General features: G+C 38.5%; 1 long non-coding RNA gene across 1 annotated transcript; it reads left to right on the top strand.

Annotated features, from left to right (window-relative positions):
* Window positions 1-33,928: 33,928 nt before the first annotated feature.
* Window positions 33,929-56,091, top strand: LOC105603494 (uncharacterized). Its single transcript, XR_001022677.4, has 3 exons — window positions 33,929-34,218; window positions 55,635-55,744; window positions 55,857-56,091. It is a non-coding gene; the product is annotated as an uncharacterized LOC105603494 (long non-coding RNA).
* The last annotated feature ends 15,998 nt before the right edge of the window (window positions 56,092-72,089 follow it).

Here is a 72,089-nt window from a genome sequence, read left to right as displayed (position 1 = left end):
ATTGGCTCAGTGGGAGCCACCTATCAATCCACCTATCAATGCAGGAGACACGAGTCTGATCCCTAGTCCAGGAAGATCCCACAAGCCACAGAGCAACTAAGCCCATAAGCCACAACTATTGAGCCTGTGTTCTAGACCCTGAGAGCCACAACTACTGAGCCCACATGCTGCAAATACTGAAGCTCGCACACCCTAGAGCTGGTGCTCCCGAACAAGAGAAGCCATCACAATGATAAGCCTGCACCGCACTGCAGCTAGAGAGTTATCCCCTCTTGCCTCAACTCAAGAAAGGCTCGAGTAGAAACAAAGACTCAACACAGCCAAAAATAAATAAATAAATAAATAAATAAAACTTCAGAGGTAGTTGCAAGCAAGAGTCATAGGTTGCTCTATTGGTGGTCCTGTGCTTGCCAGCTGCTCCTGCCATTATTCTTGCTATTTTTAAAATCTTCAATTTCCTCTTCAATAGATGAGGAATAGCTTTATTGTATGAATTAAGTAATTGTTGTCTAATGAAGTCAGAATGTGGTTCCTTTGCTTCGCTAAGAGTTGAAGCAATCTGTTACTATATTTTTTTAAATCTCTACATGGCTACCTAAGAACAAAGAAAGAATCATTTCTCAGCCTTCATATAATACTAACAATCACTCAGGTGATTGCCTTAGTGCATCATTGAAGATTTTACTTTCATCATCATTTGACTCATCTAACTAATGGGTAAAACCCTTGTGCTTTGACAGTTTCTAAGCTATGTTTTCTCTTCCCTTCATATGTGGCCAATGGCTGTTGACTATTATACAACATACAACATTCATTTTTCTTTTTTGTCTTCTATTCTTTAATAAAGTATGATTTCAGCATCTTTTTTTAGGCAACAGATAGAGCAGTCTGGAATCAAGTTGCCTGGGTCTGAAATCTGGTTCTTAATTACAAGCTCTTGGGCAGGTAACAATCTCTCTGTGCATTAATTTCCTTAATTAATAAAATAAGGAATAAGTGCAACCTATCTTATCAGATATCATGAGTAAATATATATAAAGTAGTTAGAATGATACCTCACACACCAAAAATTATTAGCTATTCATTCATTCAACAAATAACTCATTGACATCCTAATATGGGTAAGGTATTGTCCTGGGGGACTTCCCAGGTGGCTCAGTGGTAAAGAATCCGCCTGCCAAGGTAGGAGATGCAGGTGTGATCCCTGGGTCAGGAAGATCCCTTGGAGAAGGCAATGGAAACCTACTGCAGTATTCTTGCTAGGGAAATCACACAGGTGGAAGAGGCTGGCTGGCTACACTTTCCATGGGGTGGCAAAAGAGTCAGGCATGACTCAGTAACTCAACAACAATTGTCCTGGGACTTGTGAAAATGCAAAGGTGAAAATGCAGGATCTTTCATGCCTTCAAGTAGTTAACTGTCTAGTATTGGAGATAAGACACAAATGAAAAAAGCAACAATGCAGATAGTATTTAAAAAACACTTAATTATATTACCTAAGGACAGGAGAGAAGACAATGCTAGTATTGTTTTTCCCTTGTATTCATGTAATTTATGTAGTGTTCTGATTTAGCATTTTTCCATTGCTATGTAGATTCTTTGGTCAAAGCTTGCTTGTTTCTTATTGCCTGTTTTCCTGTTTATCTACATTGCAAAAGTGGCACAGGGTATTATAGTAGCAAGCAAGGATGCTAAAGAAAATATTAAAACATGTAAAACATATTGTGGCCTTCTCCCTGATCACTAATTGAGTAAAACTCCTCTCCTTTGTGACTTATTGTACCTTAGAAATACTAAATCTGAAAGATCATATTCTGTTGAGTTTTGAATCCTCAGGATCTAATAAAACGTCCCTGATTTAAGAGACCCAGTCAATTAGAACATTACTTTCTCCTGGTCACAGTGATTGGTTTAGAAAAGGGGAAAATTACCCAAATAAGATTCAGAAATTTTCTGCCAGAACAATTGTTGAAAGTTTCATTCTGTCTACTCATTTTGCCAAGCTGTTGGACTATGAGATCGACTTGCCAACGACCATCTTGCTGCCACCTGGAGAAAGTCTGAGAAGGAAGCAGAGCAGAGGCAAGAGAGCTGGAGACATAGAGACTGAGAACACTGAAATGCACAATTTGGCTCGATTTGGCCCACTTGGCCTTCTCAAGTAAAAAGCAAATACACTCTCTCTTTGTTTAACACCAGTTTGGATAAAGATGCTGTTTGTGCCTGTGTAAGACCCAGAGTATGTGTTGTTATTATTATTCACATGATTTTTTTTGTAAGTAAATATTTCTAAAACATAGTCTTAGTCTTTGAATAGTCGTGGAAATGAAACAATCATCAACATTTCCATCACCCCATCCAAACCACCATTCTCAGCATTGTTATTTGCATAAGGCTTTACAGTTTAAGAAGAATTTCTTCTGTCACATTGGATCCTAATTGCAATCCAATCATCAAGTAGGGAAGCATTAATACTTTATGTGCAAGAAAACTAAGGCTTAAATCAAGTTAAGTTATTTTCTTAGCTTAGTTCATTTTAGTAGATGAATACCTCTTTTCAAAAGCTCAATTTTCCATCATAAAAATATATATTGACTTAGTCTTGTATACAAGACGAAGCAACAGACCTAGATTTACCCTCTTGTGTTAAACAACTAAAAAACCAGGGTGTTGGGAGGACTATACACAGTTGATGCTTGAATAGCCTAAGAGTTACTGGTCTCAACTCCATGCCCAGTCAGAAATCTACATATAAATTTACAGCCTTCCATATCCATAGAGTCGGACACAACTTAGCGACTAAACCACCAACACCACTCCGTATACATGATTGTATCTGCAGATTCAACTGTTCGTGGTTGTGTAGTACAGTAGTATTTATTGAAAAAAAATTCATGTGTAAGGGGCTTCCCAGTTGGCACAGTGGTAAAGAATCTGCCTGACAGTGCAGGAGAAGCAAGCGATGAGGGTTTGATCCCTGGGTCGGGAAGATCCCCTGGAGTAGGAATGGAAACCCACTCCAGTGTTCTTGCCTGGAAAATCCGATGGACAGAGGGTCCTGGTGGGCTACAGTCCACGGAGTCACAGAGTTGGACATAACTGAGCCACGGAGCACACACACATAAGTAGACCCTTGCAGTTCAAACCCATGTTGTTCAAGAGTCAACTATACACGTATAAAGTTTCAACAATTTTCAGACAGCACAACCACAGGACCATAATCTCTGGGAGCAGAGAAATAAGGTGAAGCATACAGTCATACCAGCCAAATGTCCAGGGGCAGTTTTCAGGCTGCAAATCAGGGGGAAATTTTCAAAAACGACTTACAGTCTCTCTAAGTTCAGAAAGCAATTCAGGGAGACCACTGAAACTAAAGTGAAAGTGTTAGTTACTCAGTCGTGTCTGACTCTTTGTGACCCCATGGACTGTAGCCCGCCAGGCTCCTCTGTCCATGGAATTCTCCAGGCAAGAACACTGGAGTGGATAGCCATTCCCTTCTCCGGGGGATCTTTCCAACCTAGGGACTGAACCCGCAGATCCTGCATCTCCTGCATTGCAGGCAGATTCTTTATGATCTGAGCCACTGGGAAAGCCACAATTTAAAAGTAGAGTGTCAGAAAGGTGGGCATTTCAGGGAAAGACTCCTCCCTGCACAGAGAAAAAGTCCAAAGATCTGCAGAGGAAACCTTCCATTTTTGGCTGAGTACCAATTGGTGCCAGCTGAAAGAAAATGGTCCAAGTTCAGAGAAACAGCTACCAGGAAGGAGTAGGTAGAACAATTCCTGATGCTCATATCAGTCTGAGAGTAGTTTTGAGTTCCTATCAGCCAGAGTGGAAAAAAATCAGATTACAGTAATAGGTTAGAATCCTTGGTAGGGTCATGCACTGGTGGTGGACTGAATCAGCCCTGTACCAAAGGATCCTCTAGTTCCCTGACCAGAGATGGAACCCAGGCCCCCTGCCTAGGGTCTTGGCCACTAGACCACCAGCGAAGTCCTGGCTTCCATTCTAGAAAAGTTTAAAAGCAAGTCTCAACATGAGCTAATAAATTTTAAGTAACCTAACTGTATACCAAAACAAAATTTAACTCCATTTAAAGGAATACAGTATGGCCCAACTACCCACAAGGGAGAATTTACAACATCCAGCATACATTAAAAAAAAAAATTACCAGACATGCAAGTAAGCAGGAAAATACAATTTCTCACCAGAAGAAAATCAATCAGCAAAAATACAGTCCTAGAAATGAAAGAGGTAAGGGAATTACCAGAAAAGCAACTGAAATAGTGCTTTCACTATTCAACATAGAAAAAAACATCAGTGACCTATGAGACAATATCAAGCAGTCTAGTACATGTATAATTAGATTTCAGCAGATATGAGAGAAAGGAATAGAAAAAAAGTATTTGAAGAAATGTTATTTTAAAAAATTTGATCCAAGTAATCTGCCTACCAATATAAGAAGTATAAAGAATCTCAAGGAAAACAAACATGTGTGATATATACATATACAATGAAATATTACTCAGCCATAAAAAGAGTGAAACCTTATGATTTACTACCACGTGGATGGACCTAAGGGGTATTATTCTGAGTGAAATAAGCCAAAGAAAGACATATTCTATATGATTTCACTTAAATGGGGACCTGAAAACCAAAACCAATGAACCAACATAACAAAAGAGAAAACAGAATAATAGATACAGAGAACAAGAGTAGTTATCAGAGGGGAGGGGGTTTGGAGGAGGGAGATTAAGAGGTACCAACTTGCAGTTGCAAAATAAATGAGTCATGGGTATGAAACGTACAGTGTGTGAAATATAGTCAATAATTAGGTAATATCTTCGTATGGTGACGTATTGTAACTAGACTTATTGTGGTGGTCATTTTGAAATGTATAGAGATTATCTGATCACTATATTGTATCATAGAAACTAACACAGTGTTGTAGGTCAATTATACTTCAAAAACAAACTCACAAAGAAATCAGATTTATGGTTAGTAGAGGTAGAGGTTGGGTGGGGTGAATTGGGTGGAGGCAGTCACAGGGTACGAACTTCCAGTAATAAGATAAATAAGAATGTAATGCACAACATGACAAATACAATTAAGACTTGTTTGTTAATGCTTGAAAGTTGTTCAGAGAATAAACCGTTAAGAGTTCTCATTACAAGAAAAAAATTTTTTCCCATTTTTAATTTTTCTATCTATATGAGACGATGGATGTTCACTAAACTTATTGTGATAATCACTTCATGATGTATGTAAATCAAACCATTATGCTGTATACCTTAAATTTATACAGTGCTATATGTCAAATATATCTCAATAAAACTGGGAGGAAAATGAGCATTAATTTATGTAAAAAGTTTGTTGATTTTAAGGCAGAAGCCCAAAGATTGGGAATATATTTCTTCCTGATAAAGTGTATCGTCATTGTTGGAAATGTTTGTACTCTCTTACTCTGCTAGAAGGTTCTATTAGGTTCTAATAAATGGCAACCAAGGTGTATGTTAAAGAGTGGTGAGGTAGGAATAGTCAAGGCTAGTCATCTATCTGCATCTTCTCTAATACCATTAAAAGGTTTTAGTCAATTATATGGTTTCCCTATATATGGTTTGTCATAGTTACTGCCTTTAATATTTATGGATATAAGATAAATATTACTCTCTTCTGTCTGGAACAACTCTCATTAAAATAGCCTTTACCTCTGATCACAATAATAATACATTTCTAATATTTAAAAAGTTCATAGAGATACACACACAGGACTACATAATTTCTTCCAGAGAAATGAATGAAATTAGGTGAGGCTATAGGGTAATTTCATTTAATTGTTATATCTATCTTTTGTATAGAATATATTCAAATATATGAATAAAAAGGAAATTTAAGATGTGAAAATATGGTAAAGTAGAAAAAATAAATTCTGCATATCACTGTTAATATTTTATGTATTTTCTTCCAGCAACTCTTCTATTTTTCTAAATGTGTAACTATATATATATATATAAAACTTTGGTTATAGTATTTCAATTCACTTTCTTATGGTTATATCAAATTCATTCCCTGATCATAATTTATTTAACCATACTTCTATTCCTAAAATTTTATGGCAGCATAAGCAAATTTACAAAGAACAAAAATGAGCATAAATCTTTTTTGATATATCAAATTGTTTTCTCAGAGTACATTCCTACAAGTGAACTTATAGGCTCAAATGTGTGAATATTTTTAAGGTTTTTGTTATGCGTATCCACATGCTCAGTTACTCAGCTGTGTGCAATTGTTTGCGACCCCATGGACTGTAGCCCACCAGACTCCTCTTATCCATGGAATTTTTCAGGCAAGAATACTAGAGTAGGTTGCTATTTCCTTCTCCAAGGGATCTTCCTGATCTGGGTTTCAAGCCCAGGTCTCTTGCATTGCAACAGGATTCTTTTACCACAAGCACCACCTGGGAAGACCTTATATTGCTCTCTAAAAATCTGTTATCTGACATTAGTAAAATTAATTTGTAACTATCCTCACTTTCCACCACCTTTCCTTCTTCCCTTGTGGCTCAGCTGGTAAAGAATCTGCCTGCAATGTGGAAGACATGGGCTTGATCCCTGGGTTGGGAAGATCCCCTGGAGAAGGGAAAGGCTACCTACTCCAGTATTCTAGACTGGAGAATTGCATGGACTGACTGTATAGTCCGTGTCACAGAGCCAGACACAACTGAGCGACTTTCACTTCACTTGCCAATACTGAATAGGAGCATTTTTTTCACCTTTGCCAGTGTTACATGTGAAAAATTATTTATTATCTTAATGTTCATTTCTTTGATTTTTGTGATATTGTTGTGATATTGTGATATTGTAACAATTTTCTCATATTGTTCATAACTTGTGTGGTGAATAACCAGTTATTTTCTTCGATCAATTCTTTAAATAAATTTCTTCATAAATAAGAACAGTTCTTTATTTTTAATTATTTTTAAATTTTTCCTACTTTACTATTTATTTATGATGTTTTATGAAAACATTTTAAAATTTTTTTGTATTTGAATACATTAACATTTATATTTTTATTACTTACTTTGCATATCTACCAAGAATCAGATTTTTTTTTAATTTTTATTTATTATTACTTATTTTTGCCTGCTCTGGGTCTTAGTCACTGCCTGTGGGCTTTCTCTAGTTACAGCAAGCAGGGACTACTCTCTAGTTGCAGAGTTTGGTCTTCTCATTGCAGTGGCTTCTCTTGTTTCAGAGCACAGCCTCGAGAGCCTGCACGCTCAGAAGCTGCAGCACACAGACTTAGTTGCCCAGAGGCATGACAAATCTTCCCAGGCTAGGTACCAAACCCATGTCCCCTGAATTGGCAGGCGAATTCTTAACCACTAGACCACCAGGGAAGTCCCAAAATCATATTTATTTTCATCTATACATTATTATTTTATAACTTAAAACTCTTTATATACTCTTTAACATTTTAACCCATCTACAGTTTTAAAAAATATTATGAGGTAAATTTTTCCAATTAATCAACAAATTATGCCATCCTTTTTCCCATTGAGCCATTGTTTCTCACTAATTAAAATCAATTCTTTATGACAGTAGGCACATGGGATTTTGTTAGGTTTTGTTATCCAGGGCTATTTATTTATTCCTCTTACTTGACTTGTACATCCAAAGTAATGCATTTGTGTTCAAATACGGCATGAATTTCAAATTTTCATCACATGATATTCTCTAAGTACCAACAACTTGGTTGACTAAACTGATGAATGTGTCTTGAGTCACTTTCTCAGTTTTCTATTCCCTTCCATTAATTTATCTGTCCTTAGACTATACCACACTAGCTATTATTATAGCTTTGATAACATGATATCTAATTGTGAAAGCTCTCCGCATTAGTTATTCTTTCATTGCTTTTTTGTTTGCTTATTTTCACTTCTTTATTCTTCCATAGGTACTTTAGAATCTATTTTATTGGAACTGCTTTAAATTAGTACATTTATTTGGGGAAACTTACATTTTTATAATACTTGCATTCAAGAACGTGACATATGTCTCAATATGATCAAACCTAATACACTCAGATACTCTCAATATAATTGAGTTTATGCTTATGTATAATTTTGTGTCTTTTTTAATGCATTTTATCATTTTTTGATTCTAAATTATTCATTTTACTATTCTAGTATTGGTAATGACCCCAATAAGGCAATCTTTGAAACCTCAAGATAGCTCAGAAATCTTGTCATATAAGCAGGTTCCCTAACCCATTCTTATCAGGAAGAGATGACTACCATAAAGGGAATAGAAAGCAGAAAACACAATGAGATGAACTTGGGCTGTTGTTCAGTCTGGAGGGGATGGACATTCATGAGCTTGAACAAATGTTGTTATTCAGAACTCTGTTTTGGGTTCTGATTTCACAAGAGAAGACAGAAATTTGGTTTTATGTAAAATAAGTTCAGAGTTTGCAAGGAACATGAACAATGATAAAAGCACACATGAGGAAAGTTAAACATAAGAAAGCAGTAAAATTCTAGTAAAAAATGAGAAGTTGTGTATTTACTTACTCCAAAAAGGTTTATTTGAACACCTATTATGGGCTTCCCAGCGGCTCCCTGGTAGAAAAACACCTGTCAATGCAGGAGGCCGAGAGTTCAATCCTTGGGTCGGGAAGGTCCTCTAGAGAAGAAAATGGCAACCCACTCCAGTATTCTTGCCTGGGATATCCCATGGGCAAATGAGCCTGGAAGGCTACAGTCAATGAGGTCACAAAAGAGTCAGCTTAATGACTAAACAACAACATTATCATTATTATCATTAGTGTCATCTTTTGTGGAGAAAAATGATAACTATATTAGTCAGCTTGAGTTGATATAACAGTGTCACACATTAGATGGTTAGACACTGGACAAACATATACTTCTCACAGTTATGGAGTCAGGAAAGTCCAAAAATAAGACACCAGCAGCTCTGGAATCTAGTGAGCTTTCCTGGTTGACAATACTCCATGTGTTATCAATCCGCTGTGTATTGTCAAACATTAATGCCCGGAAAGTAACACATCCATGACACCGTAAGAAAAAGACAATGGAAGTTCCACATTTGGTACTTTTCCTGGACTCTACTTCATGCTTTCCTTCCCTTGGTTGGTTTAAATTTGTATCCTTTTCCAGTAATAAACCATAAGCATGAATGCAATCACTTTAAGTGAATTTTGAGAACCTTCTTACAAATTATGAAATTTGAGGGTAGTCTCTTTTGCACACGGTTTCCTTTAAATTTTGCAGCTGGTTTAAACTTTCACACAGGCCACTTGGGTTAAAGTTCTAAATAACTCGACCCTTTCCCCCTTCACACACACACACACAAACACAGTGGTATCAAATAGAGTTTTCCAGTTTTCAGGGACATTGAGAGAAAAGCAATTAGGAAAATATTGGATCTCTACTTGAAGCAATGTTTATACAGGACATGGAGAAAGCAATTCTCTGAAGGTAGAAATTTTTCCAAGCTGAAAAATAAAGAATTGAATTGAATTGATTATGTTTAGATTGAAATGACAATCATGATCATAAGAATATATAGTATTCTATATTTCCTAAATAAGTCCAATTCATTGTATTAAAATCACTTATGACAGGGGTGACAGAACTACATGGTAATCTTGAAAAATTATAGGAAGATGCAAATATCTAGTTTTAAAAATGGGTAAGAGAAACAATTTTATAATTCACATATATATATATACATGTATATATATATATATGGTAGAGTAAAAAGAGACCAGATTTAGTTTAGATCGATAGTAAACAAATTTTCCTGATTCTTGGGAAGAACTAGGTTATAGTTTAGGTTTACTTTGTTGTTTAGTCACCAAGTAATGTCTGACACTTTTGTGACCCCATTGCCTGTAGCCCTCCAGGCTCCTCTTCTATGAGATTTCCCAGGGAAGAATACTGGAGTGGGTTGCCATTGCCTTCTCCAGGGGATCTTCCCAACCCAGAGATCGAACTCCAGTCTCCTGCACTGGCAGGCGAAGTCTTTACCACTGAGCCACCAGGGGGACTTCCCTAATGGCTCATCTGGTAAAGAATCTGCCTGCAATGTGGGAGACCTGGGTTCGATCCCTGGCTTGGGAAGATCCCCTAGAGAAAGGAATGCCTACCCACTCTAGTATTCTGGCCTGGAGCCACCAGGGAAGTCCCTTTCAGTTCACTAATAATAATTATAATAATAATAATAATGATAATCTAATTCAGAATACAAACATCTCTCTGTTTGAAGTCTAGGGCTACTCTGAAAGAAATCTAATTCTATTCCAAATGACTCAGATAAAACCTCTGCACAATAATTCAAAGAGACAAATTGGGTAATACTGAAAAGCTGACAAAAGAAGATGATGCAAAATGGGTAGCCATCTTTAACATTGACAAAAAATGTTTAGGGACAAGACGCACGTGCCTGCTATGTTGCATCAGTTGTATCTGACTCTATGTGACCCTGTGGACTGTAGTCTGCCAGGATCCTCTGTCCATAGATATCCCAGGCAAGAACACTGGAGTGGGTTGCCATTTCCTTCCCTAGGGAATCTTCCCAACCCAGGGGTCAAAACTGCATCTCTTTCTTTCATCTCCTGCATTGGCAAGCATGTTCTTTATCACTAATGTCACATAGGAAGCCCAGGGACAAGACAGTATCTTTCAAATATTTGAATGGTGATTACTCAGAAATACACATTCTTCCACCTACATGACAATGATGGGTGGAACTAATTCCAGTGTGCCATGAGCTCAATGTGACTAGAACTTTTAATGACCATAGTTGGCCAAGGGTGAGTGAGTGAGTAAAAGTTGCTCATTCATGTCTGATTCTTTGCAACTCCATGGACTCTACAGCCCATGGAATTCTCCAGGCCAGAATACTGGAGTAGGTAACTATTCCCTTCTCCAGGGGATCTTCCCGACCAAGGTATGGAACTCATGTCTCCCATATCGAGGAAGGCTTCTTTACCAGCTGAGCCACCAGGGAAGCCCAAGAATGCTGGAGTGGGTAGCCTATCCCTTCTCCAGAGGATCTTCCTGACCCAGGAACTGAACCAGGGTCTCCTGCATTGCAGGCAGATTCTTTACCAGCTGAGCTACCAGGGGAAGCCTAAGGGAGGAATAAACATATACCCTTCCTTTAGTGGAGGGTGGGAAAGCACTTGTCCAAGCATATGATGGGACCTTCGTTGAGAGACCTAATTTGGTCAAGAGGTTTTTAACTGAGTAAGTTTTTAAATAATCTTTAAAGTTATTTTTTAAACTGGGTCACCTTTAATTACTATCAAAACTTGAGCTATCATATTTTCAGATTCATTTGGGGAAGCAACAGTTAGAACTGAACATGGAACAACAAAATGGTTCCAAATAGGAAAAGGAGTAAGTCAAGGCTGTATATTGTCACCCTGCTTATTTAACTTATATGCAGAGTACATCTTGAGAAACGCTCAACTGGAAGAAACACAAGCTGGAATCAAGATTGCCGGGAGAAATATCAATAACCTCAGATATGCAGATGACACCACCCTTATGGCAGAAAGTGAAGAGGAGCTAAAAAGCCTCTTGATGAAAGTGAAAGAGGAGAGTGAAAAAGTTGGCTTAAATCTCAACATTCAGAAAACGAAGATCATGGCATCCGGTCCCATCACTTCATGGGAAATAGATGGGGAAACAGTGGAAACAGTGGCAGATTTTTTTTTTGGGGGGGGGGCTCCAGAATCACTGCAGATGGTGACTGCAGCCATGAAATTAAAAGACGCTTACTCTTTGGAAGAAAAGTTATGATCAACCTAGATAGCATATTCAAAAGCAGAGACGTTACTTTGCCGACTAAGGTCCGTCTAGTCAAGGCTATGGTTTTTCCAGTGGTCATGTATGGATGTGAGAGTTGGACTGTGAAGAAAGCTGAGTGCTGAAGAGTTGATGCTTTTGAACTGTGGTGTTGGAGAAGACTCTTGAGAGTCCCTTGGACTGCACAGAGATCCAACCAGTCCATTCTGAAGGAGATCAGCCCTGGGATTTCTTTGGAAGGAATGATGCTAACGCTGAAACTCCAGTACTTTGGCCACCTCATGCAAAGAGTTGACTCATTGGAAAAAACTCTGATGCTGGGAGGGATTGGGGGCAGGAGGAGAAGGGGACGATCGAGGATGAGATGGCTGGATGGCATCACAGACCTGATGGACATGAGTCTGATTGAACTCCGGGAGATGGTGATGGACAGGGAGGCCTGGCATGCTGCGATTCATGGGGTCACAGAATCGGACACGACTGAGCAACTGAACTGAACTGAACTGAACTGAGGACAATTTAGAAGTAGCAAACTGAGAGGAAGTGTTTACCAGAAGTGACTTAACATTAATCAAACTCCTAATTTGTGTTTTACATGTATTATCTAATTTATTCTTTAGAAAAAAATCTGCCATTAAGCCAACTTTTCGTAAGAGAGATAAGGTCAGGCATTGACATAATCTACCCAAAATCAAACAGTTAGTAAACAAGCATACACATCCTGACTAACCCAGATCTCTCTCCTTCTAGTGGCCATGTTATTTCTCAAATCATTTCTTTCTAGTGTCAGGAGATGAGAGTCAACATTGTCAGTGAAGGAATGACAAAGATTTCCCGTAAATCAGACCCAATATCTTACAAACCACAGCTGTCTGGGGCCATTAATGTGAGTACCAAGAGCTTCTCCTATTTCAGAAAGCTCTTCAGTGTGTTACTGAATTATGTGAGTGCAACCATTTAAATTTATTTTTGTATACAAGCTCCATATCATCAAGAAAATATGAGGGTGTGTTTTGTATGCTATGTTTTGGAAGATCAATGCCACTGCCACTTTGAAAGAAATATTTTCTGTAAAATGTTCCTTGGCTTCATAAAACTGCATTGACTGAGGTTTGCATAAAAATCACCTGATCTATTCTATGATCAAGTTCAGAAGTTTGCCTGAGTCAGCTGAAGACAACAAAAATATGTGATGGTGTGATCAGGATTGTTTGGTTTCAAGTGCCAGAAATTCAAATGGAACTAGGTTACACAATAAGGAAAATTTATTGGAAGGCTAATTTTCTCACCTCAGGAAGAACAGAGGTACAACTATGCTTCAGAGATAAGTGAACAAAGCAATCAGTCTTTCCCGGGAGCCCCTCTTTGCATCATTTGTCTTTCTATTCACTTTGGCCTCCCCAGTGTCATCCTCTTACTGTAGACGGCTTCTCCATGTTTGTACAATGAAGAGTACTACATTGAAGTACTTCTGGTAGTACTTCAGCATTACTTCCTGGAGCTCCCATCACTTAAATTCCAGGGAATATCACTTAGCTTCATTTGAAAATCATGGATAAACACCATATTAGTCTGTTTAGGCCAGGTATCTAACAATGAGCCAATCAGTTCTGTCCATGAGAAAGAGTTTAAGTAAATCAAAATGGTCCTTGTGGGACTAACCTCAATATTAGGGTCATTAGTCCTAAAAGTAAAAGTGAAAGCACTCAGTCCTGTCTGACTCTTTGAGACCCTGTGGACTTGAATTCTCCAGACCAGAACACTGGGGTGGGTAGCCATTCCCTTCTCCAGGGGATCTTCTCAACCCAGGGATCAAACCCAGGTCTCCCACATTGCAGGTGGATTCTTTACCAGCTGAACCACCAGGGAAGCCCAAGAATACTGGAGTGAGTAGCCTATCCCTTCTCCAGTGGATCTTCCTGACCCAAGAATTGAACTGGGGTCTCCTGCATTCCAGGTGGATTCTTTACCAGCTGAGTTACCAGAGAATTGGCCCTAGAGGCAAAGAAATCATAAGCCAGGGAGACACCATAATTAGCATCTATTGATGGCTCAGACGGTAAAGCATCTGTCTACAATGTGGGAGACCCGGGTTCAATCCCTGGGTAGGGACGATCCACTGGAGAAGGAAATGGCAATCCACTCCAGTACTATTGCCTGGAAAATCCCATGGACAGAGGAGCCTGGTAGGCTACAGTCCAGGGAGTCACAAAGAGTTGGACACGACTGAGCAACTTCACTTTTCACTTATATCTGACCTTCAGGTTAATTAAATACTTTTAAGGAAAATTCTACTAAATCATGAACAAATTTTAAACATAAAATGTTAGATTCTTAATGAAATGGGGCTTCCCTGGTGGCTCAGTGGTAAAGAATCCACTTGCCAATGCAGGAGACGCAAGTTCCATCTCTGGGTCAGGAAGAACCCTTGGAGAAGAAAATGGTAACCCACTTTAGGATTCTTGCCAGGAAAAATCCCATGGAGTGAGGAGCTTGGCACGCTACAGTTCATCAGATCACAAAATAGTCTTAGCAAACAATACTTGATGGAATAAGCTTCAATTATCTAGAAAATGTAGTTACTTGGGACATTTCATTGTTTAATGATATAGAACAAAACATCTTTTAGTCAAAGCCTTTTGACAATAATGTCTTAGCAATAACAGCATTAAGTTGCTAAACCAATCAGGTGGCCTAGAAAACAAAATCCTTTCATATGTGATTGAGGTCCTAGGGAAAAACAGAGTCCTTGTTAAAATGACAATTTTGTAAAAATATTCCAAGGATTGTTTCCTCTTCTAGCTCAATTGTTCTGAAGCATTAGTTTATAAGTTGAGGTGAATGTGGATATTATTCTCTTATACTAAGATCAAAATCAAAACTTGGTGAGAGCAGTACATGGAAATGTATGTTAATCATTAGAAGAGGTTTAAAAGTGTATGTTCTAATGATACGGCTATATAGATACAGTTCTCAACTGGAAAACCGTTAATGTGAAAATTCAAGGAGCTGCCACGAAGAAAGAGTTTATGCCGAAGGCAAATTGTCAAATCTGAAATGTAAGGGCTAAAAGCTGGTCTTGGACAGATTTAAAAAAACACACAGCAAATAGACTGCATTGTTGTAGGCTGAAGCTCATTTTCAGAAATACATTGCTCAGCACTAAAGTGGACAGTCTAATCAGTTCCTCTGCAGAAACAGCTAAACCTTTGCAAATGAAAGAAAATCAACAGAGATGAAGCTGTGACTGGAAAATTTGATCCACATGGTTGTATTTTTAGATATGTCAAAGACTGACCTCCGTTTGCAGTTTTTCTAGCGATAGTTTAATGTAAAATTAGCCTATATGTAGCATTTCTATGTCTCATGGAGTTATGCTATATATTATACCTTATCTATTATTTCTAGAAAGGTAAATATTCCCTTTATTCATTTCAAATACTCCTTCTTTTTAAGCTATGCAAATAGTAATTAGCCTACTCTGAAAATATTTGGTGCAAAATTCTGGTTAATTAACCTAAAATTCTTATCTGTGATAAGAAAGTTTGATGGAAATTTACTGAGGATGGAATGTACTGTTCTGTTACCTTCAAAATATCTAAAGGGTAAAGAGATGGTGAACATATGGGGAAATTCTCACCACTGGAATCTAAGCAGGAAGATTTCTTACTTTTTCATCAGTAAGTGGGAAATTTTTGAGTGTGGAAAAATAGTGACATCTCCATATTTAAAGCAGACACAACCTGGTTGTTTTCACAGGCATATTATTATTATTTCATAGATATGTGAGTATATAAGTGCATCAACACATATATACATGTGCATAGGTAAGTAATATGGGACCAGGGAATAAAGCTCTAGAGTCAAACCATTACCCTATTTTAAACTAAGGCAATTCAGTTGACAATCATATTGCTGTGTGATATTCAAATGTCAAATGCATATCTCATTTTCAACTAAGACCATTACATCATTCCTTGTCAAATGCCCTGAAATATGGATAGGTCTAGCTCTGATTAGATAAGGGACCCCATGCTGGTGTTAGCAAATCCAACCCTAGGGATTGGTTCCCAAGCTGAGGGAAATGGCAAAGTTATTATTGATGATGGTGCCAAAGCTAACAGGTTTCACATGTCCTTCATGAACATATGGCTACAGCCCCAACAGTGACACTGTTAAGAGCCATTTGTTCAAGGGTCCTAGAATTCTGACTGAAAAAAAGTGAAAAATTCATACATTTTATTAAATACCCACCAATATGGAAGTTTGTTCAACTCATTGCAGTTTACCTGGTTCATTGCACTTACTGGAATCATATGAAAAATAATCTTTTATGTATGTGCAGGAGTTTGTCTCACTAAAGGGACCATATAACATGTACATTAGAATCCAAGTCTGGGGGGGTTGAGTCTGGGCTCTCAGGGCAATTCTAGCTATTTGATTTTGGCAAGGGCCTTAATTTTTTTAAACATCAATTCTTCTACATGGTTGCGATTATTGTGAAAATTAAATGAACTCATGTATGACCAATAAAATGTAACTCTTCCTGTTATGCTGTTTAACTTTACTCAATTTCATGAAATGTGTAGGGTACACATCATAGTCTTGTTCTAGTTCAAGAAACAGACGCCCCAAGGAAGAATGGCTGGTCCAAGGTTACAGGGCTAAGAAGAATGAAAGGGAATCAAGTTCAGGTCTCCTTATTTGGAATTCAGTATTCTTAAAGTGTCTGTGGAGGAACAGAAACTCTGTAAATTAGGCTGTAATTAAGGTACCACTATACTTACAGAGCAAAGTGAAATAGTGAATTGGTCCAATTACCTCAATAATTCACGCTCAAAAGTACCCAAATAATTTTATGCAGTATGTCTGAATATTTCAGGCCAAATATCTGAATAATTGCCCAATTATTCATATCATTTTGAATATATGTATAAATCTGGTATTTGGGGTGGGGGAGGGGAGGAGAGTAGGCTCTGAATCATGTCTCTGATCTTTCCAATATAAATAAAAAGTATTAGTTTTCATTTCCCCCTTCTAATTTGTTTCAAAATCCAGTGGCTTTTTTTGTTGTTGTTGTTAAATTGAAGTTTGTGGATAAATGGGAAAATCTTTACTGAAATATGGTACTTCCAACTGTAATTTTGGTTTGAAACAGGCTGCTTACAAGCACAACTTCACACAAGAATGACAAGCCATGGCCTTTGTGGGTGTGTATTGGGGGTGGGGCAGAGTTCAAAATCCTTTCGGCTTTTATTTGAAGTACTGAATCAAATTCTGATCCTGGAGAAAATGTTTCAACTCTATTAAAAGGAGTTATATCCAAATTAGTCCAAGACAATCCTGATATCAGAAGTGGGCCAAAATTACAGTTATGTGAAACCAAAAGAAACCCATTCCCTCTTCTTTTTTCTGACATTTACTAACCATACACCCATTTCAAGATAGAACTAAATTCTCTGATTATATTTCCTTAGCTACAGCCCTGAAGTGAACATAACATCAGCATTAAAATAGAAATTGGTGTAGTTTAGAAAACAAAAAGGTTTTTTTTAGCTATAGAAACATACAGTTAAAATAGACTGGGCATGCTTAAAATCTAGTATCTGTACTGGGAAAAAAAAAGGGTCAGCCTACCATCTTTTGTAATAACTATAGTGCTGAGCAGAATGTGGGAATAACGTTACCATGGATTGACAAGTCTATTATACTTTAAACAGGTACCATGAGAAACTGTCTATTCACCACTAAGTCTGCATTGTACAACGATCCCTAGAGATGAGGACGGAAAAGGCTCAGACACAATTAGAGCTCATTTGAAAGGCTACACACAGTATAATGGTGTAGTTGTAAACCCCTCTGTAGTACTGTGCCCACCCTCACTTATTGCCAATGAGGTCTCTGCCTCTCTGGTCAGCTTCCAGGTCTCTGCTCTAAAACCTGTCCAAACTGAAAGGCAACAAAAATCCCCTCAAGCTAGACAATACAAGTGTGCCCAAAGCAGTTAAGATTGCTACTTTCCTTACTTTGATTAGTCCTATCTTTGGAATTTTCAACCTGGTTTTAAACATCTCTGAACTCTTATTCCACACATTCATTCTCTTGGGTGTGAAATGAAAGAGGAGGAGTAGCGCCTTTAGAGAAGAAATTGATGAAAGGTGAACCCCACACATAGTAGAACCTCAATAATCCTTTATTGACCAGACATGAAAGAAAGCCTAAAAAGAAGAAAAGACTATGGTAGCCAAAAAGAGAAAAGGGAGTGGTTATAAGTTACCTTTTTTAAGGGGAAAAAATACCCACTTCTAACCTTCCCTTGCACCAGGCACAATCTGAGACCACTATTTTTCTTCACCTTAATCTGAAAAGGCCCATTATGAATCAAATAACTTAGAAGAAAAAGAAACAAAACAAATCCTTTTGCCAAATTGTAATTGTTAAGATAGTGATAAAAAAAAAAGAATTTTATCTAAATAGCTGTCCTTTCTATATACTTTGGCTCCCAAACTTTACCTCTAAGATTTTTTCCTACTGAAATAATCATAAATGTGCCCAGAAAAGAATTTCAATGAAAACAGAAATAGGGGACTGGTTAGAAATATCACAATATATGCATATATATAATGGAAAGGCTAATAAAGAAGGCTGCTGCTGCTGCTGTGGCTAAGTCACTTCAGTCGTGTCCAACTCTGTGCAACCCCATAGACGGCAGCCCATGAGGCTCCCCGGTCCCTGGGATTCTCCAGGCGAGAACACTGGAGTGGGCTGCCATTTCCTAAAGAAGGCTGAACACCAAAGAATTGATGCTCTTGAATTGTGGTGTTGGAGAAGACTCTTGAGAGGCCCTTGGACTACAAGGAGATCAAACCAGTCAATTCTAAAGGAAATCAATCCTGAATATTCACTGGAGGGACTAATGCTCAAGCTGAATCTCCAGTACTTTGACTGTCTGATGCAAAGAGCCAACTCATTGGAAAAGACCCTGAAGCTGGGAAAGATTGAAGGCGGGAGGAGAAGGGGATGATACAGGATGAGCTGGTCAGATAGCATCACCCACTCAATGGCCATGAGTTTGAACAAGCTCCGGGAGATGGTGAAGGACAGGGAAGCCTGGTGTGCTGCACTCCATGGAGTCACAAAGTCAGACATGACTGTGATAGATCAACAGCAACATGCAGTGGAAAAACTGCAATCATTGAGGTGGGAGGGGGGTTCATGTTTGGGAACACATATAATTAAAGATTTTAAAATTAAAAAAAAATAAAATAAAACAGAGTCCTTGAAATTTTTAATTTAGTCTGTACATACTTGTTTAGTTCTTACTGCTGACAGATCACTGGATGCCAGATCCTGTGATCTGTGTGATCCTGTGATCTATGTGATCCTGTAATCCTGGTATCTGGCATCCAGGAGTATCTACTTTCAAAGACCTCATATGCTTAACAGTAAGACAGGAATGAAAATAATTATTAATTTATATTTGAGATAATTGTGGTTATTCATTCAATGAATATTCATTCAATGAATATACTTTAATAAAAATATAAAAGACATTATGTCTTTAACTTTATTAAATATATGTACGTATGTGCACATATAGGATTCCCTGGTGGCTCAGATGGTAAAAATCTACCTGCAATGTGGGAGACGTGGGTTTGATCCCTGGGTCAGGAAGGTCCCCCAGAGAAAGGAATGGCTACGCACTCCAGTATTCTTGCCTGGAGAATTCCATAGACAGAGGAGCCTGGCAAGGTACAGTCCATGAGGGTGGCAAAGAGTCAGACACAACTGAGCAACAACACTACTATGTATACATATACATACATGTATGTACTCATATACGCATATATATGCACATTGCATCTCTTAGCTATTGCTGAATAACAAATCACCCAAACAACCATCATTTATTATCACTCATGCATTTGAACATCACAATTTGTGTGTGGTTTGACTGGAACAGCTCTGTTCCACATTTTTCATCCTGCTTGGAACAATGTACGAGTCTGAGCATGCTTTCTTTATGGTGTGACAGGGGTAAAGGGAGAAAACAGAAACAAAGAGAGGCTCTTTAAGTCCAGGCTTAAGAATATGCCATGAAAAATGTAGAAAAATCACAAAATATCTTGGCACCAACATTAGTTACCAGAAAGAAAGGATTGTGTGATTTTTAATTTCTTCTGTCTTATTTTTTCTAAAGTTTCAACAACGAAGTGTACTTTTTATAATCAAATCCTAACAAAAACTTATTTTAAATATTTTGCCAAACTTAATTTTCACAGATTTCCTACTTCTTATAGTCCTTCTTATAGTTATTCATATAGAAGGGAAGCCAACTGGAAAAAGAAGACTTAGTATTTTGTGATGTCTATCCATATGTCATGATATGAACAGGCTTTAACAGTATGTGAACTGTGAACTTCCAGATGTTCAAGCTGGATTTAGAAAAGGCAGAGGAACCAGAGATCAAACTGCCAACATCCCCTGGATCATCGAAAAAGCAAAAGAGTTCCAGAAAAACATCTACTTTTGCTTTATTGACTATGCCAAAGCCTTTGACTGTGTGGATCACAACAAACTGTAGGAAATTCTGAAAGAGATGGGAATACCAGACCACCTGACCTGCCTCCTAAGAAATCTGTATGCAGGTCAAGAAGCAACAGTTAGAACTGGACATGGAACAACAGACTGGTTCCAAATTGGGAAAAGAGTACTTCAAGGCTGTATATTGTCACCCTGCTTATTTAACTTATATGCAGAGAACATCATGAGAAACACTGGACTGGATGAAGCACAAGCTGGAATCAAGATTGCCAGGAGAAATATCAATAACTTCAAATATGCAGATAACATCACCCTTATGGCAGAAAGTGAAGAAGAACTAAAGAGTCCTCTTGATGAAAGTGAAAGAGGAGAGTGAAAAAGTTGGCTTAAAACTCAACATTCAAAATACTAAGACCATGGCATCTGGTCCCATCACTTCATGGGAAATAGATGGGGAAACAGCGGAAACAGTGGCTGACTTTATTTTGGGCAGTTCCAAAATCACTGCAGATGGTGACAGCACATGAAATTGAAAGACGCTTGCTCCTTGAAAGAAAAGTTATGACCAACCTAGACAGCATATTAAAAAGCAGAGAAATTATTTGGCCAACAAAGGTCTGTCTAGTCAAAGCTATGGTTTTTCCAGTAGTCATGTATGGGTGTGAGAGTTGGACAGTAAAGAAAGCTGAGCCCCGAAGAATTACTGCTTTTGAACTGTGGTGTTGGAGAAGACTCTTGCAAGTCCCTTAGACTGCAAGGAGATCCACCCAGTCCATCCTAAAGGAAATCAGTCCTGAATATTCATTGGAAGGACTGGTGCTGAAGCTGAAATTCCAATACTTTGGCTACCTGATACAAAGAACTGACTTATTTGGAAAGACCCTGATTCTGGGAAAGATTGAAGGCGGGAGGAGAAGGGAATGACAGAGGATGAGATGGATGGATGGCATCATCGGCTCAAAGGACATGAGTTTGCGTAAGTTCTGGGAGTTGTTAATGGACTGGGAAGCCTGGTGTGCTGCAGTCCATGGAATCAGAAAGAGTCAGACATGACTGAGCAACTGAACTGACTGAACTGATCTATATATCAGTGGATGATGATTACCTAATGTGTTGCGTGGCCTTCCTATTAATATATACTCTACAACTGATCAACTTTAAGTGATATAGAAACTGTGACACTAATATCATCTTTGTTTGTTTACTTTATTTAAGAAAACACACACACAAAGAATTTCAGTTGCTTCACAAAGGTTGCATCTCCTTAAACTTACTTTTATGTGCATGGGCACACCTAGGTGTTTTGCAATGGTCAGAAACTAGATAACACCCTGAGATGCTGTTACTGCTTTTCAAAGGATGTATGATCCTTCATCTCAAAACATTCCTCTTAATGGCACATAAAAGCAATGCTTTATGGTCCATTCCTGTTTTTCACGTTGTTTTCTTGGGTAAGTGGGTATTTTTTTTTTCCCCTTGTCCTATTGACTAGTATAAGAAACCTTTTTTCCCTCTATTTTGGGTACAATGATTAGATTGAATGGTTGATGTTTCTAGTGAATCATTCCACCAATTAGGCCAAAATATTAAAAGACAAGTAACTTGAGAAGGAAACTCACATTTCTATAGCACTTTGCAGCAGATGTATCCTATTTACTGCTTTATTTTACTGCTTAATGACTGGATCTGAAGTAATTGCACCTTTGACAGATATTTATTTGTAAAATGTGATTCATTCAGTCAGACACTTTAAGAGTGATTTTCATGCCAAGTGTTAAAATTCTGTAGTCTTGAGTAGCTCTTTCAAAAGATGCAAACATGCATGTAAATTACATGCATCAAGCACATCTACTTTCAGCTCTTTTTTATTATAGAAATATTTCAGTTGACAAAGAGTGCTAGTGAATAGACGGCAGGGACTTCTGGACTTTAATCAACCGCAATCACTGGCAGGTTCAGAATTAATTTCCTAACCATGAATCACCTGCAGACAATGAATCACATTCTAGAGAATTTTGCCAAGCAAAACAAGCCATCATGCCCTGCACAACTTTTTGAGGACTGGGCCATGGAAACTCATTTGACTAGCATAGTTAAAATAGTGAAAAGAAAAGAATACTAGAGAATAGTAGAACAGGCTATCAGTGTCTGGTGACTTTTAGCTTCGCAAAGACAAGGGAATCAAGAATTCAGCATGCAAACACGCTTTCTGAAATGGTCTATTCATTCTGTTCCTGAAATTTTAGCTAATGAGAATCAAGGTAAAGGAGGCTTTATTAATATTTTCTGACTGTGAAAGGTTCTCCACATTACAGCACAGATATAAGAACATTTCCACCCATTTAAAAAATATTTATTTATTTATTTATTGGCTGTGTTAGCTCTTCATCGCAGCACATGGACTTTGAAGCCCCACAGCATGTGGGAATCTTAGTTTCCCAGCCAGGGATCAAACTTGCGTCTCCTGAATTGGAAGGTAAATTCATAACCACTGGACCACCAGGGAAGTCCCTCACTCATTCTTTAACCAAAGTATTAGAAAGTTCTTTGGTTTCTGATTCAGACACTCTCTCTCTATGGTAAGAGAGGAATGAAGAAATGGCATCATCAACTCAGTAGATATGAGTTTGAGCAAACTCTGGGAGATAGTAAAAGACAGGGAAGCTTGGCTTGCTGCAGTCCATGAGGTTGCAGTCGGACACACTAAGGGACTAAACAACAACAAACAAATATCCAGATAACATAGATGAAGAAACACTTTTGAAAGAAATAGCCAAGTCATTTATGTACTTAAGTTATTGGTATGATTACCTCAGTTTTCCATGTTCTCTTTCAAGTGTGCGAATGAAACCCATGATCTTTGTTTCTAGACATCATAAAAGAGCTGAGATAAATTTCAGCTGCAAGACATGCAACCAACTATTTAGCACTGTAAACAATACCATCACAATAAAAACTGATCATTGAAATATTTGAATTGTCAAATTTGGATAAAGTTTACTTCAAACTCTATCAAGCAGTAAACAATACACAATAGTAAAAAATGAAAGACTGGCTGACTCAGGATATCTGACATTACAGCTCCAAATTATGCATGCGATTACAAAGGAAATTTTTAAAAAAGTAGAAAATTATCTAGAAAGAATAGTGAATGATAAGAATTTGTGAGCACATTCTTTGACAAATACCAGAAGCTCAAACAAAGGCTAGACAATATACATTTTCAGAAACTGGCTTGAATTTTTTTTGATTGATTGATCATTACTGTCAAATAAACTTACCATTATAGATTCATCCAATTATGGCATGCAAAAAAAAAAAATAGAAGGAAGATTCAAGTCATATGGCACAGAATGAAATAATTTTCCAGACAAGCAATCAATATTTCATTTTAGACCATGAAAACAAGTAAATCAGGCTATAAAGTACCCATTGTCAGCCACTTTAGCTAGGTGAATGGAACACATTAAACATTATTATTACTGAGTGACGCTAGCTGGAGTTTTTGTCTTTGACTTGTATACCATCCTCTGTCCTTCACAGTGTGTTGTCTTCAGATCTAATCATTCCCCTTCACTTACTGATTACCTTGGCACCTGGGTTTACAATTCTCCTCCCTTTCACAGGCTCTGTTATCATTCTGAGTGCCTGGAAAGACATGTATTCAACTCAAATAAACCCTTAGCTATCAGGATGTTGACCTCATTTCTAGTGACTTACTTTCCTACACAGTGGCCCTCAGGCATCCATCACCAAGTTGTAAACTTGGGACCTTAATCTTTACCTGAAACTTGTCTAGCTCTTAAATTGCAAATTCAAACTCTACAGGGATTTGAGCCAAAAACTTATTTGCTGCTTAATTATCTCCAGTACTTCCATCTTTCATCTCAATTTTATGTCACTTAACAAATAGTATTGAGACCTCTTGATACCTTATGTTATTCTAGACACTGGATGTCCTAGAGTGAACCAGGAAGTCAGAGATACCTACTGTCATGGACCTCCTTTCAAAACCATTGACTTTGCTTTAGTTTCTCGATCAACTCTACCGCAACTTCCTTCTCTACACAGCTTATGTCTCATGGTCCATCATTTCATCATCATTTCCACTTTGTTCATTATTTTTCCATCCTCTACTGGCAGAAGTCCAAGCCTAGAGAACTCCAGCCACCTCCTTTCTCATCATATTTATCTCAGTGGGCTGAATATCATTTGGAGGAAATAATGTAACTGTGCAGACTAATACCACAATAAATGTATAGTCTCCACAATAGCAACAGGGCCCTCACCCCTCCTGAGAAATCCTTTCTTCTGTGTTTTCTTAACTGGATTTCTAGATCCCCAGGTACTTTTTTCAAATAAACAACAAGCTGAATAATGCTACGATCCAGGGCAAACAGTTCTAAGTGAACTGACAAATCAATTCTATCATTCATGTTGTGATAATAGATGATGGTGATTATTATCAGAGTAGAACGTCTGGAAGCATCCTTCTTTAACTAATTAGGCTCAGAGACTGAGGCAAATAGGAAAGGTTCTGGGCCTTGCTTGGGCTGGAGCAACTGATTTTCTTTGCCTTGATGTTAAGTATTTTGTTGGGTCTCACCATAACTTTCAGCTTATGTTCAGCAAAAATAAAGTAGGAAGTTTCCACATTATGCATATAGGAAGAACAAGTATATGCAACCTCCCTAGGCTATCTGACCAGGTAATATAGTACAAGGGTAGCTCAAATTTTAGTTATTTGGCATCTTTGCGCACCTTGGTTTTCCATAAAACATACACAGTAGAACCCTATTAAGGGTTATTATAAGGACTGAATAAGAAAACATATATAAAGTGTTTGAAACATGACCTGGCCCCTCATGAGTACTCAGAAAATATTAACTATTAGTTGCTGATCCTATTTCCATCCATAATTCTGGTTTCATCTCTCTTCTTTCTGGTACACCAAGTTTCTTTAAAATGCAGTCTGTGTAAACTCCATTTTCTTACCTCTCTGGGTCTCTTCACACCACCACTCTTCCACACCTGTTCTTATGGAGCCACCAATGGCTTCCTTGACACTTAATTCCCTATCCTTTTTCCCCTGATTCTCATTTTGTTGATCTATTAGCATCATTTGGCACTAGTGACCATTCTCTTCTTGAAACAATCTTCCCCAAACTTATATGAAGAAACACATCCCTTGATTTCCTCCTGTGTTTCAGATTACAACTTCTCATCTCCTTTTTCAAAATTCTTGTTTGCCTACTTTTTCAAGGTTGTCATTCGGTACTGTTACTGCTCAGTTGCTCATTCGTGTCCGACTCTTTGTGGCTCCATGTACTGCAGCACACCAGGCTTCCCTGCCATTCACTAAGTCCCGGAGTTCGCTCAAATTCATATCCACTGAGTCAGTGATGCTATCTAACCATTTCATTCTCTGCCACCCCCTTTTGCTTTTGCTTTCAATCCTTCCAGCATCAGGGTCTTCTCCAATGAGTTGGCTCTTCACATCAGGTGGCCAAAATACTGGAGCTTCAGCTTCAGCATCAATCCTTCCAATGAATATTCAGGGTTGATTTAAGGTCCAATCATTTTGTTCTTATTCCATGTAATTTTCCCCAGTATATCTAATATACTCTAGGTATATCTAATATGTCATCTCTATTCTTTAGGGTGGAGACTAAGGTCCTATGAAAAGAAGAGTGACCTAAAGAATGAGGTTTATGTCTTTCTAAGAGCCGAAGTGCACCTCGTCCAAGATGGAAGCAGCCTTGCTCCATGCTGTTGGTCAGCAACTCAGCTTGCTGTTCTGCACCCCTGAATCATCTGCATGTCACTGTCTGCTGTTTGAAGCTGGTTTTCTGTTAAGGTCAGGGGCTTGAGGGAGGCGGAAAGAGATGAAGTTCAGGGGTAGGGACTACCCTTTAAACCAACAACATGGAGGTTACACATATCACATCTACTTATATTGCACTGGTGAGTTGTTGTCGAATAACCACTTGAGTCCACAGTGAGAGCTGGGAAACATGGACTTTGGTTGGGTGCATCCTCATAGAGAAGGGGAAGGTGGACTTTAGTGAACACCCAGCAGTCTCTGCCACACCATGGAAAAGCCAGTAGCTAAAAAGTCTCTATCTTCAGCCCCAATCCCTTTCCTTAGCTCCTGACTCAAACATCTGCTTACTGGATAGTTCCACTTTGATCTCCCACTGACAAATTCAGTGTGTCCCAAATAAAATCTATATAATATTATAATCTTTTATAATATTCCATGATCCCCCATACTTCATTTTACCAAAAAATGACTCTTCTTCCTTTGTTTCCTATCACAGCAGTAGAAATACCACACAATTTCCCCAAACAGTTTCATATAATTCTCCACTCTTTGCCTCCATCCTGCTTGAACTCCTTTCTATAGCAAATCTATTACAATGGCCTATTGATGGCCTATTCTAAACATCTCTTAAATCCTCAGGTCACTGTCAATTTATGACTTTGATTAAGTCTTCTCTCTCTACTTTAGCCCACTTAAATTTGCAAATATTCTTCATTTCCTTCATCTATTTGATTCCTCAGTGTGGACAGCAAGAATTTGGAAAAAGAAGGACATTAAATTCTAGCTCTACTTGGCATAGTGATTAACAAAATTTGGAGATTGAGGGATTTATGTAAAAATTAATGAATCTTCTCACTCCTGAACTGAGACACAGTGAGCTGCACTAATTGATCATGTGGGTAGCAAAGGATTCCTGTATCCTTTACATTAATATGCAAGTGCTCTTTCTAAACTGCAAATCAGAGACATTATGGGGAGGGAGGTGGGTGGGGGGTTCATGTTTGGGAACGCATGTACACCCGTGGTTGATTCATGTCAATGTATGGCAAAACCAATACAGTATTGTAAATTAAAATAAAGGAAAAAAAATTATTACAAAAAAAAAAAGGGGGAAAAAAAACCCTGCAAATCTAATCTTACCATATATGCAACTTTTTAATGCTTCCATTCACTTTTGAAGCCCAAATTCTTAATATGGCTTAGAGGTCTTACATTTTCTAATTTCTACCTATTCTTGCCCCTTCTCATCCTGAACTCTTAACCCCAGACATAGGTAATTGCTTCCTCACATGCACCATCTCTCCCTTGTCTTGAAGCCTTTGCATATGACATTCCATTTGACTGGAACTCACTTCCCTAAACTTGATCCTTTTGCCTATCTAACTCCTCCTCATCCCTGAGACAGCAACTGAGTTCTCATGCCTTCCAGGAAGTCAAGGGACTCTCTATTGCAGGTGGGATTAGGTACCTTTTGGTATTTGCCCCTGGTGCCTGTCCTCTATAGCACTTAGAAACCTTTGTTATAATTGCGTTTGATTGATTACCTATCTCCCCAATAAAATGTAAACTATGTGATAACAAAAGTTATTCTGCGCATTGTTGTATCTGCAGATTAGAGTTTAGAATGTAATAAATGCTCAATAAGTATTTATTAAATATTCACTTAATATTTGGATCTATGAATAGTTTGGAATGAGAATAAAAGTACCACAAAAATTATTAGTGGAAAGTAAAAGTTCTTGACACAACTACACTTAGAATGAACAGATTAATCTTATCTCCTGAAACACATTTTTATTTAGAAAAATAATCTAGTAGTAGCATGTTGAGAGTAGAATGAAGGATGTCAGGACAGATACAGAAATGTGAAGGTGTGCCTGACTTTGGTCTCCTTCCCTTGTCTGACTTCCTGTATAGTCCTGTATAGAGCTCAGAGCTCTAGCCTTAGCCCCTCAATCCAGTTCTTTGAGGCTTTCTAGATGCGAGGTGTGAGGAGGATGTAAGCACAGAGACATGAACCCATTATCTGGTCTAGCTGTTTATTCTTTTTAAAAAATTGTGTATTTATTTAATTTTTGACTGTGCTGGGTTTTAATTAAATGCTGCATGGACTTTCTCTAGTTGCGGCGAGAGGGGGCTACTCTCTAGTTGTGGTGTGTGAGCTTCTCATTTTGGTGGCTTCTCTTGTTACCGATCATGGACTCTAGGATACTTGTTCCGGTGGTTGAGGCTTATAGTCTCTAGAGTTCGGGCTCGTGTAGTTGTGACTCACAGACTTAGTTGCTCTGTGGCACATAGACTTTTCCAAGACCAGGGATCAAACCCACGTCCCATGCATTGACAGGCAATTACTTAACCACTGGACCACTAAGGAAGTCTAGACTCTCTTCAGGGCACTTGTCTTAGGAAACAAGATTACCATGGTGACAATCAGTTGTAAAGTGTGTCACTAGTGATTACTAATATTAAAATACCAATGCTTACAAGTTGTCTTCTTTTTAAATTGAAGCAGATTCACTGTCATCTCTATTATAACGTCATTCTTACCACTTTCTTTCCATTTTTCATTCTGATATTTTCAGGAGTGGGAAAGAAATGGCACTGACTATGTAGAACTTACCGTGACAGTTGGATAAGTATGTGGTGCATCACTTATTTGTCTGGCTTTAAAAACTGAAGTGTGGCTCTCTCTTTCACAGAAATTTATGCAGAGTTTATACTGAGTATACAGAATCATCAGGTATGAGTCAAACGGTAGCAAGCTAAATTAAATACTGCCACACTAGGAGTGGGCGGAAGGAAAATTCTGCAGGTTAAGGAAAGGCAGGGTGTTGTTGCTAAAAGAGGAGGATGGAGCTGTCTTCTGAAAGCCTGTGGGTTTGAAGGATCTGCATTTAACTCCTGCAGCTAGGGAGAAGTAGCAATTTCGCCGGTGGGTTTAAACAGATATAAGTTCCAGGTGAAAGTAAACTGTTGGTCGTTCAGTTGTCTCCGACTCTCTGTGACTCTATAGCCCACCAGGCTCCTCTCTCCACAAAATTCTCCAGGCAAGAATACTGGAGTGGGTACCCATTTCCTTCTCTAGGGGATCTTCCCGATCCAGGGATCGAACCTAGGTCCCCTGCATTGCAGGAGGATTCTTTACTGTCAAAGCCACCAGAATCTGAACCAGTAAGCATCTGTTACTTACTTACAAGAAGTGCAGATGCTGTCATCTTGGAGCTAACAAGGTGCAGTTATGAATTTTTTGCAAGGACATTTAGGTTCCTGACTGCCCATAGACTAGAAAGATACTAATCTTTTAAAATTTTATTTCTAAAACTGATCACATTGTTCTATTTCAAATATAACATCTAGCCCTACATTTACCTGGTGCTATCTTGCAGCATCCTGCTATTAATTTCAGACTTCCAGACTTAAATTAACTTAGTGGACAATCTATGTCCAAATTGCCAATTGGAATTTGCATGGAATAAGACACCAAGCTCCAAAAAGTGACTCTCTCAAGGGCCCTTGGTAACACAGCATATGCATATCCAAGAGAAAGAGAAAAGCAACAGCCATCTTCTGAGCTACTTTTGTCAACAACTGCATAGAAAATCCACATTTTACCTTGACTGTCCTACTGCCGGATCCTACTAAGCATCCCCGTGGTTTTGCACTTGGAGATATTGGAGCAAGATCAGAGAAAGCTGGATATGGTCTAGAATGAAGAGTCCATGAAATGATGACTACTCTGGAGATATGATGAAGAAAATCCTAGATAGTTTTATAAATTTCACATGAACACTCTCAAGTCCTACAAATCCTAACACAGACAGGCATTCTTTCTTAACTGCATTATTCTTCTCTTTGGTTCATTTGCTGTGCTCACTGTTTTTGCTGCACTTGTGCATTTGTTTTGTTCATTGGAAAAGTCAATACTTTAAAAAAGTGATATTTTTTAAAACCTGAAGAAAAAGTCTCAGAGGACATTGTGTAACGTCTGAAAGAGCCAAGATTCTCATTCTTTCTGAAAATTTAAACATTCTCAGACTTGCCCCTGAGGAAGAATCTATAGTTCGTGCAGATATCAATCAGCTGTCTTTCATCTTCCACCACCTCTTGCTCAAATTATGAGTGAAACTATAGCATTGTAGAGCTGGCTGCTCCCCAGTGAATCTGAAGCTGTCCTAAAGATCATTTTCTACCACCCTGAAGGTTTAACTACAACTACACTTAATTGGCACTGGTGGGCAATTCATCAGGGGCGTTGCAGTGTGACTATTCAGGAAATGTCTGCCTGCCCAAGTGCTGGCAAGCCTATTCCTCTCAAATCTCTCAAGATCACTTGTCCAAATGTTTAGCACTGCAGTGTTGATGATATGCCCAGTTCAATCAATCAATCAACAAATATTTATGTGAAATGCCTGTTCTATCACTACCGCTTATTTGAAACTCCCCCTCTGTTGCCAACATGCTCATGTAAATCGTGGTCAGGGGCAAAGGTCAGGGTGATCCTTATCTGACCTCACTAGATGTATGCTGCAGTTTCTAGCACTTCCCAAATGGAAAAAGAAAAAAAATCAATTAATCCACCAAAAAAAGTCATTGAGTATCTACTATGTGACTACATTTTTAATAGATTTTTATTTATTCTTGCCTAATGAAACTCTCAGACCAGGGTCATTCACTCCTCTCCTTCCTTCCCTTTTTTCCAAAAACAGCTTATTAGCTCCTAAAGTTTGTATAGAATTGTGTAGTTAACAAAGTATTTTGATTCTTAACCCTACCAGAAATACTGAGAGGAGACTGTTTTTTCCCTCTTTTGCAGCAGAATAACCAGGAAATTTGGATTTGTCTAAAGTCACAGCCAGTAGAGAGCAGGGTAAACACTCATGTCCTCTAACTTCAGAGTGAATTTCCACAGAATCCTATCGCTCCCCACTCCCTGTAAAGAACTGGAAATAGTGTGAGTTTGGGAACAGGACTGGTAATCAGAAGAATAAAATAGTTTTTAAACTTGGAGATTCAATATCAGAGTCAACCCAATGATTTTGCCTCACTTGAAAACAGAACTTGAGAGCTTGATGCATTTCAGAATCCCTTCCTGATTTCCAACTAGAGATGATCTGAATCTTTGGACTCTTCCATAGTTGCCTGACCTCAAAAAAATCCAATTGCATGACACTGTCCTAAGACAATTAATGCTAGATTTCTCAGCACCACAATTCTGGATGGCTGCTCTTCTAGCTGTGTCTAAATGCAGCATTCACGTCCTCTCCCCTGGACCTCTCACTCTACAATTCACTTGAGTCAGGCTGTTGGCCTGGCCCGGTCCTTCCATTCAAAGTCTGATAAGATCATGATGGACCTCCATGTCACTCCAGTCAAACACATTTTTCTCTCTCTTTAAGAGGCAGAAAAATGGCAGTGGTGAACAAAACATAGAGAGAACTCGACAGTCAGACTGCCTTGTTTTGAACCCTAACACCTTTATTTACCCGTTGTGTCATCTCAGGCAAGTTACTTAACCTTAACCTCTCCATGGTTCACTTTCTTCACTCCCAAAATGAGGATGATGATAGTATCTGTATCATAGCACAGGTAGGAGGATTCAAGGAATTAATATATGCAAAGCCTTGAGAAATGTCTGGTTCCAAATAGGGAAAAGGAGTACGTCAAGGCTGTATATTGTAACCCTGCTTGTTTAACTTATATGCAGAGTACAACATAAGAAACGCTAGGCTGGAAGAAGCACAAGCTGGAATCAAGATTGCCAGGAGAAATATCAATAACCTCAGATATGCAGATGACACCACCCTTACGGCAGAAAGTGAAGAGGAACCAAAAAGCCTCTTGATGAAAGTGAAAGAGGAGAGTGAAAAAGTTGGCTTAAAGCTCAACATTCAGAAAACTAAGATCCTGGCATCTGGTCCCATCACTTCATGGCACATAGATGGGGAAACAGTGGAAACAGTGGCAGACTTTATTTTTGGGGGGCTCCAAAATCACTGCAGATGGTGACTGCAGCCATGAAATTAAAAGACACTTACTTACTCCTTGGAAGGAAGGTTATGACCTACCTAGATAGCATATTCAAAAGCAGAGACATTACTTTGCCAACAAAGATCCGTCTAGTCAAGGCTATGGTTTATCCAGTGGTCATGTATGGATATGAGAGTTGGACTGTGAAGAAAGCTGAGCGCCGAAGAATTGATGCTTTTGAACTGTGGTGTTGGAAAAGACTCTTGAGAGTCCCTTGGACTGCAAGGAGATCCAACCAGTCCATCCTAAAGGAGACCAGTCCTGAATGTTCATTTGAAGGACTGATGCTGAAGCTGAAACTCCAATACTTTGGCCACCTCATGCGAAGAGTTGACTCACTGGAAAAGACCCTGATGCTAGGAGGGATTGGGGGCAGGAGGAGAAGGGGATGACAAAGGATGAGATGGCTGGATGGCATCATCGACTCAATGCACATGAGTTTGGGTGAACTCCGGGAGATGGTGATGGACAAGGAGGCCTGGCGTGCTGCGATTCATGGGATCGCAGCAGTCGGACACAACTGAGCAACTGAACTGAACTGATTGTACCCCCAGAACTGCATAGAAATGATGCTCCAATATAGATCTTATAGAGTAACTTAACCCTGGACAATCTGAGCTCAATTCTGACTCTACAGTTAAATGCCTGGAACACATTGACTTCATTTTATGGAAGAATTAGCTCCATGAATGGGGGGGGGAAAAAACCCACCCATATATACGCTAATTAAAGGACTTCCTTGTAGCTCGGACAGCAAAGAATCGGCCTGTCATCGAGGAGACCCAGGTTCTATCCTTGGGTAGGGAAGGTCCTCTGGAGAAGGGAATGGCAATCCACTTCAATATTCTTGCTTGAAGAATCCCATGGACCTAGGAGCCTGGCAGGTTATAGTCCATGCAGTTGCAAAGAATTGGACATGACTGAGCACCTAACATTTTCACTTCACACTTTGAATAGATGTGTTCACAGGAACTGAAGTCAAATGAACAAGAAGTTTGTTACACAACATTATAGTTTGCATGACTGACACTCAGGCTTGGGAGGATAAAGCATTTCAATCTATGCTGACGTCTAAGACTGCTGAGATTTCAGTTCCTAGGTCCCATCCACTCATGGGCAGTATAACATGACCCAAATGTACCAGAATGATTTTATTTCTAAGTTTTATCTTGTTTGTGCTATAATGCATAGGCAGTTTTTGAATTGGTTTTCCCTAAAAAGAAACTGTTTTATATTATGATGAGTGATCTTAGACCCTACTGATATTCCCCAAATCCCAATAAGGGAACAGCATTATTTTACCATCAGAATGGCCAAAACTATTTCAAACTCCAGCCTTTTGATGACTTCATAGATGCATAACAACGTGGCTAGTTTTGCTAAAACCACCGGAAGAAACAGCCTTTTTCCTATTCAACCCCACTGCTGTAAGTACCTCATAATTGGGAATGCATGTAAGAATTAAAGATTTTAAAATTTAAAAATAAAAAACTAAAAAAATAAATTGTTAGCCTTGATGTTCAAATGTTAGAGACACTGAATTTACTACACAAACTAAATGTGTTGACTCTGGTTGAATAAAGTTTTCCTGTTAATATTATAAGATTTGTTTTTCAAAAAAAGGCATCTGGACAGTTCATTTGAATGGCCACAAGAGAGCAGTAAGAAATTAAAGCTTACGAAGATGACTCATGGTCACACTTTCTGTGTATGTGCTCTGCTATTAGGAAGACTCGAAAGACAGACCTATTTCTATTCGTTCTTAAGCTTAGAAACACAGTTTAGAATTTCTTAATTTTTAAAGACCCTTTAAGAAGGACAATATAAATAGCATTTGCTGAAATTTACTGAAAAGAACCTTGAGCTAGGGCTTTTCTGAACCTCAAGTTCATGTGTGGAAATAGAAGACAGTAATCACTCTGGGCAAAGGGACCTCTTGAGCAGTCATCCAGCCCATCCCTTCGGATTATTCAAGCCTGACAGAAAGGTATGTAACTCATTTACAAAGTCCCTCAGAAGGAGATACCAGCATCCTGTTCTAGAACATGGTCATCCTTTTAAAACATTAGCTATGAGGAAATGTATTTTTACGTGTAATTCTGTTTCCTCATGTTGTAATTTAGCTGCTACTTTAATAATATCTAGGAAGAGGTGGATGTTTGCACAAGACCTGTCCCTTTTTCTGTATGTGCCCCGTCCTTTTCTGCGCATACAAACTTTGCCACTTTTTACTTAGAATTTTGAATACTGTGAATACACAAAATAAATTTTAAAATTAAGAATTTGCAAAATGACCAACAACAGCCCCAATATACGAGACGTTGTTAAGAATCAGTCTCGGAAAAAGATTAAGAGCCAGTAGAAGAATAGACAAAGGACAAGAATGGGCAATTCACAAAAAGCAGACTCTCAGCTAGTCCGTAAACAATGATCCATGCTTCACAGTAAACAAAGGAATGTAAATTAAAATGGGGTACCTTTCTATTATTAGATAAGCACAGGTTTAAAAGAATTGTAACGTCCAGTGTTAGCAAGAGAGAACAACCACTAATACACACTGGGGCATTTGTTGGAACAACTTTCCTGAGGGCAGTTTGGGAAACATACATCAAAAACTTAAAAAAAAAAAAAAGAATTTTCTCTAACCTAGCAATTCGGCTGAAAGGAATTGAGTCTATAGAAACATTCAAGCCAACACAAGCATAGAGTGTAATAGTAAAAAGAATTGGGAAAATAAAAACTTAAATTGTCTCAGAAGCAGAATTGATTAAATAAATTAAGGTATACCCACACAAAAAGACTACTTTGCAAATCATTAAAAATACTGCATATACATATTTATTAATATTGAAAACCATTGTTATATTTTAAAATAAGATTGAAAATAGCAGGGCATGATTTCACATAAGAAGTAATTGTGAATGACTACATAGAAGAATGTCTGGATGATATACACCAAATAACAATTATCTGTGGGTAATGGCTCAGATTTCTGTCTTTTTCCCATAGACATTCTTATAGAGTCTGCATTTCTGTTTGTTTTAAATCAATTACATGTTACTTATAAAATTTATAAATACACAATCTTCCTTACCCCATGTCAGTGACCTGACATGCAACCTATTTCATCTTTTTCTGGATATTCTAAATGATCACATTCTCATTGATTTTGAAATCCATATTCAACCTATAATTAAGATAATGGAATATCTTTTGAAAGGGATTTTACTGAATTTGGCTTCTATGTAGCTGAAGATCTCTGATAAAAGGATAACTTTCCACTTTCTGCAGATTTGGAAAGGAAGACTAGGTTTCCTACTATAAACCACTGGCAGTTCTTCATTTTCCTCCCAGTTTAAATTATCTTTTGATTTCTAAAATTATCAACTACTGACTACCCACTATGAACCTAGTACTAGATTAGACCTCATGACAAGCTGCAAGATAAGTATTAGCCTCAATTTAAGATGGCACACAGGCTCGAAGAGGCTCAGTATAGCCTGTGAGGCTGAATGGTGTAGTGGAAGAAGGAGGATCACCCTATACTCTTTAGGAACCACAATTTTGCTTTTTTTTTTTTTTTTAACATGAAGGGGGTCTTTTTTCCTAATTGCTCACTTTTTCCTTCGGACATGTTTCCTTAACCATTTGAAGCTCATTTTCCTTCTACCCTCCCCCTGAACTCTTCCAGATTGAAAAAAAAAAAAAAAAAAGAGAAACACAAGAAAGTCTGAGATGCCTTTCAAAGTTTTATAATTTTCTCCCGGCCTTTACTTGCAGAAATTGAGAGTTGGGCTGTAAGGGTGGGTACAAGGCAAAGCCCAGTGGGCCCGTTCAGAGTCCCCCTCCTCAACTTAGAACCAATGGTCTGAATCACCCTGAGATAACTGCCTGCTTGTTGTACTTTATGGTTTCCGTTTACAAAATCAGAACAGGTTTTGTTGTCACCCTCCTTGGTCAGTTACAACTCCACCCCTCTTAAAAATGTATTTTCTCCTTCTTAGAAAAATCTAAAGAATGTATCATGGCGATGTAAAATCAGAAAAGAAAGTAAGTGCGTCTGTTTTATCCATCACATCTGAAAATGTCTCTAGCTGCCAATCAACGTGTGTCAATAGCCAGTGCTTTTAAATACCCTCCACTCTGTGGTTCATGGGATGACTTAGCAGCAGGACATTGAAGTCTGGGCTACACAATGCAGACAGCTTTGCCATCAATGATGAGTAAATGCACTAGTCATTTCCAGTCTCCCTTCTGGCTACCTTTGAAAAGGAATTACTTCACCATGCCCTGACCATTACCCTCTTGGGTAAAGAGGTTTTTTGAACTTTGGAGGATCTGCTGACTCTTACCAGTCTCTCCCTACCCGTTTTCTTTCCTATTCCCTGAACACTGTTCTCTTTCCACACCCAGGCTTTTTGTTTATGCATGCTTTTAAACAATATGTTAAAAACAAGAAAATAAGTTTGAACTTTAAAACAAATCTGAAGGGAACCAACAGAGCAAAGACATTCAACAGTGAATGGGCAGCAAGGCAGAGACATAGGAGATGAAGGGAAGGGCTGGTGGGTGGGGTCAGGGATTAGAACATGGGTACTTCCTTTCCTATCAGCTCACCAAGTTAGGGTGAGTCATCTAACATTAATCTTTTCTGGAAAATGGGATGTAAGGCTACTTCCTTAAAGAAATTCTATGTGAGCAGATACAGTAATATAGAAATACAAAACCTCTTTGAAAAATGTTCCCATAAAAACTCCAACTAGTCTTTTTCTCTCTCAGCTTGCTTAGCCTTTACATGTTGGAGACCATGACAAGATACTTCACTGACATTAAAATAGGGGGAATGTTATCACTCAATTTTTTTTGAAACTTGGCTTTTTTAGTAGAGTTAATATGTTATACCAGAGAAGGCAATGGCAACCCACTCCAGTACTCTTGCCTGGAAAATCCCATGGACGGAGGAGCCTGGTAGGCTGCAGTCCATGGGGTCACTAAGAGTCGGATATGACTGAGCGTCTTCATTTTCACTTTTCACTTTCATGCATTGGAGAAGGAAATGGCAACCCACTCCAGTGTTCTTGCCTGGAGAATCCCAGGGACAGGGGAGCCTGATGTGCTGCCGTCTATGGGGTCGCACAGAGTCAGACATGACTGAGGCGACCTAGCAGCAGCAATATGTTATACAGCAAGTATGAGGTTGCTCAACTTAATTAAAATAAAATATCAGATTCCAATTGTACTAACATTCATGAAGTGCCTAGCCTGTGTTGGATTCTCTCTCTAGGTACTAATAGAAACTAAATGAATGTAGGGCTCTGGCAAGAGTTAAGGTAACTGTAGAATCTAGGGAATGAAAATTAATGGGCCCTCACGTAGCTGTAGTAGATTAAGACCAGTCCTGGGCTTTTTCCGGCTAGTGGGCTTAACTATTAATAAATTCAATGATTTGGTCATTCAACCATCCACCCAACAAAAAAGAACATCCAGTGACTATTCCAGACCAGGCAATGACCCACCAAAAATAAGATAAAGTCCCCCTTTTCAGGAAGCACATATTACTGTATAAGGAGACCAAAAAATAAACACATAAGCCAATGGAACAATTAGAAAATACTAGAGAATAATGAGTATCCTGAAAGAGATAAGGTAGTTAAAGGAGAAACCCTAGGAGCGTTCTTTTTTTTTTAGTTATTGTTTTTTTTTAAATTGGAGAATGATTGTGTTACCACGTTCTGTTGGTTGCTACTGTGCAACAGCCGTAAGTGCATATGTATGTATATCCCCACCCTCCTGCCCCCCCTTACACCCTACCCTCCCCCCCATCCCAGCCCTCTAGGTCATCACAGGATGCCAATCTGGGCTCCCTCCCTGTGTTACACAGCAGCTTCCCACTTGCTAGCCATTGTACTCATGGTAGTTTGTATACGTGTCAATGCTACTCTCTCAATTCATCCCATCCTCTCCTTCCCTTGTGTCTACAAGCCCATTCTCTACATCTGCCTCTGTATTCTCACCCTGAAAATAAGTTCATTAATACCAGTTTTCTAGATTTCATACATGTGCATTAATTTATGGCATATTCTATTCTTTTTCTGACTCACTTGATTCTGTAGAACAGGCTCTAGGTTCATCCATCTCATTGAAACTGACTCACATTCGTTCTTTTTAATGGTTGAGTAATATTCTATTGTATAAATGTACCACAGCTTCTTTATCCATTCATCTGTCAATAGGCATCTAGGTTGCTTCCATATTCTAGCTATTGTAAATAGTGCTGCAATGAACATTGTGGTATATGTGTCTCTTTGAATTATGGTTTTCTCAGGGTATATGCCCAATAATGGGATTGCTAATTCTTGCCTGGAGAATCCCAGGGATGGGGGGAGCCTGGTGGGCTGCCGTCTATGGGGTCACACAGAGTCGGACACGACTGAAGCACCTTAGCACCAGCAGCAGTTTAATTTTTAGTTTTTAAAGGAATCTCCAAACTGTTCTCCATAGTAGCTGTTCTTTAGATAAGGTGGCTCTGAGAAGAGTTGTTTGAGTTGGTGACATGATGAGTAAGTTGAGATCCAAAGGATGGCTGAGAAATCAGTACTGTGATGAGACAGAAAAAGAGTATTTCAAAAAGAGGGAACAACCAGTTGAAAGTCTTCAAGTTAGAACCAGGAATAAAGTCATTGTGAATAAAATACAGTGCCCAAAGAGAAAGTAGTAGTAACTGAAGTCAGGAAAATGATACAGCCTAGATTATGACAACTTTTTGATGTCACAAAAAGGAGTTGGGATGTTGATCAGCATGTAACAAAAAGTCGCTGGAGGATTTTAACAGGAAAAAGAAAAGATCTTACCTGTATTCATTTTTTAAAGAAAATTCAGACTCCTCTATGAGGAATGGATTATAGGAGAGCACGAATGAAAAGAAGGAGACAAGTTAGGAAGCTTTATCAGTGAGCTTTCAGGTTTATACAGGCATATAAAGAAGCTTACATTGATTTATATAAGAAGCTGTATAATTCATCCTTGTAATAAAAAGATGGTGCCATGGACCAGATTCACCATGTAATATTAGGACTTCTTATGGTACACCTAGAAGTCTTTGACAGTGTTCCTTTGAAATATAATAATAATGATCTCACCAAATGAACTTGGTGGTGACAGAATTAAAGCAGATGAAACCAGAACTCTGCACTAGAAAATCAGTTTCTCTTTGTGTTTGATTCATTTTTATTTTCTTCTCAAACTTAAAAGAGCATTTTTACCAGAACTGATGATATAAATAATATTCACTCTGTGTTCACCTTCCTAAAGATGACCCCTTGGATTTCCAATCTCCCCAACCATTGCAAGCTAAGAAGAGGAAGGTAGGGTCAATAAGCTGCTGGTGCTAACATGGAAAATGAGAAGTAGAGCTGCTAGCCGAGCATAGGTACCATGTCTGGACTTCAGTAAGGCTGTAATCAGAACCACATTGCTTTGTAACAGGAAATCTGGGCTTCTAAGAACTGCAAAGTGGAGATTTACCAACTGACCTAATCATGCAAAGAAAACGTCAAACTGCAATAACAGATTTTTGTACTCCTGTCTGCTTAAAGAGCAGAGGTTGGGGCCCCTGCCCAGCACAGATCATGAGGCACACAATTATCCAGGCTCCATGTTTCAGTACAGAGTTTTGCTTAAATGTGCCAGATATTGTTAAAAATACAAAGAACCCTGTTCATAAACACCAGGCTTTCTACCGATCTAAAAGCACATGTTTATTTGTGTGGTCGGTGGCCTGCATATTTTAAGAATCATGTAAATAATAAAGTCAAACTACTTTAGTTGGTAAAAGTGAAATTGATGGCCCAATAATCAGACACATTTGTGGGTTGTTGTATCTGTACATACATTATTGATGAGAAATAGTAGCCATAGACTTGTGAGAGACTTTATAAAAATACACTTCAAAATTTACATCTTCCGTGGTGGGAAAGAATGGCCTTTCTTTTTTTTTTTTTTTTTTTTGCTTCAGAACACAAGTGGAAGACAGATATAATAATTTTTAAAACTTATAATGACTATTCATTAGCTACGCCTTAAGGAAAAAGAAATACAACAGTTTAAGGCTAATCAGACCTGGAATGGAAAGCTATCTAACCATTAAATATAATCAGAATATTTGAATTATTTCTTCCTTACCTTAGGGAAGAAAAGAGACCAAAGTTCAGACCAAGACAATCGATTGTTGCCCCATATGAATCCTAACTAGAAAAAAAATAAAGTCAGGGAAGTCTTCAATATCACAGAATAAAATGGCCAATCCTAATTAGCTTTAGAATATTTAGATGATTTCACATTTGTTTTAGACAAAATAGATGTTCCTTTTGAAACCTAAGTTTTGATGGAGTAACCATTTTTATAGTATGCCACCCTACCCTCACTCTTCTGTTTATAGACACCTGTAGTCTCAAAACATGCTCCCTGCAGAACTGAGTCCAAGCTAAGGTCATCACCAGTTGACAACCTTTTTTTTTTTGAAGTGTGAATAGAAAAATTAACATTCATTTTTAAAATTTATATATGTATTTTTACATTGTCTATTTTTACATATTTCTTTTTCTCATACCAAGGCAGAGATTAAGTTAGCATATAAATAACTCAAAATCACTTTCTGATTTTTGGCAAAGCATGATTGGTCATTTGTGATCTTTGCAGCTTCATCTGGATGGTGGACTTTTTACTTTTTGCAAAACCAAGAGTTGCCATCTCCATTTGATCACAGCATACTTTCTCTCTGAGCCTGCCTGAGGCCTCACCACAGAGGGCACAGAGTAGTGGCTGCAGAGACATGAAAGCTAGTTAAGGGGACTGAACCTCCTTGCTCTTTCTGAGCTCTGTGCAAATGGAAGTGAGTTTTCTCGTAGAATAAACATATGAGAACCAGCATCTCTGGAGCCCATTCATGTCACCCTTTCTTAATAAACTGCCATAGAGAGAGCTGAGGGAAAATCGCTAGGACTTCAGACAGTCTGGACCTGGTGTTTTTTTTTAAAAAGGAGAGCGATGTAAAGGTAGTGCATTTGTGTCCCACTCATTTTATCCAAATAGGCTAACAGATACAGTCAATAACAAAATGGTCAAGATGGAAAAGCAAAGCGCTCAGTGAAATCAGGATCAAATTCCATATCCCCCAGCTCACCACGTTCTGACTGCCAAGCCACATGGTGTATGATGGTTTTAAAGTGAACTACAACTTGCATGGGGCAGCGGGGGTTGGCGTTGTTTTAAACTGTACTATTATGGGACAGCTGATTAAGGGGAGTCACAGACATGAATGCACTGCACAGAGGTTCCTTTTGGGTATCAGAACAAATAACAAGAAAAAGCAGGAAACAATACCTTTAGTAATTAAAAGGAAAAGAAAGAAAACTGCAGCTTTAGGTGTGCATTTAAAGAGCTACTTCTGACTCAAATTCTGCATGATCATAGATCCAGAACAAAATAAAGCCAATATTTGATTGTTAACTAATGATGTGAGTTAAGAAATCTAAACCTTGCTTAGAGATAACTAGTATTTATAAAGATTTCATTCAGCATTCTATAATATAAATTATTTTAGTCTGTTCAGTATCTTTAAAAACACTCAAAATATACTGTTTAAAGCCTCAGGCTTAACAAGGTTAAACATACACTCTGGTAGGAAGAAAAATTGACTTATAAATTTGGAAATTTTCACTGAGTTATATGAAATAAGAAGCTAGTTATTTCCTGCATACTAAAGGTGAACAATATGCTTTTTCCCAAATAATTACAGGGTCAACATCACCATTACTCAAGGAAAACATTTAGGATAAGTAACTTAAAAATATTAATATAAAAGTTAATTTTCAGAATATATGGTTATGATATTACTGAGTTATTTCCTAAATAATGAATAATACAGTTCATTATTCTATTTGAGACATCAGGGTAATTTAGATTCATCTAATATCCAAATCCCATAAATGTGTTAGTAAGTATTATCTTTATGTCAGCCCAGGGAGCTACAACAACAATTCTTACCATGAAAAGGGAGCTGAAGTAAAAATCAATTTAAATGAATTGAGGAGGAATGGTCCCATTTAAATAGTTATCAGTTACCACTTTCCCAAATGAGATTTTGAAGAATATCCTATTTTACTTGAATATTTATTCTCAAACAATTTGGATTACTTTCCTTTTTCTGTTACTGCATTCACATTTCTAACCTAGAGATTAGGAAAAATAAATAATTTGCTTCTATGCCATTGTTCAGTTTTAGAATGATAAATGACCTACCTGGATAATGAGTGATTATTCATTTGTCAAGCATCTCCAGTGAACTTTATCCTAAATCTATGTAAGTATTGAGGGGCATTTGTGAAATAAACGAAGGGAAATAACAGAAAACAATAACTTGTCTTAATCTTGCACTATTTTATGAATGAGGGACTCTCCGGCTTAAGACTCACAGTTTGGATTTACTTTTAAAAGTATTGAATCATGTTTTCATGTATACTCTACAAGTAGAATGGTGTTTCTTACTACTGAGTCATACTGTCTGCAAGAACTAGAAAGGATTCTTTATATTTGCTGTTTGTGTGTTTTAAGACTTCTAAATTTTCTTTCCCAAACCAATGGAAGCATACAAACGTTGCATTGTAAATTCACACAATGGTGTGAGCTAACCTGAAATAATATGACTGTTGTTGACTGTGATTCTTTAAAAAAAAATTTCCCCCAGCGGCTGCTCCTGACTCCAGTTTTGAAACATTATTTCCATGCATATCCATGAATTATTTAGAATTTCTGACTTTGCAACTCTTTTTCTGCTGATTTCAACTCTGGTTTTGAACCATTGTCCTTAGAAAGATGAAGAATCTGTAAGACTGAGTTCCACAGGAGCCCCCTATTTATGTAAAAAGATTCTCCATAGGTGCTTTTACTTTCCAGATTGACTTTGTTGTTCAACAAAATGAACACATCGTTCGTTAGAGTTTTACTATAAACGAATGTAAAATGAGAGTTTATGTAGGTACAGAAACTACAAACATAATGGAAAACAAAAAAGAATAATTTTGCATTATGACAATTGTATCTGGAAGCAGAAAAGTCTCTAGCTTTTATCAAATTATGAGTCATCAAGGATGACTGAGCTCTCAAAAGCTTTCCTACCCATATTTTTCAAGTTAAAAACATTTTATTCTAGTATCTTTTTTAAAAAACATCCAAACAGCTAGTTCAGAGAAGTATTGTTTTTGATATATGGTAGTCAATTTCATCAGCAAAGAAAAAGGATTAAACACTTGCTATCTAAAGGAAAAAATTTTTAATTAATCAACTAACTGTCAGATTATTGCCATGAGGGTGATCACAGACAGGGTACCTTTCCATACAAAGACCAGCCATCCTTGAATTTGGAGGAATGGCAACGTCATATGGGTGCAACAGCACTAAGAAGTCTGTAATGGAATCTGTCTTCAAATCTAGCTTTGTTTGTTTTCTCCTTTTCCTCTTGCCTTTTCCCTTCTTCCCTCTCTTTTCCTTATGTTCTATTGAAGTTTTGGCGTCTCACTGCTCAACTCAAATAGAGCATCTAGGACCAAGTAGGTTTTTCTATTTGATTTGAACTTTCATCCAGATCATTTGCATCCTATAGACACAACACCATTTTTCAAAATAAGATCTGGCATCTGCAGTTGAACTCTGCAGTTCAACTGCAGATGCCAAAAATGCAAGGTGCTATGATGGCGTTTTATAGTGTCTAGTGGAAAAACTTGTAAGTGGAATTCTTTCTCCATCAACTTTCTTACATTAAAAGGATCAATTTTTTAAAATAAACTCAGGTTTATGGAAGAATCATCAAACGCAAATGCTTGGTTCCTTAGGGCAAAGCGTCTCAGTTAAGACACATTTTTATAATTTGCCTCTATTCCAAACGTTTGATCATTTTACTATGTTTGAGGGAGTGAAAGCTTTCTCTTCTGGTGCTTCTTGTATTCCCCAATAAATGTTGTTTATAAAAACGGTAAACAAATCTGATTGAATACATAAAATGGCCATTTAAGAATATAGCCTAAAATGATCATTTCAAAAGAATTTTAAGGTAGCAATATTGCAGATTTTTAATAAAAAACAGGTTTTGGAAGTTTGTCTTGATAGTCAAACTATGAAAAAAATATTCTAGTAATATCTTTAAAATTTTAATATTCCAGTAATACTTTAATAGTATACCATATTTAATAATTCCTAACAAATTAATACAACATAATACTATTAAATATCTCAGGAATTATTAAAATAATATATGTAGATTTCATTTTAAAATTACTGATAAATTTTAATTTGTATTGCACTTTAAAGTTAACAAATTTTAAGGAATTCCATGTCACTTTAAAAATGAGTGTGGATATAAATATGAATTTTTTAAAGCATACAGACTAGTCCAGTGGTTTTGAAAATCATCTTAAGTATAGTTTTAACTTTACTTTTCTATGTTGTCAATAGTATTAAAATAATTTAAATTGAAACTTGTTAAAGTAAAAAATTAATATTGTTACATATTTTAGTAAGTTATCAATTCAAAAATACTTATTTGTAAAAGAAATGTTTATTTATAAGTTCCTTCTATTACAAAATAATATAATATAATATTCTTAGGGAAATAATGACCTTTTTTTCTCAATAATGTAGATTTGTGTTCCCTCATTCCATGGTGTAAGCACAAACAGGAAACAAGAAATATATTTTTCTAAACTAGTTTAAAATCTTTTTTCAAGAACTGGAGCATACTTTGGATGTATGTTTCTTAGCTGTTTGTTTGTTTTTTTAGACAGGATATAGCAGTAACTTCCTACAATTTTAACCCTTTTGAAAAACACACTTATTCAAAAAGTTTTAATGGCAAAAGATAAAAACAAGAATCACTGACACATTTATAGCAGGAAATTTGAAAACTTAAGTTTTGTGCTTTCTTTGCAAGGAAATTTTTATTTTTTTTCCCAAACACCTTTGCAAATAACATAGAGCTCATGATAAACAAGATGTGTCTTGCAAAAAAGATCACATGTTAAGTAGTTAACCCAAGGTGCAACATGCCCCACTTTTTCCTAAATTATTAGGAAACACTTTCCAGAGTCAAGGAATAGCTTATTTATTTATATTTATACAATGTTTAAGAAATGATAATACACTTTTAGTCAAGAAATTACTTAAGTGAAATTATATGACTTGTGACTAACACTGCGTGCTTTTGTTTTTAAAAGAGAAAATAGAGTTAAGTACATTGTTGGGATGTATTTATAGCACATTTTTATTGTTAGGTTATGCTTTCAGAGCTTTAGGAACATTTGAGAACAATAATCAGTGGTGTGTAATGGTATTGTTAGTGGAGTCCTTTCTATTGAATTTTCAAGATGTTGTAAAATGAGATTATGTGAGTAGCACCTCTGGACACTTTTTCCCATCATTGTGTTGGTATCAATCGCTGACTTCCACCATTTCTCCGGGTATTAAATAGAGACACTGTTTCCCACTGCCTTGATTGGAGGGTTTATAATACATGACAGAACTGATAACCCTACTGAGATTAAGCATTGTAACCTTATGAAAGCTAAATGAAACCTTCAGCTACAGAGAGTGTCTCCAAGACAGATCTGAGAAGGTATAAGAAATTTTACTTTCATCACTTATTCTGACAAAGCACTTATCCACATGAGCATATCTAACCCAGAAAGATAGTGAGAAACCCTGCCTTCTTTAGCTTCAGCCACAGACTGGCAGCCCTACTACTGCTGAGACAACCTTTGTCAGATGCAGACACTATAATACCTCATTGCAGAAAGTGCAGCATGCTTGCATGTCCCTTAGTGCACACGGACAGACTGCCAGTGCACAGCAGATCAGTTTGCAATTGGGAGGGCTCGGCAGGGCTGGAAATTGATGTATGAAAAACGGTGTCTATTCCTGGCATTGCCCCTGGAGTCATCTGTAACTATGGAAAAAGCCTTCTCACAAAACTTGCCTGTTTCCCCCATGGACACACCCACAAATACAAAGAAAATGAAATTTAACAATCGGTCATTGACTCTCCTCCATAAGGATCAGTAGAGTCAGATATTAACCTATCATCTAATCTGATACATTGAGAGCTGTATACCAGTTTGTGAGGCCTGGCTGTAGAGACCAATATAGCTACATCCAGTCACTGACACTGTAAACAGTTTTGTTACATTTATCATTCTCATTGGTTATGGGCAATCCCCCATGACCAAAGTACAGAAATTGCATACCCTTTACTCACCTGTCTCCAGACTTTTAAAAAAAGCAGCTATCTCAAGAAAGCCTTGGAGAGTGCCTTGTTTAGCAGAGAATTGCTACCTAGAACTGAAATGCTTATAAATCTTTCCACCTCTTATTTGTTGTCCTTACTTAGGTTGATCCCTCTTTCATATCCACCCAATCCACCTAGTGTTCTCATTGACTTAGAAGCTTAGTCCCCACCCAACTTCCAACTTCCATGAAGTGTTGCCTGGATTCTGGCTCAGAACTCCCCTTTTCTCTCTCAGTCTGTATGTTTTACAATTCATTTCAACAGGGAACTATCAACTGACCCATTGGAAAGAATATAAGCTAAGGCTTGAGGAGCTGGTGACAATTTAATGTTGTAGAAAGCTTTTTCAGGTGATCAGTTGACAGTACCTTAATCCAAAGGAATTGTTTTTTTCAGTATTTTTTCTAGATGTTTATTTATGTTTTAAAAAATCTCAGATACAGACATTTTCTGAAAGGAGCTTTTAGTTAACTGCAAAGTTACAGTGGATTGTGATAGTCTAATGCTACTCTGAGCTTATCAAATAAATGATACACAAAGGCTTTCATTTAATTCTGGACTCCATATTCTAAAATGATTGACAAATCATAAGGTATTCAGATAAGCATGACAGAATAGGAGTTCAGTTCAGTTCAGTCGCTCAGTCATGTCTGACTCTTTGTGACCCCATGAACTGCAGCATGCCAGGCCTCCCTGGCCATTACCAACTCCTGGAGCTTACTCAAACTCATGTCCATTGAGTCACTGATGCCACCCAACCATCTCATCATCTGTTGTCCCCTTCGCTTCCCGCCTTCAATCTTTCCCAACATCAGGGTCTTTTCAAATGAGTTAGCTCTTCACATCAGGTGGCCAAAGTATTGGAGTTTCAGCTTCAGCATCAGTCCTTCCAATGAACATTCAGGACTGATCTCCTTTAGGATGGACTGGTTGGATCTCTTTGCAGTCCAAGGGACTCTCAAGAGTCTTTTCCAACACCACAGTTCAAAAGCATCAGTTCTTCGGTGCTCAGCTTTCTTTATAGTCCAACTCTCACATCCATACATGACCACTGGAAAAACCATAGCCTTGACTAGATGGACCTTTGTGGCAAAGTAATGTCTCTGTTACTTAACACGCTATCTAGGTTGGTCATAGCTTTTCTTCCAAGGAGCAGGCGTCTATTAATTTCGTGGCTGCAGCCACCATCTGCAGTGTTTTGGAGCCCCAAAAGTAAAGTCTGCCACTGTTTCCACTGTTTCTCCGTCTATTTGCCATGAAGTGATGGGACCAGATGCCATGATCTTAGTTTTCTGAATGTTGAGCTTTAAGCCAACTTTTTCACTCTTTCACTTGCATCAAGAGGCTCTTTAGTTCTTCTTCACGTTCTGCCATAAGGGTAGTGTTATCTGCATATCTGAAGTTATTGATATTTCTCCCAGTAATCTTGATTCCCAGCTTGTGCTTTATCCAGCCCAGCGTTTCTCATGATGTACTCTGCATATTAGTTAAATAAGCAGAATAGGAGAGAGGTCTGAGAATCAAATCACGTTAAGACAATGAAAGTAACTATGGATGTTTTATGGTGAGAAATCTTTCAGATGAGACACCCTCATGATCTTCAGTGGACAGGGTTATAGCAGGAGGAATTAGACTTATTCAGCATGGTTCCCAAGAACTCCATGTTATAGAAAGAAAGATGCAGCTCTATGTATAGAAAAAACTATCCAATGGATCTGTTAAAAATGAAAATCTTCTTTATGAAAATATCTGAGACAAGTATCAAATGACTGCAATTAACAAAATCTTGTTCTCAGCCATTCAGTCATGTTTGACTCTTTTCAACCATGTGGACTGTAACCCACAAGGCTCCTCTGTCCATGGGATTTTTCAGGCAAGAATGCCAGAATGTGTTTGCCATTTCCTCCTCCAGGGCATCTTCCTGACCCAGAGATCAAACCTACCTTTCCTATGTCTCCTGCATTGGTGGGCAGATTCCTTACTACTGAGCCACTTGGGAAACTCCTAACAAAATATTACTCTAGAATAATTTTTAAATAGATTATTGAGAGGGGAAAAAAAAAAAAGAAGAAGGAGACACTTACAGAATGCAACTGCAGGCAGTGTGGTCAAGCTTCCTAGAAATCTCCTCTCCCTGTCTCTTCCTCTTGAGAATCACACAGACTCATCTTTCTCTTTTTCTCTTAAACCTGCTACATTCTTCTCTCTGCAGAATGAATTGATCCTCAGAAATTCCTGGTTTCTGTGCTTCCACAGTTTCAACTTGCGTGTGGCTCTGATTTGCTGTAGCAAAAACTCTATTATCATCGCCATTTTCCTTAGCATTCTAGAACCCAACAGCATCTTTCTTCCATTTCTAGGTTTTATGGTTCAAATTCTTCCAACAAGGTTTTGTTGGATTCTTTTGAGTCCAGTTTCCCACAGATGATTCAGTGCTGGGACAAGGGGCAGATTCTTTTAGAAGAGTATAAGGGAGAGACAGTCATTAGAACTGTTCTAGTCATCTAGAACATGATAGTGAGTTCTCTCCTTCTGGAAGGGGAGCAGAGACTAAACAATCATCCTTGGCATTAAAATCATCTTGAAAGTGAAAAAGTAAGTGTTAGTTGCTCAGTCTTGTCCGACTCTTTGGGACTCCATGGACCATACTGTAAACTATGAGGCTCCTCTTTCAATGGAATTTCCCAGGCAAGAATACTGGAGTGGGTTGCCATTGCCTTCTACAGGGTATCTTCCTGACCCAAGGATCAAACTCGGGTCCCCTGCACTGCAGGCATGTTCTTTACCTTAGTCCACTATTATGTCCACTATTAACATCACCTTAGTCAAGGTCACCATTGTCTCTCATTTGAAATATTTCAAATGTCCAATTTGCATTCCAAGATGATTTCAACTCATTTCCACATTGCAGCTAAAGCAAATTTTCCAACCAGTTCTAGCATGTCATCATGTTTAAAACAAGACTTATCAGACTAATTTCAAAATCAAATATCCTTTAAGAATCCACATAGTCTGGGTCTTGCCAGCCTCTCTGGCCTCATCATATACTTTGCTCCTTGCTCTCAGTGCTTCGACCATACATTTCACTTTCAAAAATGAAAATTTACCAAGTTTCCTATCACCTCAATACTTTTAAACTTGTGACATCCTGTACCGGAACACTTGGTTCTATCTTTAGGTTAGTTAACTTCAACTGAGCCTTTACATCTCAAATTAAGTATCATGTCTTCAGAGAGGTACCCCCCCCCCGCCCCCGTGAATGTTTGCTCCCATGGCACACAGCTATCATTCTTGCACATTTCAACCCAGTTGAATTCTTTAGTTCAGTGTGTGTCTTTCCCACCAGAGTATAAAATCAATGGGAACACCTCCTAATGTCCAGTGAGGTCCATGGTTTACATAAAATATAACTCAATAAATATTGTGGAGAAAATGAATCATTGGAGAGATCTAGGTCTAATACCAGGTATTCTGAAGATGTGAAATTATTTATTATTTCTAGGAAGCTTGACCTCACTGCCTGCAATATCTGATTGCATTTCCAGAGATGATGAAAATTTGACACATCTTAAAAACCTATAAACATAATTAGAAAAAGCAAGACACTTTGTGAAAACTTATGAAATCAAAAGTATATTTTAAAAGGTATTGTTATTTCTCCACACAGAAGGAAAGCAATAAAAATTTTATGTGGGTTATTGTTTGGTATAAATAAGCTTTGGAATAAAGAAATTTCAGACAAGCAGGAAAAATACCAGATTTTAATTCTTTCAAGAAATTCTTATTTCAAGTACCTAATATATGCTAGGAACTATTCCAGATATTTTAGGAAAGCAGGGCGAAAAAAATAGAAATTAATCCATGCCCTTAGGGAGTTTATATTCTAGTAGAATAGCACTGTTAATAAGATACACAAAAATATTTTTAAAAAATTAAAATAGCGAGGTATTCACCCAGACTTGGTCGATATTTGAAAACTTAAATATTTCTGAAGTTAACCTACAAAACATTAGTATTTTCTCTCCTATCCATTAATCTCCTAGGGAATCCTCTAGATGTTGCATAGAGATATAAGAAAAAGACTTTAAATAAATATTGAAACACAGATAGATGTAACTTCTTTGGTAGATTTGCAATTCATAGATTTATGTCTAAATAAATTATGTAAATATTATTTGAACTTGGATAACTTAAATATTTCAAAGTAACAAAAGGCTAAGATTCCAAAAGATTTACAAAAAATAAGTTAATTTTAGTGACCCTGCCCCTTTTTGCTCCCTCTAACACCCAGCAAGATAGCAGAGAGATTATGGAAAGAACAAGATTCCTAATAGTCCCCGGATCAGATTGGTCATGGGGATACATGAGAATCTAGATGCCAAGAGTAGAAAAGAAAACGGGGGAAAAAAATTGATATGGTATCTCTTTTAATACCTTTTGTTTTAATTCCAAGGGATTCTTTGTTGGTGCAAGGCAAACAATAGACTCTGTAAGAGCAAAGTTCACAGCACAATAGAGGCTCCAAAATGGATGTCAATGCAAAAGGAAATTGGGCCACTTAGAAAACAGAATGTTGCCTTTCATCTTAAAAATTGAAGCCAAATTTAACTCAGAGAAGACAATTCTGAGCTCAATAGAGATCTGTGGCTTCTGTCATTGGTTCACTTAGAACTCACATATATGTCCAACAGAGATCATCAATGCAATATCTAATAACACTAAGAAATCATTCATTCATTTGATAAATATGTATTCACGCCTACTGTATATTAGGTACAATTTTAGGCGCTAAAGATAAAGAATGAAATAAACTCTGTCCTTACACAGAGTACAATCTAGAAGATAAACATATAGAAAATAAATAGATATATGTCTAATATAACGTCAGATAGTGATAGTGCTATAAACGGAAATGTAACAATATAAGGTGATAGTGAATAATTGGAAGTGACCTTTAAGATAAGATGAACACATATGACTTGTCTGTTAAGGTGACATTTAAGCTACAGAGGAGTGAACCAGGAGAAGCCGATCCAAAGAGGACTGTAGAGAGGGAGCTGGGCCAGTATGGACCATAATAGGATATAGTGGTGGCTTGGAAAAGAGTAATAGGAGGTGGTAAAAATAGTCAAATTTAGCAGAAAGAGAAAGAGAGGAGATATTATCTACCTACTCAGGCTCACAAATAGAATTTTGGTGTTAGATCACCAGTAAACATTGAAGATTCCATCAAAGATGATAAAGAGAGCTTCAGTGATACTTGTAGTACTGGTGCAATTGTTAAAATGCTCTCTGGTAGTGACCACGGAACTGTGCTTCCTGATAACAACATGGGTAATAGGAGCCAAAATAATAATAGAAGCAAGGTAGGAACAGTTATTATAGTAAGTACCAATGTTGGTGAGGCAGGTAAGAGAGCATCTAATATTTATTGACATACTTGCTTTAGACCTTTTGCAAGTGAATGGTGGAACCTCAGGTCTGCAAAAGGCAAAGCATGGATCCTGGAGGATTAATAATAGACTATTAAAATCTTAACCTGAAAATCTATTAAAATACCAATCCTGAAAGATGATGCTGTGAAAGTGCTGCACTCCATATGCCAGCAAATTTGGAAAACTCAGCAGCGGCCACAGGACTGGAAAAGGTCAGTTTTCATTCCAATCCCAAAGAAAGGCAATGCCAAAGAATGCTCAAACCACCACACAATTGCACTCATCTCACGCGCTAGTAAGGTAATGCTCAAAATTCTCCAAGCCATGCTTCAGCAGTACACGAACTGTGAACTTCCTGATGTTCAAGCTGGTTTTCGAAAAGGCAGAGGAACCACAGATCAAATTGCCAACATCCGCTGGGTCATCAAAACAGCAAAAGAGCTCCAGAAAAACATCTATTTCTGCTTTATTGACTATGCCAAAGCCTTTGACTGTGTGGATCACAATAAACTGCGGAAAATTCTGAAAGAGATGGGAATATCAGACCACCTGACCTGCCTCTTGAGAAGCCAGTATGCAAACCAGGAGCAACAGTTAGAACTGGACATGGAACAACAGACTGATTCCAAATAGGAAAAGGAGTACATCAAGGCTATATATTGTCACCTTGCTTATTTAACTTATATGCAGAGTACATCATGAGAAATGCTAGGCTGGAAGAAGCACAAGCTGGAATCAAGATTGCCGGGAGAAATATCAATAACCTCAGACATGCAGATGACACCACCCTTATGGCAGAAAGTGAAGAGGAACCAAAAAGCCTCTTGATGAAAGTGAAAGAGGAGAGTGAAAAAGTTGGCTTAAAGCTCAACATTCAAAAAACTAAGATCCTGGCATCTGGTCCCATCACTTCATGGCACATTGATGGGGAAACAGTGTCAGACTTTATTTTGGGGGGCTCTGGGATCACTGCAGATGGTGACTGCAGCCATGAAATTAAAAGACGCTTACTCCTTGGAAGGAAATTATGACCAACCTAGATAGCATATTCAGAAGCAGAGACATTACTTTGCCAACAAAGGTCCGTCTAGTCAAGGCTATGGTTTATCCAGTGGTCATGTATGGATATGAGAGTTGGACTGTGAAGAAAGCTGAGCACAAAAGAATTGATGCGTTCGAACTGTGGTGTTGGAGAAGACTCTTGAGGGCCCCTTGGACCGCAAGGAGATCCAACCAGTCCATTCTGAAGGAGATCAGCCCTGGGATTTCTTTGGAAGGAATGATGCTAAAGCTGAAACTCCAGTACTTTGATCACCTCCTGTGAAGAGTTGACTCACTGGAAAAGACTCTGATGCTGGGAAGGATTGGGAGCAGGAGGAGAAGGGGACGACAGTGGATGAGATGGCTGGATGGCATCACTGACTCGATAAATGTTAGTCTGAGTGAACTCCGGGAGTTGGTGATGGACAGGGAGGCCTGACGTGCTGTGATTCATGGGATCACAAAGAGTCAGACACGACTGAGCGACTGAACTGAACTGAACTGAAACTCTCAACCAAGTACTAGCCCCTCTTGTAGCTGCCATGCTTGGTATAGTAACTTTGTTAGAGCAGATTAATAAAGACTCAGATGACTGAATATGGTCACTGATTGGGTTAAGTGCATTCTTTTCTAATTGTAGCAGAATGGAAGATCAGGAACAATTCACAATCACTTGAGACAGACAATTGCCTATATGTCTTATCTTGTCCTCGAGGTTCTTTCACTCCCTGTCAAAGGATCATCCAAAAACCTACATCACATAGATATTCTGCAGAAAATCAGTTTGGCCCAATATCTTGATACTGTCATGTTAATTAGACAGAATGACCCAGAGTGGCAAGTAGATTGGAGATCTTGGTGAGACACATGCATTCCAGGTTAGAAATAAACCCAAAGAAGATTCAGAGATGAGCCAGTCACTGAAGATCTTTGATATGCAGTGGTCTTGGATTTGTCAGTGCTTCCCATCAGGTGGATTCTTGGATGGATTAACTCAAACTTTATACAGGCCAACAAAGGGAATTTTCCTAACAGGAAGAGCTTTTGGCTTTAAATTCAGTTATTTTGTTCCCTAGGCCACCCACTTTGGATAAAATGATTAGTTCAGTTAGAATGTATACAGCCTTGTAATTAATTGAATTGGTTATTCTGAATCCTGATAGAGAAAGGATTGGCAGGTGAGGGGTAGCGAAGTTTAGGAAAAAGGCATGTATACGTGCTCAGTTGCTCAGCCATTGTGACCCCATGCTCTGTAACCCATCAGGCTCTTCTGTCCATAGGCTTATCCTGGCAACAATACTGAGTGGATTGCCATTTCCTTCTCTAGGGGATCTTCTGATCCATATGGATGGCTTAATATGAGTGGTCATGAAATATGAAGATCTTTGTATCACATAATGTCTCTCACATGACAGCAGTTGCCAGAGAAGAGGCCTTAAATAACAAAATAGAAAAAATTACTCAATAGTTGACATCACCCTTCCTGTCATTGGAAGCCCCCATTCTTGCACAATACATGTAAGAATAGGATAATCTCATGGGAATGGAAATTTTGCACTGGATCTAAAGCACAAGCTAGCTCTCCTTCACTGAAGCTGATCTAGCTACCGCCACTGCCAAATGCCTGAAACAGTCATCACTGAGTCCTCTATATGGTACTTCTTCAAGTAGAACAATTTTGGAGAAGCTGATGATAATATTGGACCACTTCTACCTATATTCCACATGTATTCTTAGTATAGATTTGCCTTTTTTTGCTTGAGGGCTTCAACTAGCACCATTAGCAGAGGGTGTGCAGACTTTCACTATTAATACAGGAATACTAACAATACGACACTCCATAAGACTAAGGAATCCTCTACAGCAAAGGAAGTGTGGTGCTGGGCACAAGACCATTGAATCCATTGGGCATATCTCATGCTGCACCACTTAACTGGCCTGACAGAATAATGGAAGAGTATAGTGAAGGGGCCAGCTAAGAAATTATACATTCAATCCACAGAGTACCTGAATCCAGGACCCAGGAAGTATAAATGAGTGGTGCCACTACCATAATCCCCATTGACTTGAGGAATTTGTACTTCCCCTACTTGCCTGTTTAGAGATGTTGATTCCCAGAAGGAAATGCTTTCAGTGGGGAACATTATATTAAACTTTAAGTCACTTTGTTAAGAGACCTACAGCAAGGAAAGAGATGACTATGCTAGCAGGGATGATTAGCCTTGATTATCAAGGAAGGGAGATTTGCCACTACTCAGAGGAGGCAAGAAAGAATGTGTTTGGTACGCATGTGATGTACCTCAGTGTTTCTTGATACTTCCTCACCAATACTGACAGTGAATGGAGAAGTGAAGCAGCACAGACCGAGAAAGGCATGGTGACCTTGAGATCAGACCTCTGAGAGATGAGAGTCTGGGTTATCCCCAGAAGGTAAGTCACCTCGACTAGCATATGAGCTAACCAAGGGAAATTTAAAATCCGTGATAGAGAAGGCAGACAATGAATATCTGTTGCAGCTTCAATAGCAGCTACAGCAGTAGCAGCTATGGCTAACTGCTATCGTGTTAGCTGTCTTGTTAACATTTTTCTTTTAAGTTTCTCCAGGTAAATATGTCTATCAGGATCATGAAGGAGCTTCTCCTAGAAAGTGGATCTGAGCTATGCCAAGAGTGGGGCTAAGCCATCCTATCTCTATGGATGCTGGGGTATGCTATGCATATTTTCCTGCTTCAGTATTAATCATTCAGTCTGTCACCTACTGGAAATTGCCCTCAGATGAAAGGAGTCACCTTATCCAAGACTATGCTCCATTTCCAGGATCAGCCCTCCTCCAATGACTGGTTGATGCTCAGCACAAAGGACCAGCACCTTGACACAATTTGGGATAATTCTAAAGGCCATCTCAGCTTCAAAGAATTCCACAAAGTGGGTTGAGATCTTCATTGTAACTGTATCATAGTGCCACCTCTCTCTCCCCTCTCCAGTCATACCTCCTTCACTACCAAAGGTATTGTTTCCAAGAACGCTCCCGAATAAATTTCCTACAAACAAATCTCCAGCTCAAAGTCTTTCTTAAAGATCCCAATCTATACCACAGGATGAGGTATTACTTATTATTAGGTGCTTAGTATACTTTAATTTTATTCCTGCCCCCCAAAACCTGCAAAGTTTATATTCAACTTTAAGTTTATATTAAACCCAGGGGAGGTGGGTTCAATCCCTGGGCCAGGAAGACTCCACATACTGCAAGTCAGCTAAGCCAACGAGCTTCAGCTACAAGTCCACGTGCCCTAGAACCCATGCTCTGCTGCAGGAGAAGCCGCTGCACTGCAACAAGAAGACCATGCATCTCAACTAGAGAGTTGCACCTGCTCACAGCAACTAGAGAATGCCCAAGTGCAGCAACGAAGACCCAGAGTAGCCAAAAATAAAATTAACTAAGTAATTAATTAAAAGATAATAAAGTCAACCCATTACAGTTGAGGAAAGTGAGACTTAGAAAAGTTGAATGCCTTACCCAATATTGCACCATCTATAACTGGTGGAATCAAGGTCTGAACCTGATAAACAAACTTCTCAAGCCTGTGCAAAATATTATAGAAGGTTGAGTGTTCCTGTCAGGGGCAATCATGTGAACGAAGATAGAGATAAATAGATAGATGATAAATTAGATAGATATAGATGAAATATAGAGTATTTTGTGAAGGATAGTAGTGAATGGTGGGCAGTGACTGGTGATGTGAGTAGCAGTAGGAAGAAATAAGTTAGAAAAAGAAGAGCTCAAATTTGAATAAGCCAAGAATGCCAGAGCAGACATGGGCTTACCCAATAATTGAAACAGTTTTATAAAATTCTCAAATGAATGCTCTTATCTCCCCAAAGGAAAAAACAAAACAGTTCAGTTCAGTCGCTCAGGTGTGTTCGAATCCTTGTAACCCTGTGAACTGCGGCATGCCAGGCCTCCCTGTCCATCACCAACTCCCGGAGTCCACCCAAACCCAAGTCCATTGAGTCAGTGATGCCATCCAACCATCTCATCCTCTGTTTTCCCCTTCTCCTCCTGCCCTCAATCTTTCCCAGCATCAGGGTCTTTTCCAATGAGTCAGCTCTTCTCATCAGGTGGCCAAAGTATTGGAGTTTCAGCTTCAACATCGGTCCTACCAATGAACATCCAGGACTGATTGATTTCCTTTAGGATGGACTGGTTAGATCTCCTTGCAGTCCAAGGGACTCTCAAGAGTCTTCTCCAATACCACAATTCAAAAGCATCAGTTCTTCGGTGCTCAGCTTTCTTTATAGTCCAACTCTCACATCCATACATGACCGGAAAAACCATAGCCTTGACTAGAAGGACCTTTGTTGACAAAGTAATGTCTCTGCTTTTTAATATGCTGTCTAGGTTGGTCATAACAACAACAACAAAAAAAGATATGGCTTCTTGACAAGGCGAAAGTTAATGGAAACTTTACGTTCACCCACTTAATTCTGTTCTATCTTTGCCCCGTATGAGAAAAACCAGGGGTGGAGGGAGAAGTGGATGGCGATAGCATAAAAAAAAAAATCCTAGACGCCCCTCTTCAGGCCTTCTGGGGTGAAGGTGCCAGTCCTGGAATGCTACACTCCTGGCCTCCTGTGTTTATTCAGCCCTGGGGCTGAGGTTTGCCTTGGAGTTGTAACCTTTATAAGGGGTTTGCTTAATGACAGAATTATTCAGCTGCATACCTCACCCCAATTAGAAAAAGGCTGTTTGGATTCTAATTGGCCTTGACACAAGTCTGCTTAAAGAGATTCCCCAAGAATTATAGAGCTACTTTCAGAGTTTGACTTGGCTGGGAGTATGAAATGTAACACGGTTTTTTGAATTTTCTGCACTTACCATGAAATGACCAAGCCACAGGTATCAAACATGCTTTGTTTTTGTGTTATAATCACATTACAAATTGAACATTTCCACATGTGCAAGTTGGCAAATCTAAAATGAATGATTATGAAGATTGTAATTACATATATCAGGTATATATGGCCTACATATTTTCACTCACACAAAAGTGTATTTTCTTGAGTCCCTAGACATCCAGATATAGTGTGTTTATAGGATGTAAAACCATCATCCTATATATACACCAAAAATGTATATTTTTAAACAGTTATCACCAGGTCAGGTGATAAGTCGACATAATATTTGGAAGGTGCAAAACCAGGAAGGGATAGAGATTCCTAAGTTAACCATGAGGAAATGACTAACAATAATAGGTTGAAATCAAGAATATAATTTGGACTAAATATCAAGAGGAGGGGAAAAAGTCAGCTTCCTGGCTATAACTGTAAGGCTATGAAATAATTCCTAAGGGAAGTAGAGACCTCTTCCTTAAAGCTGGACTTTGTAAATGAGGCATGCATTCTTGGAGTCCCTTATAACAAGCCATTTTGCTTTGGGGAGAGGAAGGAGATCCCTTCTGTTTCCATTTTCTGTGACCTGATATTAAGAAAAAAATCTCAGAAATAATCATATAATAACGCATTAAATGTTCACCAAACCACCTCTGAGCAAGATCCTGCCTTTACCTCGTAGTGAACATTATGTCTCTGGTTCCTTCACAGCCAAGAAAAATCCCAAAGTCATGCAATTTGTATTATAGTAACCTGGATTTTTTTTTTCCCCCCGAACTTAGCTTGGTCTTGACGGCCACTTGGTAGTCTTCAATTCCTCTCTGTGCCCCTCTCACTGCTACAGGGAGATTTTCTTTTTTCCCTAAGAAAAGCAACCATATTTGTCAGGGTTCCTCTCCCCCATCTCAACCTCAACCACTTTCTTTCCATGGAGATGGGTTCTCAGTCGGCCAAGAAAATGAAAGCATAAAGACTGAGTGCTTTCAAACTCCTTCTCCCTCCACAAACTGCCCTGGATCCATAATTTTCCTCTCTTTCCAGGGAGGCTGGAGCCCTCCTTTGTCCTTGCTCTGTGTGCCATCCTGACCCCTATCATCTCCTATAAGGACTTGGCTGTCAGTCACTCACTCTTTTCAGGCTCTCAACTACTCCCCCAAGGTTAGTTTCTTCCCCCTGGCATGTAAATATGCCTTTGCTCACCGATTATTTTGGGAAGTGCTTCTCTGGTCAGCTCTCTAGAAGGCAGACCATCCTGTTGCTGGGCACACTCCTAGGGTCAAGGCATAGATATAAGGGGGATTGCTGGCAGGGAAAGAGGTGTGGATGGAATTTGGACTTGTGGGCTGGGTGGCCATACATATGTTATGGGTGCAGGGTTCCTCACTGTATGGAGGTTATGGGGTGGGAGCAAAAAAGGGCTCCTGTAGGCTGGCATTGACCTCTCCAAACTACCACAATCCAGGGCAGAACTCTGAAGAATCAAAGAGCTCAACATTCAAGCCTGGCTTTCCAGATGGTTATACAGGTACATTCGTCAAGTTAGAATGTGTAGAACATCTTCAGCAGTTCTTGCTATTGGTTCACAGCTTTTAGGCAGTAGACATACAGTATGTTTGCCTCCACTGATACTCTCTCCTGGACCCTGTTAATATGAAGAGTGTCCTGTCTTGAACTACTATAAGCTGGCTTCCTGTATTTACCATTCTCTAGCAATGCATAGGGCCTCCCTGGTGGCTCAGATGGGAAGGAAACTGGCTGTAGTGCAGGAGGCCCAGGTTCAGTCCCTGGGTCAGGAAGATCCCCTGGAGAAAGGAATGGCAACCCACGCCAGTAGTCTTGCCTGGAGAATTCTGTGGCGTGGGGACATTAACAACATGGTACGCGTCAGGCTCTCTCACCCCACGTTCTCACGCCCTCTACCCCCATGTTCTGTAAACAATGACTTTGTACAGTTATGTAACAGCTGAGCTAGCTTATGGCAGTGCTCAGGCGTGTCACAAGGTACTCACTTGGCCACAGGCTACTTTTGTTCTTTAAGTCAATGGCACCCCACTCCAGTACTCTTGCCTGGAAAATCCCATGGGCGGAGGAGCCTGGTAGGCTGCAGTCCATGGGGTCGCGAAGAGTCGGACACGACTGAGCGACTTCACTTCCACTTTTCACTTTCATGCATTGGAGAAGGAAATGGCAACCCACTCCAGTGTTCTTGCCTGGAGAATCTGAGGGACGGGGGAGCCTGGTGGTCTGCCGTCTATGGGGTCGCACAGTGTCAGACACGACTGAAGTGACTTAGCAGCACGCTCCACCTGGAAAAGCCCTGGGGGCTGCGTGCAGTTATGTTGTGTCTGCTGCTATGGCTGCTGCACCAGCCAGGAGAGAATAGAACTGTTTGCAGTTCCTACAGTTTCTCAAGTTTTCTTCCAGCCTCTTAGCTTGCGCCTTGCCTACCACGGGTTCAGTGAACAGTGTGGACAGTGTGAACAGCAAGACAATGGGCATCACGAACAGGATCATCAATACACATGGACTACAGTACACTGGTTCACAAAGAGTTGGACACAACTAAGCGACTACCACTTTCACTTCTTCAGCAACACTTACTGTTACAGTTTTCAAAGATGGTTTTCCCCTTCTCTTCATGTGACATATTGGCTGATCCTTCTCCAGACGGTCCTCCCCCAGCCTCCAGAGCTGACTCCCAGTTCTCCTCCTTCCTCTCTGTCCTTTATTATTTGTCGATCATCAATCATCCAAATGGCAATATTTCCCAGAACTCTGTCCTTGAGCTTATTTCCTTCTCATTCTACATTTTCCTCCATCATTTATAGGTTTTTTTTTTTACTTCCAAATTTGTAATTTACTTCAATGGGTCTCAGTTGAGACCCATTTTCCTATATCCAGATAATTTTTTCCATTAAGCAATACCATGTTAATGTTTCACATGCACCTAAGGCTCAAAATGGCCGAAATGAAGCTCACTCTCCACTCCCTTTCGCGCGTGTCCTTCCTATTGCATGCTTCATTTCTACAAATGGCCCTACCTCTATCTAGTTCTGCAAACAGAAAGCTCAAACTCTTTTTTTTTGGCTGTGGGGGGCGGGGGGAGGGGGGAGGTTGTGCCACATGGGTTGCAGGATGTTAGTTCCCTCATCATGGATTGAACACAGGCTGGCAATTAAATCACTGAGTCCTAACCACTAGACTGCCAGGCAATTCCCTGGAACTTGTTCCTGACTATGATTTCCTTTCTGTCTCATATCTAATCCTTCACCAACTGCTATTGACACCTCTTCTTAAATCTCAATTGACTGCCAGTCCCTCCTCTTCATTCTTCCAGATAGTTCTTAAGACATGTTCAGTTTTTAATACACATCCTCCATTTCTTCCATAAATTAATTATAATACTCCCTAGATTCAGTCTTTATCATGTTATAGGATAAGGTGCATTAGTGGTTATGAAATACTTGTAATGGATTATGACCAACTTTTTTTTGTTAAAAAATAGAATAGCAAATATCGGAGTTAAAAGCAAGTACTATTTACTGAAACTTTTGATTCATTTATATTTATGCATATACACATTAATATTAATGTGGATTATATGTATTACTTAGTATGGATTCTGACAGCCATTCCAAGGTGTGTGTTTGGGTTTGAGGGGAAGTTTCCCTACAGTTCAAGAAGTCAACATCAATCCAAACCAGCTGGGTGTCCTACAGTTCAACTTAATTCTGACCTGGAGTTAGCGTCAAGTTTCAGTTTAAAAACTTAACCTAACAAGAGTGCTCTCCACCCCCACTTCAGATGCCAATTGCAAGTTCTGGTTGTTTACTTGGGTTTCACACCAATGGACTATAGGTTTGAGATTCCAATCACTACCTCCTCAGGCTTCATCAATTTGCTAGAACTGCGCTCAGGAGTCAGAGAAACATCTTACTTACTAGATCATTGGTTTATTATGAAAGGAAAGAACACAGGAAGAGTCAGATGGAAGAGGTGCATAGGACAAAGTATGATGAGAGGGCACTGAGTTCCTATGCCCTCTTCCAGCTAGCCGTTCTTCCCAAATCCCCATGTGTCGTGTTCACCAACTTGGAAGTTTCCAAACCATGTCCTTACAGGGTTTTATGGAAGCTTTATTCCTTAAGCATGAATGATTAAATCATTGGCCAGTACTGATTGCTTTAACGTCCAGCCCTTCTCCCATCCTCAGAAGACAGGTGTGGGACTAAAATTTCCAACCTTTAATGATGTGGTTGACTCCATTGGCAACCAGCCTCCATCCTCAGGTGCAGCCCAAACAGGTTCCTCATCAACATAACAACATACATTTATTGGCTCTCATCACTTGGGGAAACTCCAAGAATTTTGAAAGTTTCGTGTCAGAATTAGAGATGAATATCAAATATATATTTCTTATTATAAATCATAATACCACACTTGATTGCAAATTTAAAATGGTTTTACTAGGATAGCAGTTGCAAAAGTTTGAGAACTATTGAACCAATTATTCTCTGTTTCTAGTCTTGTCCATTGCGGTCTTTTCTCCTAGGGTGAGCTTTCTACATTCTAAATTTGTTTGTATTATGGCTGAACTCTTCCATGGTGCCTCATGGTCACCTGTAGTGTAAATTCAAAGTCATAACACAGTTTTAGGGATTGAGTCATCTGGATTCTCCAGTCTCATCTGCTACTCCCTCCTCATATGTGTCCCAATCCAAACAGTCCTCTGCAGTTCCTTGAAACGCAGCTCTCTTTCTCATGATTCTGGGCTCTTACACCACTGTTTCTTTTATCCAGAATGTGTTTCCCTCTGCTGTCTGCCCCACTAAACTATCCACCATGTTTGTTTCATGCTATTGGAGTCTAAGGAATATCCTGAGACTTCCTTGGGTAGAATTCTGTGTTCGTGTCTGTGGATGGCTTCATGGTAGTCAACAAAATTTTGTATTTTTTCCTCAATTCAGGGCAGGGAGATCCACAGATACTACCATGCCCGCCATACAAATTAACATTTTGATGTATTTCCTTTCAGTATATATGCTTTTACAAAATTTTTATTACATCATACACTGTTCTGGTTTTGGCATTTTCCTTTATCATGTTATCATAAGAATTTTTCCATGTCATCTCATTGCTTTTTAAGCTTAGCATCATAAACATCTTTAAAATATATTATCAGGCTCATGATTTGAAAAATAAAGTTGCTGATGGTATGAAAGGCTGACAGGAATATGAACAGACTGGAACCAGAAAATCAGGCAGAAGTCTACTTGATCAGCCAGGCCAGAGACAAGAGATAATGTGAGCTAAAATAAAATGGAATATTGTGTGTTTCTGACTCTTTTGTGACGCTATGGGCTGTAGGCCCCCAGGCTCCTCTGTCCCTAAGATTCTCCAGGCAAGAAAACTGGAGTGGATTGCCATGCCCTCCTCCAGGGGATGTTCCCAACCCAGGGGTCAAACCCATGTCTCTTACGTCTCCTGCATTGGCAGGCAGGTTCTTACCACTAGCACCACCTGGGGAGCCACGATGGAATATTACTCAGCCACAAAAAGGAACAAAGCTAGGTCGTTTGTAGAGATGTGAATGTTTGTCATACAGGGTGAAATAGGTCAGAAAGAGAAAAGCAAATATTGCATATTAATGCATATATGTGGAATCTAGAAAAATGGTACAGAATAGAAATGGAATAGAGACACAGATGTAGAGACTAGACATGTGGACACAGTGGGGAAAGGGGAAAGTAGGATGAGCTGGGAGGTTAGGATTGACACATATACACTGCCAGGTGTACAATAGGCAGCTAGTGGGAACCTGCCATGACGCCTTGGAAGCTCAGGGTCAGTGCTCTTTGATGGAACAGATAGATGGGACGGAGGGGAGCTGAGAGGGAGGTCCAAGAAGGAAGGGATATATGCATGGCTGCTTGACTTTGTTATACAGTAAAAACTAACACAACATTGTAAAGCAACTATACTTCAATGAAAGTAAAACAAAGCAAAATATAATAATGAGGAAAAAGGAGCAAGAAGGCTTGCAACAGATATAAGAGAATTTAGTGAGGATGAGCTGACAGGCCTTGGTGAAAGAACCCATGCGGCCAGTCAGGTGGTAGCAGGTGTTTCTGTTAGGTGATGCTGTGAACCAGAACACAGAGGAAACGTCTTGGAGGGAAGTTCTGCAGAGGATAGTAATGAGTTGCCACAAATAGAACCATTAGAGGAGTGTTCAGCACACAGAAAATAGTTGAATGAGCCAGAGTTTAATAAATTACGGAAAGCAAGTTAGAGAAAATGTTTAAAATAAATATATTAAGTTAGAAATGTCAATGCTAAGAATGCTCAGAACAGATTTCAAAAGTTTAGAGATAATTTAGAGATTTTTAGGGCAAGTCTTACCTCCAGGAAAATAAGAGTTAATACAAAATAAAATGTAATGTATGGGTCAGCTATGAATGATATTTAGATAATCAATACAAAATATATTCATTAGTATAATTTGTAAACACAATTTTGGGTTACTTATGTAACTATGCTGGGAAGATAAGAGGAAGGAGTATGGAGAGATTATGTAATATAGTTAAATTCTTATTACCCATAGCAGGAATCTGAGGATAGTATCTAAAACTGAAATCAACGGATAAATAAAATTTATTGCATACAAATATAGTGAATTATAAATATAAGCATTTTATATATAAGCACAGAATCCAATCAATTCTTACAGTAGTATAAAAATGTTACTTATAGATGAATATTTAAATACCTAAAACACTTGAAATTACATGCCTGTGAAAGCAGGAAAAGGGAATCAGACAGTAGGCCAGAGGACTTTTAAAAATATTTATTATGAGGTATTTAATAGTGCTGACTAAGGTAAAAGCCTACATCTGCATGTAGATGTAAGTATATATATATATACATGTATATGTATATATATATATAGTCACCCTGCTTATTTAACTTATATGCAGAGCACATCATGAGAAACGCTGGGCTGGAGGAAGCGCAAGCTGGAATCAAGATTGCCAGAAGAAATGTCAATAACCTCAGATATGCAGATGACACCACCATTATGGCAAAAAGTGAAGAGGACCTAAAAAGCCTCTTGATGAAAGTGAAAAAGGAGAGTAAAACAGTTAGCTTAAAGCTCAACATTCAGAAAACGAAGATCATGGCATCTGGTCCCATCACTTCATGGGAAACAGATGGGGAAACAGTGGAAACAGTGTCAGACTTTATTTTGGGGGGGCTCTGGGATCACTGCAGATGGTGACTGCAGCCATGAAATTAAAAGGTGCTTACTCCTTGGAAGGAAAGTTATGACCAACCTAGCTAGATAGCATATTCAGAAGCAGAGACATTACTTTGCCAACAAAGGTCTGTCTAGTCAAGGCTATTGTTTTTCCAGTGGTCACGTATGGATGTGAGAGTTGGACTGTGAAGAAGGCTGAGTGCCGAAGAATTGATGCTTTTGAACTGTGGTGTTGGAGAAGACTCTTGAGAGTCCCTTGGACTGCAAGGAGATCCAACCAGTCCACTCTGAAGGAGATCAGCCTTGGGTGTTCTTTGGAAGGAATGATGCTAAGGCTGAAACTCCAGTACTTTGGCCACCTCGTGTGAAGAGTTGACTCATTAGAAAAGACTCTGATGCTGGGAGGGATTGGGGGCAGGAGGAGAAGGGGATGACAGAGGATGAGATGGCTGGATGGCATCACTGACTTGATGGACGTTAGTCTGAGTGAACTCCGGGAGATGGTGATGGACAGGGAGGCCTGGCGTGCTGCGATTCATGGGGTCGCAAAGAATTGGACACAACTGAGCAACTGAACTGAGCTGAACTGAACTGATATATATGTATTTTAATGCACAATTAGAAAGGGGCAAAGATTGTAAGTGTTACCAGAATCAATTATCATAAAATGAACACTCCCATGAAACCATCACCCAGGTTAAGAGCCAGGATATATTAGCATCCAAAAGTTCCTTTTATACTTACCACATCATTAACTCATCCTGACTACTTAAGTCACAAAATAGTACTACCTAGGTTTTTTTAACTTTAATATAAATGAAGTAACACAGTATATATTCTTTTGCCTTTAACTTCTTTTACTTGAAATTGTGTTTAGCAAAATTCATCCATGTTGCTTCATGTAGCTGCAGTCTTTCCTTTTTAATGCTATCATAAACTTAACGGACATGAGTTTGAGCAAACTCTAGGAGATAGTGAAGGAGAGGGAAGCCTGGGGCCCTGCAGTCCTGGGGTCACAAGGAATTGGACATAACTTAATGACTGAACAACAAGTATTTTCAAATACAACAAGTATTTTCAAGTATATACAAATACCAGATTCATTGGTATATCTATCTATGCTACTGCTGGTGAATACTTGAATAATTTACAGTTTGGGGGCTATTATGAATGATGCTGCTGTGAACACATCTGTACATGAATTATGGTGCAGATGTGTACATATTTCTGTTGAGTAGCTGGTTCTTTGGCATTGCATATATTCAGTTTTCATTCGTATTGTTTAAACAATTTTCCAAAGTGGTTTTACCAATTTATGCTCCCACCAGCAATGTGTGAGAATTACTGTTGCTATGTCTTACCAACACTTGGTATTGTTAGTCTTTTAAATTTAGTAAGTCTACAGTGTTGGAAGGAGTGTCTCATGAAGGCTTTCTTTAGTCGGTACTCCTTGCTTTTTGATGAACTTGAATATTTAGATAACATCTTTTGTGAAGTGTCGAATTTCTTGCCTATTTTTCTACTGAGATTAATGACCTTTTTCTTATCGATTAGGAGTTCATTATGTGTTGATTAGTATGAATTCATTACATATTCAGAAGACAAAATGTCTGAACCAAGCATCCCATTTAAGAAAGAAATCTTACATCAAATTCACAAAGATATCCTTACTGTATGTTATGTCAATTTTTTCTTGTTTAGCTTTACTTTTAGATATACAATTCAGCAGACATCCCTGGTGGCTCAGTTGGTAAAGAATCTTCCTGTAACCTAGGAGACCCAGGTTTGGTCCCTGGGTTAGGAAGATCCTCTGGAGAAGGGAATGACTACCCACTCCGGTATTCTTGCTTGGAAAATCGCATAGACAGAGGAGCCTGAAGGGCTATAGTCCATGGTGTCACAAAGAGTTGGGCACAACTGAGCACACACAATCTAGCTGGAATTAATTTTATTGTTTGGTATGGTGTGAAAGTGAAAGTCACTCAGTCGTGCCTGGCTCTTTGTGACCCCATGGACTATACAGTACATGGAATTCTCCAGGCCAGAATACTGGAGTGGGTAGCCATTCCCTTCTCCAGATCTTCCCAACCCAGGGATTGAACCCAGGTCTCCCACATTGCAGGCAGATTCTTTACCAGCTGAGCCATGAGTAAATGTTAATTCTCTCTAAATTAATTTGTGAACTCAATGGGTCCCAGTTGAAAAGAAAAAACAAGTCAATAGGACTTTTTAAAGCTATATAAATTAATTCTAAAATTCCTTTAAAAGATAAATAGCCAGTAATGGACAGCAAATTCTGCAGAAGTCAAACCATTTAATGACACTTACCCATTAGCTGTGTAGGCTGTATACTGAAAAATTCTGACATGATGGAGGGAGGAGTGTAGGCATCATTATATTTATAGTTTATGCAAAAATGGTCCTGAAAAGAAGTTACAACCTACATGATTATACAGAACAGCTTGACCCTACCATAAAACCTTCTAAAAAGTTATATTGATTAAACAGTGTGTTATTAGCTTCTCGATAAGCAAAATCTGCTCAAATAAAACCAAATTCATATAGAAGTCTAATATATGAAAAGGTGACATTTCAAATCTGTTATGAAAAAATCAATTATCATTAAATAATGTTTCAGTTCAGTTCAGTTCCATTCTGTTGCTCATGTGTGTCTGACTGTTTGTGACCCCATGGACTGCAGCACACAAGGCTTCCCTGTCCATCACCAACTCCCAGAGCTTACTCAAACTCATGTCCATTGAGTCAGTGATGCCATCCAACCATCTCATCCTCTGTTGTCCCCTTCTCCCACCTTCAATCATTCCTAGCATCAGGATCTTTTCCAGTCAGTCAGTTCTTCGCATTAGGTAGCCAAAGTATTGGGAGTTTCAGCTTCAACATCAGTCCGTCCAAGGAATATCCAGGACTGATTTCCTTTAGGATGGACTAGTTGGATCTCCTTGCAGTCCAAGGGACTGTCAAGAGTCTTCTCCAACACCAAAGTTCAAAAGCATCAATTCTTTGGCTCTCAGCTTTTTTTATACTCCAATTCTCACATCCACACATGACTACTGGAAAAACCATAGCTATGACTAGATGGACCTTTATTGGCAAAGTAATGTCTCTGCTTTTAAATATGCTGTCTAGGTTGGTCATAACTTTTCTTCCAAGGAGTAAACGTCTTTTAATTTCATGGCTGCAATCACCATCTGCAGTGATTTTGGAGCCCCCCAAAATAAAGTCTGTCACTATTTCCATTGTTTCCCCATTTATTTGCCATGAAGTGATGGGACCAGATGCCAGGATCTTAGTTTTCTGAATGTTGAGCTTTAAGCCAACTTTTTCACTCTCCTCTTTCACTTTCATCAAGAGGCTTTTTAGTTCCTCTTCACTTTCTGCCATAATGGTGGTGTCATCTGCATATCTGAGGTTATTGACATTTCTTCTGGCAATCTTGATTCCAGCTTGTGCTTCCTCCAGCCCAGCGTTTCTCATGATGTACTCTGCATATTAGTTAAATAAGCAGGGTGACAACATACAGTCTTGACATACTCCTTTCCAAATTTGAAACCAGTTTGTTGTTACATGTCCGGTTCTAACTGTTGCTTCTTAACCTTCATACAGATTTCTCAGTAGGCCTGTCGAGTGGTCTGGTATTTCCATCTCGTTAAGAATTTTCCACAGTTTGCTGTGATCCACACAGTCAAAAGCTTTGGGATAGTCAATAAAGCAGAAGTAGATGTTTTTCTGAATCTCTCTTGCTTTTTGATGATCCAACTGATGTTGGCAATTTGATCTCTGGTTCCTCTACCTTTTCTAAATCCAGCGTGAACATCTGGAAGTTCACGGTTCATGTACTATTGAAGCCTGGCTGTCTAGGTTTGTCATAGCTTTTCTTCCAAAGGATCAAGCATCTTTTAATTTCATGGCTGCAGTCACCATCTGTAGTGATTTTGCAGCCCAAGAAAATAAAGTGTGTCCCTGTTTCCATTGTTTCCCCATCTGCTTGCCATGAAGTGATGGGACCGGAAGCCATGATCTTAGTTTTCTGAATGTTGAGTTTTAAGCCAGCTTTTTAAATAATGTTTAGGAAACTAAGTATATTCTCTACCTCATATAATACAACAAAACAAACTTTAGCTGAAACAAAATAAAATTTAAAGATAATCAGAGTGAGGAACTTCTCTCTACATAACAGTAAACCAAAAAGGAAAGAAAAGATTAATGAATTGCACTGCAAAACCAATCTCTGCAAAAGTAAAAAATTATAATTAAATATCACAAATGAAAGGTTGTTTACTTAAGAGCTCCTTGTAATACAAAACCAATAAATCTAGAGAAATGCAGGCAGAGGATAAGAACAGATAACTAAACAAATATCTTACATAAGAAATTAAAAAAACTAATGGTCTTTAAACATATGGAAAAATTCAAACAATCTCACTCATAGTGAAAGAAATACACTATGTTTTATTATTTTAGATGGACAAAAATCAAGATATTGGATTATTTGTTACTTTGATATGCAGAAATATACACTCACAACAGTGATGATGATGAGAATATTAATTGGTTACAACTTTTTAGGGATTAATCTAATGCCCATATTTTTTGAACTTGCAATTCTATGATTATTTACCAGGATATTCATTAAAGTGTTGTTTCCAGTAATGAAATATTGGAAATGTTCCTAAATGTTCATTGGTAGGGGATCGGGGAGTCAAATTATGGTACAGTGGAATATTATGTACTTGAAAAAGGAGAAGAGGAGAAAAGAGAAGAAAAATAAGACAATTTTACTTGAATTTAGACGCAATGATTTCTAAGAAAAATAAAGTAAAAACATCCACGTATCATTGTACCATCTGTGGGAGAAATAAAGGAATAATATGTATGTCTTCTGGAAAGATATATAAGAATCATACAACAGGATTTGCATTTGTGAAAGGGAACCAAGTTGCTGGGATACAAGGAAGAAAGAAATACTTTTACTGTGCCTCCTTTTACAATTTTTAAAATTTTACCAAGAGCAGATATTACTTGTGCACAAAGATGAATGAAATAACTTAAATAATAAAAATTAAAAAAACAGAAAGGATTATAATAACACATGAATTACACAGCAAAAGCTTCATGTGCACAGTATTTGCAGCCTTCTTCCCCACTATATGGTAGTTTTATGCGTTCCTCCATGGTTCTGCATCAGTTAATGGCAAAGCTGCAATATTTGTCTGGGTGTATCTGGTTCAATCCATGAACTTTTTGCACTGTGCTTTCTCTTGCTACAACGTATTTTATTGAGATTCTCTTTAGAGCCAACTTGATGGTGCCACATCCCACTGGTCAACTTTTAATCCATCCATCTTCAATTTTTAATCCATCCATCTTTTTATTTGCCCCTCTGCATTCCCTTTCTACCCCTCACACTCACAGGAACCCATGTACCTATGGAAATGACTGTTTGGAAAGCAACCACCTACCGTGAAGTGACCCAGAACCTTGCACTCTTCCGTGGATAATTGTAGGAAACCGACGAATAGTTTTCATGCTCAAGACATATGTGAGTAATTGGTCAAAGTTAAGTGGCATCCACCCTACTCTGCATAGCTGGACTATTCATGCAACCCTTAACACTAGCATTCCGGTGTAAACTGTTCTGTTTACACAGGCAAAATTCTAAGCACATGGATATATCTCAGGTTGTCTTCATGATCAGATTCCAAATATTCAAGAGACAAGAAGCAGGATACAGCAGTTGTAGAAAAGTGTAATTGCTTATTAATCAATGGGAAGGTAAATAGTGTCTTTTGCCACCAGGACAAAACAGAGATTGAGTTCATAGCCTTTGGAGACAGATACAGCTAGGTTTGTTCCCAGTTCTTGGATTAACCTACTTTGCAGTCTTGGATAAGTTTCTTGATTTCTTTAGCTTCAGTTTTCCAGACGATAAAATAGGAATAGTATTAACTCATGCATAGAGTTGTTAATTAAAAGAAATAAAAGCATTATCCTCAGTGCTGGATGCATACTAAGGATTCAATAAATAATAATTATTGTTTAGATACTATTTGAATACCCTACAGGCCAAACCACCAATAAGTCCTTATTGGCTCGCCCTCTACAACCTGACCCAAATGAGGCATTCATTCACCTCTTCTTCTTCTGCTGCTGCTGCTGGTTCACTGAGTTAGTTAGCTGATCTCCCTTAATTCCACTTTTTTCCAAAAGTCATCTCTCCATAGGGATGTCTTAAGTTCAAATAAGCTCACCCTAACCAAGTACCATTTTGTTTCGTATATCTTCCAAAGCCAAGAAAAGTTTTAAAGGAATATTGCCTTTCAAAATACTCTTGTGCTAATTGCATAATATTGTACAGCTTTAAAATAAGACCTACTAGGATGTTTTGATTGTATGCCAAGCAACTGCCATCTTCACATGTTTTTCTTTCATCATTATAGAGCTAATTATTTTCCATCATTTCCTTGATAGAGGAACAAAGGATCAAAGAGCTTTCATATTTTCCCCAGTATATTGTAAAACATTGTTTTCTTTTGATTCTTAAGTTTTTCATCATAACCAAGAAGAAAGTCTCATATTAGTGATAAATTGCTCTAACACCATTCTAACACTTCCACATATTCTCCTTTTCCCATACAGCACAAATAGGCAAAGAGACCACAGTCTTAAGTGGGCAATTAGTGTTGTATTAACCAGGTTTTGCTGCAAGTGTAAACACACTCAAAGTCTCAGTGCCTGAACTGAACAAAAGTGTATTTCTTATTCGTAGTTCATACCCCATAGTGTTTGGGACAGAAGCAAATCTATGCCATCACCACTTGGAGACCAGGGCTGTGGCTAGACCATCTTATAAAGGCATCATCTGGGACCTGCAGCTTCCTTCC

This window comes from Ovis aries, chromosome 1 (assembly GCF_016772045.2).
Source record: "Ovis aries strain OAR_USU_Benz2616 breed Rambouillet chromosome 1, ARS-UI_Ramb_v3.0, whole genome shotgun sequence".
NCBI lineage: Eukaryota > Metazoa > Chordata > Mammalia > Artiodactyla > Bovidae > Ovis > Ovis aries.
Note: the sequence above shows the minus strand (reverse complement) of the source record. Positions and strands in the feature narration are given on the sequence as shown.